Source organism: Carya illinoinensis, chromosome 15 (assembly GCF_018687715.1).
Source record: "Carya illinoinensis cultivar Pawnee chromosome 15, C.illinoinensisPawnee_v1, whole genome shotgun sequence".
NCBI classification, from domain to species: domain Eukaryota; kingdom Viridiplantae; phylum Streptophyta; class Magnoliopsida; order Fagales; family Juglandaceae; genus Carya; species Carya illinoinensis.
This window is the reverse complement of record NC_056766.1, coordinates 812,208-883,896: the sequence shown is the minus strand read 5'-3', so window position 1 is coordinate 883,896 and position 71,689 is coordinate 812,208. Positions and strand designations below refer to the sequence as shown.

The window sequence follows — 71,689 nt, the reverse complement described above, 5'->3', positions numbered from 1 at the left end:
GAATTTAAGGATTTATAGCTCCGATAGAGGGAGTGGGAATCGAGATGTGAGATGGGCAGCTGTTGGGGACCAATGTCAGGTTTTTGGCTTCTGCGGAAATATGGGAATCTGTAGTTATAATGATACGAGCCCGATTTGCGAGTGCCCGTCTCGGAACTTCGAGCCGGTTGATCCGAAGGATAGTAGGCAAGGTTGTAAGAGGAAGGTGGAGACCGCGGATTGTCCGGGGAATGCGACCATGTTGGATATGGAACACACACTGTTCTTAACATACCCACCGGAGACAGAGTCGCAGATTTTCTTTGTGGGTATATCGGCCTGTAGATCAAATTGTCTTGTGAATCCAAGTTGCGATGCTTCCACTTCTTTGTCGGATGGGACAGGGCAGTGTTATTTCAAGACACCGGTTTTTATTAGTGGCTATCAGAGTCCCGCAGTGCCTAGCACTTCGTATGTCAAGGTTTGCTCACCAGTGGTTCCCAACCCATCGCCTCCTGCACAGGTTGTTGGGGAGAGCAGCGGTTGGAGGATGCATCCATGGGTTGTAGCTATTGTGGTTATAGGCACTATTTTCGGTTTGATTGCCTTGGAGGGTAGTTTGTGGTGGTGGTGTTGTAGAAACAGCCCCAAGTTTGGAGGATTTTCAGCTCAGTACGCTCTTCTTGAGTATGCTTCTGGTGCCCCAGTGCAGTTCACGTTCAAGGAGCTCCAACGCTCAACCAAGGGATTCAAGGAGAAGCTTGGAGCTGGAGGATTTGGGGCTGTATACAGAGGGATTCTTGCTAATAGAACGGTTGTTGCAGTCAAACAACTTGAGGGAATTGAGCAGGGAGAGAAACAGTTTAGAATGGAGGTTGCAACTATAAGTAGCACCCATCATTTGAATTTGGTGAGGTTGATTGGTTTTTGCTCCGAAGGGCGTCACAGACTTCTAGTATACGAGTTCATGAAAAATGGGTCTCTTGATAGTTTCCTTTTCATGTCAGAAGATCAGTCGGTAAAGTTGTTGAATTGGGAGTCCCGGTTCAACATTGCCCTTGGAACTGCAAGGGGAATCACATACCTTCATGAGGAGTGTCGAGACTGCATTGTCCACTGTGATATAAAACCAGAAAATATTCTCATGGATGAGAACTATACTGCCAAAGTCTCAGATTTTGGTCTTGCCAAACTGGTTAATACAAAGGACCATAGGTACCGAACCTTGACAAGCATCAGAGGTACAAGAGGATATTTGGCACCAGAATGGCTGGCAAATCTTCCGATAACCTCAAAATCTGATATTTATAGTTATGGTATGGTTCTCTTGGAGATAGTGAGTGGGAGACGGAATTTCGAAGTATCTGCAGAAACCAGTCGGAAAAAGTTCTCTGTGTGGGCATATGAAGAGTTTGAGAAAGGTAACGTTAATGGTATTCTTGATGGAAGGCTGGCTGACCAAGAGATCGATATGGAGCAAGTGGTGAGGGCAATTAAAGTAAGTTTTTGGTGCATCCAGGAGCAACCGTCACAGAGACCAATGATGGGGAAAGTGGTACAGATGTTAGAAGGGATTACAGAGATTGAGAGGCCACCTGCCCCTAACTCCATGACTGAAGGGCCTGTTAATTTAACAAGCATAAATGTCAGCAGCAACACTAGCGCTTTCTCCACCGCTGCTGGTTCAGCACGTGCTCCCTCGTCCTCTTCATCATTCCAAAATACAGGAGTTTCACTTTATGCTGCTGGGAAGAATATGGAGAGGGCCTCGTCAAGCCTTTTACGATCAAACTCAGACTGAAGTTTGCTTGCAAAATTATATATTTTCACACCAACTGCTTTTGGGCTGTGAATTTTATATGCCGGATGTGACAAAGAAAAGCTTGAAAGAGGTAGGGTTTTGTGGTCCAAATACCATCCATGATATCGTTATCAGGTGTTGTAGAAATTGTTATTATCTCAAGTATAGAATTTTGGGATTGTCTTTCATCAACAAAATTTTTATATACGGATCAAAAAACAAAAAATTGGTATGGTCTGTGTAATTAATGAGCAGAGCCATTGTACGTCAAGCATTTTACCCAGCTTGTTTCCATAATGGGGATAATGGGATAATAAACCAGGGAAAGATAATGTTTACAGTTAGTCCACCTTCGTGTGACAAGTTTCTAAATTCTTTTATTCTTTTTTTTTTTTTTTTTTTGAGAAAAACAAGTTTCTAAATTCTAGTACCCATCTAGTTCTTGTTTATAGATAAACTAATGAGTTGATCTTCTTGTTCAAGTTCTTTATTTTCCTTCTTGTCAGTATTCTGTATTCTGGTATTCTGACATCGGGGAATCGCTAATGACATATCTTGTGATGACAAGTAATTAAACTGAGACTACCGAAGCAAATTGCATTCTGGACAAGATGCCTTTGCTTGAGTAACAGAAAGAACAAAAGTAAAGCGAAGAGATTGTTGAAAAACTAGGTTGCCCTCTTGAGCATATTTTTGATTTTTCATTTTCCAATTTTCTTTAAATCCCGAAGGTGGGAGAAGTGACTAGTTATGGTCCTTCGTGGAAGTTGGAATCTTGTGATGTTTGGTGAAAGATCCTTTTCCAACAGTTTGAAAGCTCAAAGCACGCACTGTATTTTTAACCTTTTTTGCCTACTTTCATGCCAACGAAGTCAAAAGTTTCAACCCCATGTGAGGAGAAAAATCTTAAATATGTATTTCCTTTCCCTTCCACCCTTCATGTAGACGGGCAAGTGAGAGAGGTTGAACCAATTTGTAAGTCTAAGTTAATTTATATATAGAAGCCCTTTCCTTGTCTAGATTACCAGAACTCTATGCGAATTTATGCCACCTATTATGAACAATCAGAAGGAATCAATGAGTTTTGCTTCAATGGATCTTCAGGGAATTGAATGAATGCGATGATGATTATGTTCTGTATGCGTATGTATATATATGCATTTTGTTGTTTATGGTTGAAAATGTATGTATCATAGAAGCAATTCCATTTCAGGCCCATTCAACCATAATATGAATCACTAACTCTAATATAGATAATCACTTGACACGATTGAAAGATAAATGTAAAAGGAGGGTCTGTCAACTTACCAACCTTGAGCGTATCTATTGATTTATATAGTCTGTACAAAGTATTTCAAAATAATGTGAACTTATTTTGAAAGAACAACAAAGGAGAAGAAAAAGCGCATTCGAAACCCAAACCCAAAACACTGTAGAAAGTTAGAAAGCCGCCATGGGTATGGTATTTCGTACTAATTGTAGACCTCCCATTAAAAATTGAAGAGAAATGTAAATGGAACATCCGCTGGAAAATGGGTCAAAGTTTTGAAATTATTTGTGAAAGCTGAAAAGTAGTGCTGATTTAACAAACGGTCCAATACGCTAAAATCAGATTCGTTGTCCACAAAAAAGAAGCCACGGCATCGCAAGACTCTCCAGCTCACTATCGAGTCACAGAAGTACGGCAAATGAAGAGTCTGCTGTTAATGGCTCTGGGCTTATATACATCCTACAAGTTATTATTCTCCATCCTTGCCCTTTGTGTACTGGCAAGTCAAGACTCATTTTGAAATTTCATTGGCGCAATGTCGTTAAGGTACCAAGGTTGTAATGGCTATAGAAGCAAGGCAATGAATTTGGCTTTCACTGGATTGCAAGCATAGATTCAAAAACTCGTTGGATTATGGTGTATTCTCATCTTAATGCACGTTATTTAGTTGTTGGGTCCGTTCATTCTATCAACTATAAGATTGGAATGCTAAATTTGCATGATTTGAGTTTTATTTCATCGGTTTTCAAAGCTCGAATAAAATATCGATTTTCAAGTACATTAGATCTCTTTTCTCTTTTCTAAAAACAAAAAAAAAACAAAAACAAAAACAAAAAATTATCTCATTTCTTTTTATTTTGGCATCTTCACCTCAATGGCCATTTGCCCAGTTCGCAGTTGCCCCAAACGCTGCAGCACGCAAAGTATGGAGAGGCGACAACAACAACGCCAAGTCCAAGGTCTTCCTCCCACTTGCCCCTCCCAAGTTTTAACCCTCTCTCTCTCTCTCTGTCTGCATAGTCACGCAGATACTCCCCACCATCCACAATTACGGATACATAGATGTTGGAACAAATTCACAACCCAGATAAGAAACATTGACCAGAAGTAAAATGACCCACCTTGGAATCCAACCCAGATTCCTCTTGCTTTTCCTCCTCCCCATCAGTTTGCTATTTGCAGCAGAAGAAGCGGCGGCGGCAGGTACAATCTCACCTGGGTCAGCTCTTTACGCCTCCAACACAAACGAGGCGTGGTCCTCCCCAAGCTCCACCTTTTCCCTCGGCTTCCTTCCACTCGGCCCCTCCTTCATCGCCGCCATCTTCTACTCCGGCGGTGTCCCCATCTGGACCGCTGGCTCCACCCCTGTCGACTCTGGAGCTTCCTTCCAGTTCCTCCCCACCGGCACCCTCCGTCTCCTCAACGGCTCCAACCATATTGTCTGGGACTCCGCCACTACCGGCCTTAACGTCTCCTCCGCCTCCCTCGACGACTCCGGTAACCTTGCCCTCCTTCGAACCGGAAATTTTTCGGTCTGGTCCTCCTTTGAGCACCCAACTGATACGATCGTGCCGTCCCAGAACTTCACTACCGGTATGTCTCTGCGATCTGGGTCTTACACCTTTCTTCTTCTTGATTCTGGCAATCTCGCACTTCGTTGGAATGGAAGCATCGTATATTACAATCAAGGTTTGAATTCCTCTTATAATACCAATATAACTTCTCCGAGTTTAGGAATACAGAGCATCGGGATTGTATCGATTTACGATCCTAGTTTGTCTGATGCGGCTATCTTTGCTTATAGCAATGATTATGCTGAAAATAGAGATACGCTGAGGTTTCTGAGGTTGGATGATGATGGGAATTTAAGGATGTATAGCTCCGATAGAGGGAGTGGGAATCGAGATGTGAGATGGGCAGCTGTTGAGGACCAATGTCAGGTTTTTGGCTTCTGCGGAAATATGGGAATCTGTAGTTATAATGATACGAGCCCGATTTGCGAGTGCCCGTCTCGGAACTTTGAGCCGGTTGATCCGAAGGATAGTAGGCAAGGTTGTAAGAGGAAGGTGGAGATCGCGGATTGTCCGGGGAATGCGACCATGTTGGATATGGAACACACACTGTTCTTAACATACCCACCGGAGACAGAGTCGCAGATTTTCTTTGTGGGTATATCGGCCTGTAGATCAAATTGTCTTGTGAATCCAAGTTGCGATGCTTCCACTTCTTTGTCGGATGGGACAGGGCAGTGTTATTTCAAAACACCGGTTTTTATTAGTGGCTATCAGAGTCCCGCAGTGCCTAGCACTTCGTATGTCAAGGTTTGCTCACCAGTGGTTCCCAACCCATCGCCTCCTGCACAGGTTGTTGGGGAGAGCAGCGGTTGGAGGATGCATCCATGGGTTGTAGCTATTGTGGTTATAGGCACTATTTTACATTCTTTGATGTAGACGGCCTAGTTTACATCGACTTGGACAGTGGGCTCCGGCCTAATCATCCAAACCTTCATGGTTTAAAATGGGCCAGGCTACCAAGACCATTAATACTGATGACAATATATTGGTGGGTTTTTCTTTCGTTTCTTATTTCGGCCATTTGGGTATAGTTTATATGGGCTATGAAACTATTTGCTTTTCAGAGAGAGAGAGAGAGAGCAAAAACGGAAAATTAAAAAAAAAAAAAAAAAATTATATAAAAAAAAAGAAAAAAAAAAAGAAATATAATTAACCAAATATTATGAACAACTTTGGCATAAATTTCTTAATTTTTTTTTCTCCATGCAGCCTTTCGAGTACTAGAATTTTCGTTCAAGATGATTATTACCTTTACCTCCGGTTCTTTTGATCATTGATCATATCAGACTCATGCATCTTCAAAGATAAATTGTTCTTCCTATCAAAAACAAATGCATGTATGTGTCTCAGAGTTTTAGGGCTCCACCACCTTTAAAATCCACTAGCCGCTCTGAAAGTTTTCTTTTTTGGAGGGCACACAATAGAGTACGTGCATTGATCTAGTTAGCAAAAACATACTATATCCACTGAACCGATCATAATTCATAGTATACTCCTTGTTTAGAAAACAGACAAAAAACCATGCATACCTATAACCCCACAAGACAAGCGCGCTGAAGAGCCATGGATATGGGGTCGCTGTGAGTGACGTGTAGAAAAATGGAAAAACAAAATATACGAAATTGAATGTAAAATTAACAAAATAGTGACACTCCCGTGAGAGTATTTGTTCCACAAGTTAGTGATGGACAAAAGGAATTAAATGAGTTAAATTGTACACCAATGACCCCTATTTATAGGCTATCATGTACCGATTAACAAATAACACATCTGTTGGTAACTCAATAGTTGGCAAATGACACAATTTTAAGAAGTGACACAACATTTTGATGTGTCTTTTAACACTTCATTAGTCACATAACCTAAAAGATTATGCCTCTTGACACTTCCTTAAACATCACCCCTTATGGGAACCATCACTATTGAGAGGGTATCATTCTAAAAGTTACACAGTTTAGTGATCACACCCCTTAGAATTATATCTCCCACTTGATCACACAAAACGGTGATGATTTGATTGAGTAAAATTACCTTGGTACCAATATGAGCTTTCCACTACTCAACTCTTATTTGCATGCTCTTGCAGATCAACGTCAAAACATGACAAACCTCTACGTGCACACCTTTTTGTCATTATTTTATCTAACCACACCCTTCACAATATGTACTCTCACTGACCACATATAATGAGTAACTTCAATTCACACAAAAAAATAATAATAATGAACGGTATCAATTCTCCTTAACTTGATCAATAATCAATATCCTTGTTGCAATAGACGACTTCAACCAAATACATAACACATGTATCAACATGTGCTGAATTTTTGTTAAGTACTTTCTCTAGAGGCTATTCCTGAGGTTTTCCCTAATCATCTTATCAACAACTTTGCAAATGATTAATCGTTTCCTTGGGTAATCAAGTCACATTTTACTAAAACTTTAGTGAATGTCACTGAATTTTCGTTAAGTACTTCCTCACTTAAGTCTTTCCTTAATCACCTTATCAGCGACTTTACAAATGACCAAAATTTTTATTTGAGTATTACCATAACTCCAAGTTTCTAGGTGTCCCCAGAATCTCCTGAGTTACGCATATCGACCATGAGATTGCTTCCCCTAGATTTCTCTTAATCCCATTCTAATCACATGTTTTCTGAATTTTTTCAGAAATAAACATTTGGTTATCGGATCTTTTACAATCTCGGTCAAGAAAATAAAATTAATATTGACCTTACATCTTTCCACTATATCTAAAATATAGTAATAATGTACATTAATGTGTTTTTCTTTGAAACTTTGTGTTCCATTTTTTATCAATGAGATGGCAGACTAATTATTACAAAGCACATTGATTGGTTCTATGGATATACCCAAACTTAAACTTTCAATAAAGCATTAATTTCATTCATATCACATTACTCACTACATCACTACAAACAATATATTCTGTTTCCATAGTAGACTTAGCAACATAGTCTTGTTTTTTACCTAACAAAGAAACTGTTGTTCCACCAAACAAGAATATATGTCTAGATGTAAATTTTTTATCATCTACATCACTTCCAAGATAAGCATCACTGTAGCCGATTAATTCTAGATCACTAATTCCAAAGCATAATTTTAAATTTGTGGTACCTTGTAAATATCTTAATATATGTTTCACTGCTTGCGAATGTTCCCTACCTGAATTAGATTGATATCTGCTTACCAATCCTACTGCATGAAAAATATCTGGTCTTGTACTTATCATTGTATACATGAGACTTTCCACAGCTCGAGCATAGGGAACATTAAGCATTTCACTTATTTCTTCCTCATCTTTTGGGCACATACTTTTATTTAAAGTATGACTTTTGCAAATAGGTGTACTTAACAATTTACAATTTTTCCTATCAAATCTTTTAAGTGTTTTTTCTAGATATTTTTCTTAATCTAAATACAATATATTTGAATTTCTATCTCTAGAAATTCTTATACTGAGAACATAGGTAGCTCCACCCATGTCTTTTATTTCAAATTTAGATTTCAATAATTCTTTTGTTCCATTCATCATATCTAGACAATTACTTGTCAATAATATGTCATCAATATATAATGATAATAATGTTAATTTATTATCATTTTTCTTTATGTATACACAATGATCTAGTTGACTCATTTCATATCCCATTTCTAAAATGGCTTGGTGAAATTTTAAGTACCATTGTCTTGAAGATTACTTAAATCCATACAGTAACTTCTTCAACCTGTAGACTTTTTCTATGTCATTCAATTTGGAATCATTCTAGTTGAATCATAAAGATATCTTCTTTTAATTTACCATTAAGAAAAGTTATCTTTACATCTAACTAATATAATTCCAAATTCATCCTGACAATAACAAACATGATAATCTTTACGGATGTGAACTTTGTTACAGGTGAATATGTATCTATAAAGTCTACACCTAGTTGTTGGGTATATCATTTGGCCACTAATCTTGCTTTATATCTTTCCAAACTACCATTAATTTTAAATTTTCTTCTTAGAACCCATTTACAACTAATAGCCTTTCTATCTTTTGGAAGATATGTTAACTCCCAAACATTATTTTTGTTTATCAATTCTATTTCATCTTTCATAGCCTCAAGCCATTTATCTGAATCGATACTATTGATTGCCTCAGAAAAAATTTTCTGATCCTGAAAAATTTGCAGGATCATTTTCTAAATTTTTCAAACTGATATTTAGTGCATAATGATTTTGAAATAATATCAATGGTCGTCTGGTTCTTTTACTCGCACTGTCTCCAATATCAATTCCTGAATATTGATTTTTATATGGCTTTCTTTTATTCTTATTATTCTGTATTTGAATAATATTATAATTTTCATTGTCAGTGTCCGTGAAGATATATTGATTCTCTAAATCATTTAATAAATCTATCTGATCATCTGGAGTAATAAGGTTTGTATTTTTTAAGAAAATGGCATCCCTACTTTCTAACAATTATCTTTCAAAATGATAAAATATGTAACCACTTCCGTTGTCTACATACCCAATAAACCTGTATTCCCAAGTTTTACTTTTTAATTTATCACTTAGTGGCCTTGGATAAGCACTTGTTCCTTACAACCCTACAATTTAAGCTTGCTTAAGTCTGGTTTATGACCTGTCCATAACTCGTAAGGTATAAGAGGTTTTGTTTTGGTTTCAACTCTATTTAATATATATATTGCAGTCAATAATGCTTCACTCCAAAATTGTGTCTGTAGATCAACATATGCCATCATCGATCGCACCATATCCAATAGGGTTCTATTTTTCCTTTCTGCAATATCATTTTGTTAAGGTTTATATGGCATAGTATAAATATGTCTTATATCATTCAATTTGCAGAAATTATTCAAAGCTTCATATTCCCCTCCTTTATCACTATTCAAACTTTTTAATGGGTCTACCAAACTGAGTTTCTACTTCTAATTTAAATTCTTTAAATTTCTCAATTGCCTCAAATTTATGCTTCAGTAAGTAGATATACCCATATCTTGAATAGTCATCGATGAAAGCAATAAAGTACTCCATTCCTCTATGCGTTTTAGTTTTAAAATGTCCACAAATATCAGAATGTATAATTTATAGTAAATCTGTGGATTTCCAACTTTTTGAAAAAGATTTACTACTCAATTTTCCTTTTATACATGATTCACATATATCAAAATTATCTAAGTTTATTTGTGGTATTAATTAACTTTTACACATTCTGATCATCTTATTTTTATTTATATAACCTAATTTTAAATGCCATACATATGCACAATCAGTAGACATATTCAAATAATCAGAAATAGATACTTTATTGATATCAATATTTAGTACATACATATCGTAATCTTTCACACATTTCACTAATACATTACCCTTACTTATTACAACAGTTCCAGACTTAAATTCAATTGTGTAGCCTTTTTTTATCTAAGATAGGCACTGATATTAGATTCCTACAAATATATCACTTCGTAAAATAACAGAACCATTTATTTTAAATTTACATGTACCTTGCCTCAAGACATTGCAGTATGTGTTGTTATCCATGTACACTATGTGATCTTCTGTTTGTTTATCTTCAAGTTTGACAAACATATCTTTGTTCTTACATATATGTCTTGTTGCTGCAGAGTCAACCCACTATGAATCTGACGCTAGTTCCACGAGCATTACTTCTGAAACTGTCATCACAATTTTCTTACTTTCTTGTACTTTTCCCTTATTAGGACATTGTGATTTCTAATGCCCCTTCTTCCCACACTTAAAACAGTTTCCACTAAATGGTTTATTTTGTTTCTTTTTCAACTATTTCTTTTTCTTAAATTGTTTTGGTTTGATCTTGTTTTGTGTAGAACGCTTGTCCAAAGCCATTAACAAATTATATGATACACCATCTCTATTCCTCCTCTTCATCATTTCTCCTTTAAGTACTAAAAGTACTGGAAGTGTTAATGTCATTGTTAATGTTATTGTTATTTCATTTCCACTATGTGTTAATGAAGTAATAATATGATCCCATGATGAAGGAAGACTATCAATTATAGTTGTAACTTATATTTTATCAGTGAGAGGATGACCCGCATCATATAGTTCTTTTGCAATCAACTTCATTTGAAGTATATGATCACTAATGTCATCATTCTTTTTCAAGCAATTTCGGACATACTTATCTAACAATAACTGTATATAAGTATCCGATCTTAAACCATACTTTGCCTCAACTGCATCCAAATTTCTTTAACAGTTTCATAATCTTAAAATGGAGGAATAATGTGATCATTCATACAATGCAAGATTAAAACTTTTGTCCAAGTATTGTGTTCTTCCCATTTATCTTCACTTATCACGTCACTTCCATTTCTATTTTCTACATTTTTCAATTGTTTTGGTATTGTCAATGTATATAAGGTTTTTTCATGGGTTATAAGAAAAGTTATATGCCTTTTTCAGACAAGGAAATTTCTTCCATTCAATTTTTCTATCCATGGGGGATTAATACTTTTCTTTAATGCCATAAGTATTAAATCTTAAAAATTAACAACAAAGAAAATGTAGAAATAATAATGTATTCTATTGTAAATAAACTTGATACACTAGTTCAACTATGCATAAATAAAAAATTATTACGAACTTAATAATAATAATATTTGGATTTAATCCAAAGAGACAACCTTGAAATTCTCCTATTTATGTAAGGAGAATAATGAAAGTGATGTCCCAATCAAGAATTTCCACAACCTTTCCTCGATGATTCACCTCCTTTAAAGAATTTTTGGCAATAATTTTGACCAACAAATGCTTTTTTATGATTTGGCACAAAATTTGGAGCACAACGGTTTTTGAATGGACCAAATCGGACTTGAAATGATCTTGAACAGTCCGAAAAAGCAAATCTATCATGAACCAGTTTGAAAAATCGGGTAAACCGGTTCAACCTGCTCAAACTGGGTCCAATAGAAAATAGGCAGTCAATGGCTCCAATCTCGGCTCGGCTTAGATATCAGCTCAAAGAACGGCTCAAGGATCGGCTTGAAGACTTGTGATTCAAGTGTGGCCAAAACGAGGCTGTCATTTGGCTCCTTGAGTTGAACGACTATGTCATTTAGTCTAGTCTGAATTTGAATTTGACGACCGTTGGATGAAACGGTATCGTCCAAGGTCGTCTATTTCCTCACGCTAGGAACTATCTAAGTTTTCAAACTTAAAGTTTTCACTTCTGTCCGGCGATATGGTTACCGGCATTGAAAATTTTGACGTGCTTAAGAGGTCCACGAAGTCCGGTAGCGGCTGGCAACCCCCTGAAAAAGTGACAGTGGGTGATGGAAAATTGAAAAAAATAATATTTCTTTGTCTAAAAATATTCCAATAATTTTCTTCAAAATAATAACAATTTACCAAATTTTGAATATTCCCAGTATACTCTAATCCTCCTACCGTGATTTGATAAAGTTTCTCCCTTGGATTCTGTGTGGTTGCCAAACCGAGCACTTGTCTAGTAATCATCTTCTCAATACAGAAAAAAATTCCTTCTGACATGACTAAGCTCTGATACCACTGTAGACAAATAAAGAAACAAAATGAACGAAATTGAATGTAAAATTGACAAAATTGTGACACTCTCGTAAGAGTATTTGTCCCACAAGTTGGTGATGGACAAAGGAATTAAGTGAGTTAAATTGTGCACCAATGACCCATATTTATAGGCCATCATGCACCAGTTGGCAAATAGCACAACTATTGGTAACTCAATGGTTGGTAAATGACACAACTTTAACAAGTGACAAAATATTTTAATTAAATCAAAAGTTTATGTTTTTTAACACTTCATTAGTCACATAACTCAAAAGGTTATGCCTCTTGACACTTTCTTAAACATCTCCCCTTATAAGAACCATCACCATGGAGCTAGTATCATTTAGGGGTGTACAAAAAACTATAAAACCGAACTCCACCTACAGAAACCGACTGCCAAACGTCGGAACTGGCCGGAACAGGCGAAGGCTTGGTCTTGGTTCGACCCCATAGAAAACCACTAAACCAACTGACCATCTATATTTATATTTATATATATATACCTTATATAAAATGATGCCATTTGGTCTCAATCAAATGGCGTCGTTTCTCTCACAGGTTAGGGTTACTCCCCCTTCCATTTTCTTTCTTCTTCCGTTCTTCGTCTCTCACTCTCTCAGACCGTTTCAATGCCCCCCCCCCCGCCAATTTTCTCTCACTCTCTCGTGACCTCGTCTCTCACTCCCATTCACTAGCACCTCCGTGACTGAGTCATGACTTCCATTCAACCCCAGCCGCCAAAGACTCATCCTTCGTGAGCATTCTCTTATCTTTCCCTCTAATATATAAATTATATATATTATATATATAATCTGTTATTGTTAACTTGTATTTTTTTGACTCTGTATGTATTATGTATTTTTTGACTCTATATATAATCTGTGATTGTTAACTTATATAATCTCTCATATATAAATGAGGCTGTAATATATTTTTTGACTCTGTATATGTAACTTGTATTTATTTTTTTTATGTCTATGCCCGTGGGCCGTGAGCACCTAACATATTTTTTGAATTTGTCTATGACTCTGAATGTATAAAAATACACTATGTCTATCACTCTGTATGTTTAAAAATAGTTCATATAAATTGAGGGAAGATGAGTGAACAACCTAAATTAGAGTCTTAGACTTATTATGTTTGTCATGTTGCAAACTAGCTTTTGTGATGGCAAATGTGAGACTAAATGGTTCCAAGAGTGGTATAGGGCATCTTCTGCCATGGGATCTAGTATTACTAAAATTGAAGTGGATCGATATTTCTTAAATCAGAACTGCTAGGTGCAGTCGGGATATACAATCGGCATGTAATCGGACGTACGAAAAGAATAAAATAAAAATAAAAAGGACAAGACGAAAACATCTCTCTCTTTCTTCTTTATCTTCTTTCTCGCCTTTCTGTTTTTTTTTTTTCTAATCTCTTTCTCATCTCCATCTCCTAGACGATTAGCAGTTCTGAAATAAAAATTAAGATTCGAAGCCACGAGCTCCAACCATTGTCAAAAGAATAAAAAAAAAGGTACATAATATGCAACCCCATCCATAATCCCCCACTTTGCCCCTTCACCCATCTTTCTCAAACTCTCAACACCCAAGTGTGTCTACCCAAATGCTAATAACCTCTCAACCAACTGCAAAGCTCTCTCTCTGTCTTTCACTTTCTAGCTGTAAATTTCAGTAGAACTACCGCACAAAATATTCTAAGACTCCTAGTCTAAATTCTAAGCTGTGTGGCTTTTCGTGTTTTGTTCTTTTTATAAACATTTAGAACTGATTATAAAAGAGATTCAACTATAGATGCACCTTTTTTTATTATTCTAAAAAGTTTCCACAGCTTACCGTTGTCTTCAACGAGGGAGGGAGCACAGAACGATGTCTTCAAGACCTTTAATGGAACTTTGCACTAATACGAAGCTGAAGATCCACACCAGGAAGACGATTCTGGGTGCACCGTTTATTTTTTCTTTTCTTTTTTTCCTTCTTCTTAACTCGTCTCTCTCTCTCTCTTACTCTCAGCTTTTTCTCTTAAGTCTTAAGTCTGAATCGACCATGACGTTTGTTCTTTTTAAGCACTTATTAAATGGCAAGTGACAAAAGTAAAGAGATAACAAAAGAGACAGGAGAGAGAATTAAAAAAAATTCTTATTAAATGAGCCGATTGTGTGCCGTTTGTATCCGGCGCTTGTAAAAGAAATTTCCCTTATCAAATGGTTGTGAGGCACTCAGCATATCGTTTGACTTGTCAACTTGGTGAAAAATAAATGAGACTAACTATCCTATACTTGCGATGATTGCACGAAACTTATTGGTCATGCATGTTTCCACAGTTGCATCCCAGTTAGCATTTAGTACGGGAGGTCGTGTGCTTGATCGTTTTCGGAGTTCGTTGACTCCGAAAACTGTTGAAACACTTATTTGCACTCAAAATTGGTTAAGGCATCCGTCAACACCCATTGATATACGGGAGGCTATAGATAATGTGGAGAATTTTGTAGTAGAATCGGATAATATTTTCTTTGTTTTCATTATAATTTAATTTAAATATTTTTCATAATTTGAATTCACTAACATTTGATACTATATTCTTATTTATTCTTATAGAGTTGGCTGCACAATCGAACATGACAACTATTGACGATTGAAGATTGAAAGGTTGAAGAAACAATGAGCGAACATGAAGATCGATATTTTTTATTTTATTTTGTATTGTTGCTATGCTTAAGTTTTTAAAACAATTTGTTTTCATTTATTTATGTTATTTTTTTACTTGCATTTTGCTATGCTTAAGACAACTTGGCTTATTTTGTAAATTTGTAATATGTAATACTAAACATCTAGTAAAGTTATTTTTATTTATTTTTAATTATGTAGTAAGTAATATAGTTATTAGTTAGTTAATGTGATGAATGATGAATACTTTAGTTATTTATTATTTTTATTTATTTTTAATATGATGAATGATGAATTTACAATATCTTGGATGATGAATTGAATTATTAGTTGAGAACAAAAGCTTAAAAGGATGTTGGATGATGAATTGAGAAAAAAGAAAAAAGAAAAAAAAAAGCCCAAAAATATAATGAATAAAAGGCCCAAAGCATAGCCCAAAAAGAACGGCCCAAACCGACCATGCAACCGAAACCGATCATGATCGGCTAGCAAAGGGACCGGCCGGTTTTCTCCCCTTACATGGTCGGTGTCGGGTGGTTTCCATCCTCAAAACATGCAAATCGGTCGGTTTCGATTTAGGCAAAAAAACTGAACCGTATAGGTCTATTTTCAGCTCTAGTGTCATTTCAAAGGATACATCGTTTAGTGATCACATCACACCCCTTAGAATTACATGACGAAGTTTTTATTGATTCTTTACATAGAAAGTGTCCTTTTAATCAGGTAACATAGTACTAAATACATGCGCACGCTTCGATTTTTATTAGATATGGCAAAGATCAAAACGAACACATATGGAAAATATATGCATTTTTATAAGTAGATAGAAGCTCCAACATGGTGCAAAACACATGAAAAAATGAACACTGCGGTCCTCTTGGTACTGTGTTTTGCACTTAGTCCTGTCTGTTATGTTTTAATCTTTTGTGGAAATGAATTTAATATAGAAAGCAGCCCTGTCTGAAGAGCTTTGAGTCTTGAACCTTACGATCTGGACAATGAGGATAAAGTTAATCCTTTTGGGTGCTTTTGATGCACCAATCTTCGTGATCAACTTTAATTATATCATTCTCCCCAAGATGCTCTTTTGGATTGTTTAGCATAAGTACCATTCCATACCTAACTAGTCATCACTTTCTCTAAATATATATATATATATATATATATATATATATATATATATATATATATATGTTGGATATGTGTTCCAATTAAGTTTAATGGAATTATAAGTTTAATGGAATTATAGATCAGGTAGCTAGAAGAAACCATTACAATACAATAGTGGATAGGTCACTATGCATGGTGCCTTTCAAGTATAAATAATATATACAAGAAAGTGAAATCCACCGTGCTCAGGCTCCTCCTGCTTACTGTTTTATTATGTTATGGTGGGAAAGTTCCCTCCAAAGTGCATCAACTTTCAGGTCCACCTTCTAGCTTAATCCGGACTCCTGTTATAAATCCATATCTGCATAAAGCTTTGAGCAATAACAGAATGCATGCATGGCATTCTTCTCTTATTCTTTTTTGGGTGCAAAAGAAGCTTAAGGGAGACAAACGACAAACGCATAGAGAAAGAGGCTTATAAGATATGTTACTGGGTTACAGCAGCTTTTTAGGTGAAAATAGGAGATCTCACCAGAAGCTCTAATGGAAATTGGAATCTGATAATTTATAAAAAAGAAGAAGAAATAATTGGATTATTTAACCGAATATAAGCTGGAGCATATTCTCTCCTGGATATTTACAGGCAATTGTGCTTAATTTGGCTGGCATTTTGACTCTGTTACAACACTATATCCTTGATACTGATCATTATAAAACGCAAAGCGTATGGCCGATTCTTCCTCAAAAGCTGACGTTGAAAGCTCGAAATATATGTTAAATATGAGTAGTGCCTGAGCAAATGCGAATCTGATTTTTTTCAGAAATCGTGCCTTTTTCCCTAAAGGAGCTCCTTGTACCCCCCCTCCCCTCTCCCTCTCTCCTTTTTTCCTCCCCCATTTTATGCGGTTGGCATTAGGTAGAATTGATTTTGATTATTTGCGTGCGTATCTTGACATAGAATAAGAATAAACACATATATTAAGGGGAGAGAAATATATACACGAGTCATGTGGCTGCAGCCTGCAGGCAGGGGAAATCATTTGAACTGAAAGAACATGATATTGGAAAACAAAGCGTGTATCAATATCTGAGGATCATGTCATGTAGTTCTCAAAACAAAAGTATTTTGACTTAGTTCAATAACTTAAAGACGTATGAGCATTGACTTAATGTGATCATATTCAAGCATGTTAGGTACTTTTCAAGACTTTAAAACCGGCCTTCCGACCCCCACCACTTTATTTCTATTGAAATTAAATTAATAATTCATATGTTGGGTTTACAGAAATATCTATAGGCCTGAGTTCGGATGTTTTGATGAGATGAGAAATATGTGAGAAGTAGTAAAATAGTCGATGGATAATAGTAAAATTAGGGGTGTAAAAAAAAATCGATAAACCGGTAAACTGGACCTGATCGGACCAAACTGGTGGAATCGGTCCAGTCCTGAGTTTGGTTCGGTCTGGTATCGGTTATATTTTTTTTTAAGGCCAGTCAAAATTGGTCTGATTTTGATTTTTCTTTTTTAAAAACCAAACCGGACCAGTTTATATATATATTTTAATTTTTTATATTATATATAATATTTATATATAATATATAAGTAGATATAAAATAGTTTTGTATTATATGATAAATTACTAATTAATATAATATTGAATTTTAAAATCTGATATCATTTTGTTTATTGTATTAATGGTTATACTAATATTATATAATGCATATTAATAGTTATACTAATACTATATCACTATATATTATAATATACTATAATATATCATTATATTATATATTATAATATATCATTATAGTCTATGATACAATTATAATATATGCAATATATTATCACTATAGTATTGTATACTATAATATACTATATTATATTATATATATTATAGTATATTAAAATTGGTAAAATGGGACTGAACTGGACAGGAAATCGGTAAAACCAGAAAACCGGTTTAGGAGGGTAACTGGTGCATAATCGGTTTTGAAAAATACAAAACCGGTATATACTGGTTCAGTTCTAAATTTTGTCCAAAACCAGACCGGTTACACACCTAAGTAAAATGGTTTGTGAATAGTATGAAATGGTTTGAGGTAAGATGTTTTTTGTAATTTTGAGAAATTAGAGAGGAAAAAGTTAAATAAAAATATTATAAAGTTAAAATAGTGTTAAAATATAATTTTTATTTTATAATTTAAAAAAATTGAAAATTTTATAATAATTATATAATAATTAGATAAAAAAATTAAAAATTAAAAATTGAAAAGTACGTGTATTTTATTGGTATTTGAATGTTTAGATGAGATGAATTGAAACCATCTTAACATCCAAATACTTAAATTTGATCTTGTTTGTTTTTACAAATAAGATGAAATGACAGTTGAGTAAAATATTATTATAATATATTTTTTAATATTAATTTTATTTCATGATTTGAAAAAATTAAATTATTTATTTTATTTTATATGAAAATTTAAAAATATTATAAGAATTAAATGAGATAAAAAAAAAACTGTAAAAACAGGCGAATTGGTTAAGACTGAATCCAACGTTAAGATCACATGTGAATTGCTTCCTTTCCCTATTTTCTTTTTAAGAAATCCCTTCTTTTCTTTTTGTGATTAACAGCGTGACGCACCATAGCTGACTTGTGCTTGGAAAGAATGTTGAAAGTAATTAATATGAAACAAAAATAAAAATTTTGACATACAGTAATTTTTATGTATTTTTTTATATAATTAATTAAATTATTATTTTTAATATAAAATAAAATATATTCATGAGTGGAGAATCAACTACTTCTAAAAGATACGATCTTTATTTTTCTCATTAACGAATTGACCCATAACATGATTTTTTCTTTTTTCTTTTTTCTTAGTCATTTCAGTAACTTTCTGAAGGAGATGTTTGTGCTGAAATAGTGTCAAATGAAAATCTCCATCCGCAAAATTACCAACCCCACTCTGATTCCTGAAAACCCCCAAAAGCCCCCAATAAACTTAGTGAAAGTAATGATTGCATTTTATGTCTTGTCCATCCATGTGTATTAAGGAAAATGCTACACATCATCTTACACCACATATTTTATATATTAAAATATTATTTTTTATTTTTTTTATTTTTTATTTTATTTTATTCTTATTAAACTAATTAAATTATTCTATTTATCATCCACACACTACATATTTATTATAGAAAAAATGAAAAAAAAATTAAAACAAATGTGATGTGTGAAGTGTGAGGATGACAAGAAAAATTTTTCCTCTACTAAACTGACCAAAGACAGGGATGTCTTGTCTATCTCTATTGCTTCTTTGGCTCACATATTGACAACAACGAATAGCCCCCAAAATGGGAAATAAACTCCAAACGATCGATATCATCTTTTTAAATTTTTACCCCATACATATATAACCATATATTAATAATTTAATAGCATTATTAAAGTTCAAGTGATTATTAATACCAACTTTCTTAAAATTCAAAACAAAATATCAACTTAATCTCACAAAAAAAAAAACAAAAAAATCAACTATAAACACAAATTAATTGGAAGTGAGTAGTTCGTAATGGAACCGAAGATAGCAATGTCATGTTTGGATATTGAGATGAGATAAAAATTCAAATATTACAAAAATATGAACATTTATAATGAATTATTTATAACGAGAATGATTATTTACAAAGAAAATAGATTAATTTTAGTAGGAAATAATTATTTTCACAGGAAACAATTGGCTACGAATAAATAATTTTTTTGTTCTGAAAGTTAAATAAAATATTATTTGAATTGTTGAATTTTTTATTATATTTTATTTAAAAAATTTTAAAAATTATAATAATTAGATGATATAAGATAAGATTAGATCAACTCTAAGAAATTGTTTGTATAATGAGATGAGAAAAGATGATTTTAAAATAAAGTTAAAATTTGAATTAGAATATTATTTTTTAATATTATTATTATTATTTAAAAATTTAAAAATTTTGAATTAAGATTTTAAAAATTAAATTATTATTATATTTGATATAAAAATTTTAAAAAATTATAATATAATAATGAGATAAAAATAAAATGAAAGGAAAATTTTATATACCATACTATCATCTCACTTGCATTTTACTAAATAAGATATGACACAATTATCACCATTGAATGATCATTTATTGCATATTTTTTTATCATTAAAAGATGATAAATGCACTACACCATATATAATAGAATGCAAATAGAATGGTAGTGTAATATATAGTATTATGTAAAATGAAATGAGAGTGATTCTATCTACTACTAAGACCTTGTTTGATTACACAATTTAAATAAGATGAGATGAGATATTTTGTTGAAAATTGAATAAAATATTATTATAATAATAATTTTTAATATTAATTTTATTTTAAAAATTAAAAAAATTAAATTATTTATTATATTTTATATAAAATTTAAAAAAATTATAATAATTAAAATAGGTGAAATAGATTAATATTTAATAAAAATCCGAGGCTAAACCGAACCTAAGGCTAGATTTGGCTAATGAGAGTCATTCAAATACTCTTATTAATATTTTTTATTTTATTATTATTTTTTATCTACCTTTTATTATTATTTATTATTTTTATTATTATTTAATATTTTATTATTTTATTATTATTATTCACCACCATTCTCTAACACTTTAACTATTTCAACGTAAAAGTCCATGTGAATGACAGGTCTCAGCTGGTGATTCGTACTCGTAGGTTTCATTTCCTTGTATTTTGGTAGGGCCATGGAAAATCCGACAGAATACGTACACACACTACTTTTACAGTATCGAGACGCGAAAATAAAATTACGTTTACACAGAAAAATAGGTTGCAGATGAAAGAAGAAAGGCGTGCGTCTCTATCAAGCCTTTAGGTTGTCTACCTACAGAATCCAATTAAACAGGCGGCTAGTTATGGGTGAGGCGCGGCGCAGGCCGTACCCTTACAGCTGCCAAAGCCCTGTGCATGCATGGAATCTCTCAGATAATGTGCTTTCTTTTAACGTGCAACCGCGATTTTAATTAGCAGCCTCAAGTAATTTCTAATACATTCATTATTCTACTTTAATTCAAATACCATATTAATTCAATGATATCAGATCGATCAGTCCATGCATGTACGCCTGGTTATTAGCGTGTGACTGATGTGAAATGGCCATGGAAGTATGCACACAATCCCACGTACAAACGAACCATTGATCTATTATCAAACTCTCGTTCATATTCTAATATACCTTACGAGAAATGAGAATCATGAAATTCAAAGAAACAACAATTATCAACACAAAATTGACATACAAAAATTAAATTTTTTGTGATGAAATATATGTGTAAAAGATTATGAAGAAAGGAGGAAGAGTTAGAATTGAAAAAAGAGTAACTGAAATGCTCGATTGGAAGAGTCGAGCTATTAACCACGCGAATTTGTTCACCATTATGATACTGCTCGAATGAAAGGTTGAGGTTGCTGAGTTCATTGGTAATATAGTGAGTTGCAATGGAATCGCGATACCAAGTAGAGTACGAGAAGGAACTTGGTGTTGTATGATTGGCAAGAATGAAGGTGAGGCATGGAGTTGATATGCATGGTTGAATCGATAGTAACACTGCAATACTACATGACCAATTTTATTGCAGACCTGGCAGGTAGGGCGTGGAGCTTGAGAAGCAGTGGAGATGTTGTGGAGACATAGCTTTTAATCTATTGCTTGTAGACTTGTAGTACTCCTATTGTCACATAAATGAAACCCACGATAGAGATGGATCCTATCTATCGAGATGATTCATGGCTAGGCTTATTATAAAGAGGGAAATGTGATCGCGACCAATATTAACATGACATGAAAGGTGGGAGTATTGGAGTTTGGATGATGCTAAAAGACAGATTTTTTCTTTTCTTTTCTTTTATTCATTTTTTAATATCTTTAAATATTTTTTTAAAAATAAATAAATTCAATAATATTCACTTACTTAATCACTAAAAAAACAAAAACAAAAACAAAAACAAAAATCAGTAAATCTTCGATAAACCATCTATTCAAACAATATTATCCTTGTAGTATACAAGTTAAAAAAGATGCCCTTAAATTCAAGACCTTAAATTGATTAAGAAAGATAAATAAGTGTCACAATATTTATTGTTATTTATTTACAATATTCTAGCATTATTGAATATTGAATGGACAATATTAGGATGACTACTAAATGTACACACCATATGTGCACGCAAGTACAAATGAGTTTTTAAAATTTTTTTTAATTAATTTTTAAACATTCTTAACTATTAAGAAAAAAATAAATAATATATAAATTTACTAATAATCACTTTCTTAACTATTAAAAATATTAAAAAAATAAAGTGACGTATTTAGTGGACATATTTAATAGTTATATTGTCATTTTCCATATTGAATAAACGTGTTAAGATTGACTTAAAGTGTCTATTTTTTTCTATTAAAAATTCAGAAAAATAAAATGAAGTTTAAATCGGATAAAGGAATAAAAAACATAACGATATTCCGGAGCTTTGATGGGTTGGGCTCATGGATCCCTAGCCACAATCAAAACAAACACTACCAAATCTTATTTAGAAAGGTATTAATAAGAGGTAAAAATAACGAAAACTTTCCAATTGGCCCAAAGGACAAGACCCATCCATCCCAACCGACCCATTCCTCTCTCTTATGGTTTTCCCTCTCTCTGTCCTCGCGCGCGCGCTCTCTCTCTCCCCCTCTCTCTCTCTCTCTCTCTCTCTCTCTCTCTCTCTATCCACCTTCTCTCTTCCCAACTCTTTTTTTTTTTTGTCTGCACAACAATAATGAAAAGCTTAAAACCGCCCCGTCTCTCCCTTTCTCAGTGACCCGTTTTCCTCTCTCTTAAACTTTTTTTGCCCAGCCTTCTATTTGTTTCGTCTGCCCAAGCTACTTGTAGGTCGCAGTTGCCACCATTATCAAGTCCATACTGCTCTTTGCTTTATTTTGTCTGTCGTTCCCCTCTATAAATATCAAGGTTACAGAGGTGAATCAGGCAAGCTATACGTATAGTATTGTCCTCCTTTGGCTCTTGAATTTACTCAAACAGGCAGCCATTCTCTGCTTTTATTTCATACATACATCTTCCAAACCGAAAGCAGCCGCTTCATATGCCTATTACCTTCTCCCACAGTTAAGACGGTAGTTAAGAAGGAAGTCTAAAGGTGGGTTTTTGTGCACAATCTTTAAATACGTAAACGTATTTTTTACTCTAACCACTTGCAAAAATGAAGATTTGATTGAAAACAAGATGGAAACCTTGGTATCCGTTAACTTGGTAGATTATATGACATTATAACAACTTGAATGAAATCAATACTGGGTTTTATGTTGTGTATTGCTTGACCAGGCTTTCTTTATGTTTGAAAAAGTAATCAAAACTTTGAGTTTCATTTGGTTCACTTCGTGATTCACTTTCTTGCAGGTTACATTTATACAGGAATCCATTTCTCTAAGCTACAGAAGTTAGAAAATGGCAGATGACGACGCTGATTTCACTTCCCACAAATCCCCGTCTGCTTCACAGGTAACCAAATCACAAAAGCCCAAGACTTTGTCCTTGCGATCATTCCCTCTATTTAATTTTACTTCTGTACACATTATTTCATACAAACAGGTAGTGGAAGAACTGAAAGAGCTATGGCTTATGGCCATGCCAGTCACGGGTACCAACTTCATGGCCTTTTTTAGAGCCGTGGTATCGGTTGTGTTCTTGGGACGGCTCGGCAGCCTAGAGCTCGCCGGAGGAGCACTCTCTATCGGTTTCACCAACATAACCGGTTACTCTGTTCTCGTCGGCCTCGCCTCAGGGCTTGAACCGGTATGCAGCCAAGCCTACGGTAGCAAAAACTGGGACCTACTCTCCCTCTCCCTCCAGCGCATGGTCTTCATACTCTTACTCGCCATCATACCTATCAGCCTCTTGTGGGTCAATCTGGAAACCATCATGATTTTTCTGGGACAGGATAAGGAAATCACTGCAATGGCCGCAACCTACTGTATCTACTCCCTCCCGGACCTCTTAACGAACACGCTGCTGCAGCCGCTAAGGGTTTTTCTAAGGTCGCAGCAGGTGACCCGGCCCATGATGTACTGCTCCCTATTGGCGGTGACCTTTCATGTCCCGCTGAATATATTCATAGTAACGGTAATGGGTCTGGGAGTCCCCGGCGTGGCTATGGCTTCGGTGCTGACGAACCTGAACATGGTTGTGCTGATGGCAGGGTACGTGTGGTGGACGGGGAGGAAGTCCGGAACGGAGTTGAGATGGACAGCCGGGACATCGATCGATTTAAAAGGCATGTTGTGTGGGGTGGGACCTCTGTTGAAACTAGCGGTGCCGAGCGGTCTGGGAATATGCTTGGAGTGGTGGTGGTACGAGATAGTGACGGTGATGGCTGGGTACTTGCCGAATCCAAGAATAGCAGTGGCTGCCACTGGGATTCTCATTCAGACCACTAGTATGATGTACACTGTCCCTATGGCCCTCGCTGGATGCGCCTCCGCCCGAGTATGTTTTTCTTACCCATTTTACTTGTATCATGCATGTACCCATGTTACTTTACTTTTGTTCTGTTTTCTGTTTTCCCATTTGTGTAAGGTTCTGGTTTAACCCGGATGTGGACCGTTTGGCCAAGTAAACAGCTTCCGGAGACTATGTAACTGGCTGAAAATTGATATCCAGATCGGTGATGGGTCTTAAGAGTTTATCCAAGGAACCTATTTTGGAGTGATTCGTGCTATTTCAAGTAGAGAAGTTGGGGAGGACTTGGCTCAGAACTGGGTTACATTTGTTTTGTTGTGCCCAGTTGGTAATGCCCGACTCGGTCGGACAATCCTTTTCACTTGTTCATACTGACTCGGTTTTTAGTGGGATTGGAGATTTTAGGCTATGTGGTGGAGTCACAGCTTATTGCTAGCTGGGTGGATTGAAAATGGGAACTGACTGATGTCACTGATCCCTTTTTTTTTTTCAAAATCATATCAGTGGGGCTTAAGAAAATGTCGGTCCTAGAAAATGCAGACCATAGGATCAAATTCATGATGTAAGTCTTGCGGTTTTGATCATTTCTTGTGCATGCAGGTAGGGAATGATCTTGGGTCTGGGAAGCCATACAAGGCCAAGTTAGCAGCCATGGTTGCATTGGGATGTGCCTTTGTGATAGGCGTCATCAACGTGACATGGACGGTGATCCTCAGACAACGATGGGCGGGCCTCTTCACAAAAGACGAGCTAGTCCAAGCCCTGGTTGCATCTGTCATGCCTATCATGGGACTGTGTGAGCTTGGAAACTGCCCACAAACCACAGGCTGTGGCATACTGCGCGGCACGGCACGCCCAGCCGTTGGTGCACGTATCAATTTGTGGTCATTTTACTTTGTGGGGACGCCTGTGGCGGTGGGCCTAGCCTTCTGGCTGAAGGTTGGGTTCAGTGGGTTGTGGTTCGGACTCCTCTCTGCTCAAGTGGCTTGTGTTGTCTCAATCCTCTATGTTGTGCTATTCCGTACGGATTGGGAGGCAGAGGCTTTCAAGGCTAGGGATCTCACTGGGTTGGAGATGAATGCATGCAATGGAGTAACTGATGAAGAATGTGAGAAAGATGAGGAAAGTAAAAGGCTGTTGGTAAATGGGAAAAACAGAGATGATCTCTGCTAGAGATAGCATTAGAGAATCAGTGGGATTAATCTTTGGGATGTGGGATAGGTTTTTTGTTTGCTAGTCGCTTTATGGGTGCTCTACTGATACTACTTGGATTTTGTGTTTGGGGTGGTGGGTTTGCTTTTTAATCTGTGAAATGTTGTTGTCGTGTAACTGTTTTTTCCACCCTTAATAGTGTGAGGGTCGCTCCCCATGCAAAAGTGTGCATATTTTGAGAAAGAATGGCCTACATACATATTGATTATTGATGCTGCTCCCAAGTGTTTTGTTTTTTGTGATGCTAGTTTCTAGATGTTGACCAGCACCATGTATTGCCGTGGGTGCATTTTCGAGTGAGAGCTGTTTCAGAGCAATAGCTCAGAAAATGTCCCTGGCGTTGTCAAATCTCGTTATGGATCAGCAGAATAATTGGAGCAAGTCTGAGTCACTCCAAACGTGTCAATGCGTCACATCTTTTACAAAAGAGAGCAATAAAGCAAATCAAAGTAAGGAAAACTATAATCACAGGCTATGCTCGCTAAAGCAAATATGTGTTGGCAAATGTTAACAGTACTCCTGCCCAATTCTGTGTCTAGTATATCTTGTGTCAGGAACCCAAAACAAAAAGAGACCCTCCAGAGCAATATTGGCTACATGCAAGACAGCTTCTGCATCTGAAGGAGAGGATTTTGATGGACAAAAGTTCTCCCAATAGTCGATGTAAGAAGGCTTTCCTGTCCAAGAAAAGTAATTTAATTTGTGTTCAAACATGAGCTTTTCGCCACGACGCACAGCCAGATATGTCAATGGCAGACAGGAAACTTTAGGTACCAAGTAATCAATATATGCACTGAATATTGTCTGCGTATGTCCTAGTTGCTGTTTTGCAAATTGCAAGACTCGGATTTTTCAGGACTTCAACACCAATGTTGTGATCGAACATGCATGAGTTTTTAGAAACAATATATGAAACAGGCATTTATCAACCACGTTTGAATGTTTCTCTACTGAACCAGCCACAGATATTTCAAACAAAAACTGTCGCAAAAGCATTAGACTACCAAATTAATCATTTTTCCAAACACTTGAAAAAAAAAAAGAATTTGTGACAGCCCATTATGGTCTGCGGCTCTGCCTCTATCCTCTCTTTTCTGCCAAATGACACGCAAACCAAACAGCTAAAATTGGTGCTAGTTTTTATATCCATAATAATGAAAAACACAAAGAACCTGCAAGAACAATTCCCAATATCTGGGAAATAAGAAATAAATGGAAATGAAGAAAGAGTGAGAAGAAAAGTCCCCGACCATGCCACATGTACAGGTACAGTGGCCTCAATTATGTGGAGAAAAGCAGAGTGGTCAATTCTGTTGGCTCCGTGTTCATTGATTTGATGTCTTTAGGCTCCTTTTTGCTTCTATTTGCTACTATTTCCATCGTCTGGGATTTTATTTTGGTTCCATCTTTAATGAAGATCTTGTTGGTCACGTGGGCTGTGGCTTCAAAAAGGTTTACCATAAAGGGTATATCATGGGATTCTTGTTTGATATGATTGGGGGATTATGGTCTAAAGTTACCGACTTCAGCAATTAAAAGGATAACCTTCCCATAAATAAAGATCCAAGGGGGTGTCTTTATATTTCACCAATCACCTATGAGTAACCTTTTCTTTGTATAAAGACGTAAAAATAAAACTTTTATGTATTAATGGTCAAGTTTTTGTATGCTATCCTATCCCTACTATTTGCCCAAATGTCAGTCTCTGGAAGCTGGTCTGGACAATGAGCAAAATTTATGAAAGTAACTCCTGTAAGATGATCCCACCTCCTCAACCCTTTTGAGGAAACTTGTGGGACTATTACCATTAATAATGTAAAAGTATGACTGTTGAAATATAGGAATCATATCCAAATCTTTTGAAAAAGTGATGTGACAATACAAACAACATAAGATAGGCTTTGTCAAGTTGTCCATGCCTTCACTGGTAAACTGTTAACGTTGTGTTTCACAAAAAAAATCCCCTTACAAAAAAGACAGGCTTTGTCAAGTAAGTAAAAGAGAAGTGTAGTTAAATTGTAGAAGAAAAGGGTTTGATGCTGGTCTTTCATTTAATTCATGATTACTTCCCCTAGTTAGTACCGCATTTTAGTCATTCACACAGGCAAAATTTGCTAAGTAGAAGTTTTAGATCATTTAGTGGCTATTATCTGCCTCTGCTTTCAAAGAAGCCATGCATCTTTTTACAAACTTCTAACCTTAATATAGTTGTCCAGAAGGATATTCTGATGTATGTTTTCTTATCTCTTCTCTTTCTACCTTATTGTCTAGTATTAGGAATTCCAGAATTGAGAAGTGAAACAATGTCTGAAGGGATTATCACGAAGAAAAAAAAAAAAAAAACCCTTGAGAATTCATGTCCTCGTGTTGCATATTGATGGCAAGGAAGTTTCAAGAAGTTTGGCCATAAAAATCTCCAAATGGCAAAGCATGGGCAGGTTTGTTTACATAGAAATAATCTCTAGAGGTTTCAAATAGATAAATCTCATACAAATCATTATAAAAATATAGACTTTAATTAAAAAAAAGTGTAAACAAACTATTCTTTCTTAATAGGATCCACTTGTTGACAAAATATTTATACGAAAATTGTCTAGTTGAAACTTATATTTAACATTACTCTTTACTCACCAGTCACAAGATTTTATCTTCCATCTAATTCTCTCTTAAGAGTAAGGTCTTAATTATTTTCTTTAAATTTTGTTATAATATAATCTATAAACTTAACATATAAACTCTTATATTTAATATTGAAATTCATATTTATTTTTCACTTGAATTATTATAAATTCTTCTTCTCTCCTAATTTATATAAAAAAAGCTGTGAAATAATAAAAAAATAGTTTTAAGTTAAATTATGGTCGATAACTTTTTAACGACTAATGTAACAATGTTATATATAATTGTGAAATATGTAAATATCTTGCAATCATTTTTAAAAAATAAAAATTTTAAATACAGCCATTTAGCGTATTCTTTTATACACTCTATTGATGTGATTGGTTGTATATTAAAAAAATTAATACAATTAATTACATCGACAAAGTGATAGAGAATTCGTAAAAATGAATGTATACATAATTATTTTTTAAAAAATAAAGTATAATATTAATATATTTATTTTCATAGAAATTTTATATTTATTTATTTATTTATAATAATTATACAGCAGATCCTTTCTCTCTTTCAATTTTAAATTCTCTTAAGATCGAAGGAGTTGAAGGTGTGGGTCCCGCAGTGCCGCACATCGTATCACGAATAATTGTTTATAATTTTTAAATTCCTCTGAGAAGTATCCGCCGCGTCATTGTTAACACTTCACACATTCCCTGTCAGGCTTTCCCAGTTCGTCCCGTCTCTCAGAAACGCGAAGCCAAAATTAAACCCTAACCGTAGATTGGCAATGGCCAGCGAATCCCATGATAAGCACCGGAGGTCTTCATCGTTGGAAGACGATGCCGAGAGGTTCTCGAAGCGCCACACGCATCGTCACCACCGGCATCACCACCGCAGCAAGAAACGAGAAGATGAAACCAAACGTGAGGGTGACGATATCAATCGCGCTTCTCCTTCTCCTCCTCCAGTGGCTATTATTAAATTTCGCCCCGATGACGATGTGGAGGAGGGTGAGATTCTTGAAGAGGATGGTTTCGGTTTCGGTGGTGGCGAGCAGGAGATTGCGGAAAGGAAATCTGAGTCGGACGAAGAGTCTCGGAAAAATGTAACCTCTGGTGTTCACTCTCAATCGGACCGACGGAATCTGGTGTGTTCTGATTGCCCTTATCTCTTAGTGTTCTTCTTTATAACTTTTAATTTTATTTCTGTTTGGTTGCTGAGAAAGTTGAGGAATTTGAGATTTGTAATTATTATTATTTTTGTCTTAATCGAGATTTCTAAAAATAAAATTCGCCTTTGGGTTTGTTTGAATGGGTTTCGCGCAACGGAATTTGCGAAAAAGAACTGATTTTCAAAATTTTTACCTCCTCTCAGTGACCAACAGGAGTTTATGTGGTTGTGATTATTGGACTTCATATTTATTTCTTAATAAATCTTGTGCCACGAGAGCTTGCTAGAGTGACTGAGTCAGTATCTCATACGTTATCTAAAGAACCTGCTTGCACTAGACGAGCATGAGTGAATTGCAAAAGAAGTTTCCCGTAGGCCTCTCAGTGGAGACTGATGGCTTACATTTTAAATTTGTAAGAGCTGGTTACATGTTTTTACTTCTAGCGTAACTGTGGTTCTTTTCTTTTCTTTTTTCTTCTATTCGGATGACATGCCCTTTTAGTTTGTGCACTTAGTCAGTTTTTTCAAAATTGCCAGGGACATCGTGCTAAGCATGGCTCGTCTCATCATGAAGTTGGTGTACACGAAGAAGACATTCTAGGGAACAAGGGTAGAAATATGAAGACACTGGAGGACGACAAGAATGAAGAAGATTTGTTGACTGATTTCAAATTAGATAAGGAAGACAAAGCTTATAGCTGTAGTGGTGTTGGTACTGAGATAGGCAATGAAGTTTCTTTTCCAAGAAACTCAAGTGTTGAGCCTCAATATGGCTCAAGGGGCCAAGTCAATGGAATTTTGGATCACAAAGATGAAAAGATGCGGCCGAGGGAGTCTGGGTCCCCTTCTAAACGAATTGGCAGGGGAAATACTTATTATAATGATGAAAAGGTCGAGGTCTATATAAGCAAGTTAAGCACTCAGGGAAACTCGTCCTCTCAAAGCATAGGTGACCATGAGGAAATTCGTACTAGGAGCAGATCTATGTCAATTTATCATGCTAGGGAAAGATCTCGTTCCCGTAGCATAATAGAAGAGGAGGAGGCCCATTCAAAAAAAGGACGTTACTATGAGCATGATGCCTCATTATCGACTGATAAAGGTAAGTTTGTGTATGCCTCTGATGATGAAAGGATGGCTCGGCAAAGTAAGGATAGACGGCATTATAGTAGAGATGTAGTCAGGGATGTGGACAGGAAACGTAGTCCTAGTTACAATAGGTATATTGTAGAGGACAGGCTTAGGAGTCGGGGTACACAAGGGAGAGAGAGGAGTAGGGATAGGGAGATGCATAGGGAGTTGAGGAAGGAAAAGGAACGAGAAAGGATCAGAAACAGTGAGATGGATAGGGCTCAAAGGAGGGATAGAGAACGGGACAGGAGTAAGGATAGGGATAGGGAAAGGCGGATAGAACGAGATAGAAGCAGGGAAAGAGAGATGGACAGGAATAGAAGGGAGAAGGAAAGAGAAAATACCAAAGACATTGAGGTAGATAGATACGGGAAAAGGGAGAAGGAAAGGGATAGGAGCAAAGCTAGTGAAAGAGAGAGAGTTAAGGACACAGAAAGGGAGAAGGATAGGGACAAAGTTTGGAAGGAGAGGGAGAATGATAGGGAGAGGCAAAATGACACAAAATGGAATAAGGATAGGAGCATTATGAGGGATAAGGAGAAGTATGAATATCTTGAGGATGGCTATGATAATGGAGATAGATATAAACATTCTAGACACTCGAGACATGATGAAAAGTATTACGACCAGGAAAAAATGAAAAAAGCGCATTCAACAAAGGTTCCTGGTTCTAGGAGTAATTCATTGGAAGGAAATAGAGACAAACTGAAAAGGTACTCGTTTTTGTCTATTCTAGCCAAGTCAAGCCCCCTCTCAAAGAAAATATTGATGCACCTGTTTCGATTATTGGATGCAGAGATGATGATGAACAAGGAGACTACGAAGAAGGGATTGAGTTGCAGTTTGGTGAGCAGGAAGAGGAGGATCTCAACAGAATCAAGGAGGAGAGTAGAAGGCGACGACAAGCCATCCTTGAAAAATATAAGAGTCAACCACGATCAGAAGATATAGAAAAAGGTACTTTGATTTTCTTTTTAGAATCGAATTAACATTTCATTTTTCTATTTCATTACACCTGAAGCTTTTAGATATAGGAGATTGACAAGTCATGAGAGCTCTGCCTGGATCAATATCAACTAAAGGTTGATATTGTTTATTGGACTTAATGGATCTTAATCCCCTCAAGTCGATGGGAAGAAGTAAATGTAATCCTTTAATTTATATTCTAACATTCTACATCATGTGTGGAATATTTGATTGAAACGAGGGTGACGTGTTGGAATTAGATTTTGAACTTAGAGCTTTGCCCCAATATTGTGTTAAATCACCTTTTGTCTACTTGTCACAAAAAAAAAAAAGTCACCTATTGTCTCAAAAAGTTTAAGCAGCTGTGAAGAGGTAAATTTAATAATTTCTACTTTATATTTAAACACTTGAATTTTCGAAGATTCAGAGAAGATGATGGATGAGCTTACATTTATAATCCTAGAAATCTTTTTGGTTGCATGTCAGCCTAGAATAGTCTTGGCCTTCCAAATTATCTTATTTTTTGTCTCCAGGTTTTCCCTTTTCTTTCTAGTTGGATGCTCACTCTTGTATTCACCATGTGTACTTGGGTTGTGTCCGTTTTGAGTTTTTTAATTAAATTTAAGTGATAAAAATTTGGTGCTTTTTAATACCACCAGAAATTGAACTATCATTGATCTGGTTGGTTTTAGTTTTTTTCTCCGTGCTGGTCTTGGACTATTCTCACTTTTATGATTGTCATCTTTGGAGTCCAAGATTTCCAGAAAAGAGTTAATAAAAACCCTGTTTAGATTTATTTTGAACAAATAACAAATCCAGGAAAATTTTGGTTTATAAACATCCCTAGCATATGCTTTGATTTTTTTCACCAAATGAAATATTTACTATGTGGTGTACGCTGCGTTACTTCTTAAGTGCAAAAATAATTTCTGTTGGTTAGATAAGGAGCCTGCACATGATCCTGATCAATCGGTAGCTGCTACTGATGTTGTTCCAGAAGTTGGTGATGGTAGGAGTGATGTGTTAGATGTCTATGTCACTGAACCTTCATTTTCTGTTGGGAAATCACCTCCAAATGGGGTTGCTGGTTTGGAGAAGACTATCGGTGCTGGGGGGCTTGGAGAGGGCAGTCCGAAGGTATCTTCATTTTCTCTGAAATAATTTATATAAACTTACAGTGATCTATGAATACAAGGAAAATATTCTCATCCATCTGTTTTTGGAATGTCTTTTTTTTTTTATGAAATCTCCTCAACATGGTATTAATATAGTAGAAAAATCTTTATGGTTTCGGCAATTTGGTTCTCTCTTGAACATTCGAAAATTTGAAATTTCACCTTTTAGGGGGTTGGTGATGTAGTATAATGGTAGAACAAGGAAAGGAAAGTGACTAACAGCAGAGCAGAGAAGAAAATAAACCAGAAAATAAGAGAAGAAGAAAGCAAAGAGAAAGGGGTTGGAAGGGTGGCCGCCGTAGCAAGCATTCTTTTCTCTCCAAAAACTAACTCTCAGATGTTTCATTACAGCATCTTTATAGCAAAATAACACAACCCCTACGTAAACCCTAAAAGTCTATGGGCTAAAGCCCAAGCCCATTAATATAACCCAAATAAAATAACTAAAGCATCAGTAAAACAACCAAAATGACAAAATAATAGATGTCCTCATCAGTTGGCTAAGTTAATATGCTTTTTCTTCCTGTTAATTTGTGCAGAGTGAGAGGTCAAATGACAAGTTCTGTGATGATATTTTTGGTGAGACACCAACAAGAGTTCGCAAAATGGTAAGTTTCATCATGGTTATGTATACCTTATTTGACAATGTATATTGTCCCTTGTTGCAGCTCATTTGGTTGGATGGTTGGGAGTGTAGTTAATTAATGTTCTTTTTTGGATCCCCGCTTTATTTTTTATCCTTATTTTTTTTATTGGCACCGAGTGTCTAGGAACAGCGTCCCGACTAATCTCGGGAGTGCACAGGCCCTCAGCAAGGAGTTTCTCGCAAATGCGCCTAGGGTAATTCAAGGGAAAAATCCCCCCGTCCGATGATCCCTAGAGATTGTTTGCACCTAAGGGGATTTGAACCTTAGACCTAGGGGAAGCCCAAGCCCAAGGCCTTTACCACTTGAGCCAACCCCTAGGTTTTTTTTCTTCCTTATTATATATGCATGTTATTGGTTCAAATGGATGTTAAAGGCCTTGGAGGATATTGTGGTCTGCATAGAGAATGAATAAGTCTAGCAATTTGTTAACATTTTAAATTTTACTTTGTGCCTGTTCTGTTTCATGATTTATTTTTCTTGCCCGTCAAATATTATTCTAATGACCATAGTTATTTCTTTACCTGATTGATTTTCTTATCTGTGTAAGAGCACTAGCATTGGCTTCATCAAAAGCCAATGCATCTTCAAATTTTGATGAATTTACTTAAAATGAACTTGCATTGGATTCATCAAATGGGTATTTGAGAAGCTTTGAGCCACAATAATGTTGCTCTTCCTTCAAATTTGAAGGTCTACTATTCCACCTTCAAACTAATATTTTATTCTAATTTTAATAGGTAATGGTTTTATTTTATTTTATTCTAAATTATTTGGGAATCAATTATTTAAGTACTAAATTAAACTATTAATGTCCATATGGTTAGCATAATTACAAAATATGAAAAAAAAAATAAAAATATTATTATTAAAAAAATAATATTATATTATTATTTTGATGAATCTAATGGCTAATTCAAAGTGGAATTATAGATATGAAGGTTTTGGATTATGAAAAATTTGTACTTCTCATCAAATTTTAAAGATGAATTTGATGAGTCCAATGCTAGTGCTCTAATGTAACATGATTTTTGCCTTTCTGTTTCATGATTTTTTTTTTTTTCGTTTGTACATATGCTGAATATTATTCTAATGATCGTGGTTATTTGTTTACCTGATTGATCTTCTCATTTTTGTAATATAACTGAAATAGTACTTCTATTTATATATATGCTATTTTTTTAGACCTGATTAACACAATCAATTTCATTTTTGTTATGATTCTTGAGCAATGAGACAATGAGTATCAATATTATTCATTTATGTCTATTTCAACACTAAGTTTTGTTCTATGCAGTGCAAAGGAGAGGGTTTACAAATTGAAAGGAGTGGTCTTCGTGACAATTGGGATGATGCAGAGGGTTATTATGGTAAATATTTTTTTTCAAAGTATTAAGTGAACCTATGGTCATATTTCCCTTTTCATTGTGTTTCCTTTGTTGTTTATGCCCGAGACATTTTTTGATTTAAGTTTAAATTTTGTGTGCTCATTCACCACCTTTTTGGTTTAAGTTTAAATTTTGTGAAGATCAGAACTCCTACAGCATCATTATTGGATTACTTGTATTGTTTTACCCTCCTACTGAGCAACATTTTGGAAGTGGACTGATTAACAGAACAGCCTTTTACTTATCCATTTTAGAAGAAAAGTTTTTAAAACCATTCGAAGTAATTTGTGTTGTAGGTGTATATATATGCACTAATGCCCTTTCCATATCCAGGCTACCGGTTTGGTGAAATACTTGATGGCCGATATGAAGTTACTGCTGCTCATGGTAAAGGCGTATTTTCTACTGTAGTTCGTGCAAAGAATCTAAAGGCTGGTAATGATGAACTGGAGGAAGTGGCAATAAAAATTATACGCAGTAATGATACAATGTGAGCTATAATTTTCCCACCTACTGGCGTGGGTGCTTGGTTGGTTGATTTCTTTGTTAAATACTTTCTGTTGTGTGGCCTTGTGTTGGCACTTACTCTGGACTTGACTTATGTGTCATAGGTACAAGGCTGGTTTGGAGGAGCTAGTCATATTAAAGAAACTAGTAGGTGCAGATCCAGATGACAAGCGCCATTGTGTTCGATTTATCTCAAGTTTCAAGTACCGGAATCATCTTTGCTTAGTTTTTGAATCTCTTCATATGAATCTGCGTGAGGTTTTAAAGAAGTTTGGGCGCAATATTGGCCTTAAGCTAACTGCTGTGAGAGCATATGCGAAACAACTTTTTATTGCCCTGAAGCATCTGAGAAATTGTGGTGTTCTTCATTGTGATATAAAACCAGATAACATGCTGGTAAGTTTTTGGCACTGTTTAATGATTTCGCTGGTTCTTCAATTATTTATTTTTCAAACCTTATGTATTTTATTTTTATTTTTATATTTTCCAGGTAAATGAGGCAAAAAATATGCTGAAGCTTTGTGACTTTGGAAATGCTATGTTTGCTGGTAAAAATGAAATTACACCATACCTTGTAAGCCGCTTTTATCGTGCCCCTGAAATAAGTAAGTTCTATGGATGAACAATATTAATTATTTGCGTTAATTTCTGCAATTCATTCTGTTTACCGATCAAAAAAAGTATATTCTGCAATTCATTCTAAAACATCGTCATTTGCAAAGTTCCCCACAGCCACAAATTGCACTTGATACCCCCAATATTAATATGCAAAGAATCCACCTTACTTTCCAAATTAATGACAAAATAAGTATATTTGGATGGGGGACATTGCAAATGTACTTGAATTAGAGTGTTGTTAGGGGATAGTGTCAATGAGTCCGGTGTTTTAAGGTGGAAAACTGCTATTAGATCCATTTATTTTTTTAAGAATGGAAAGGGCTGTTAATGTCTGTTGAACATGTTGTCGCAGATTCCTGTTTGTCAAACTGTCTGAAGCTTAGTAATATGTTTCTGATATGTTTCCATTGCAGTTCTTGGCTTGCCTTATGATCATCCATTGGATATTTGGTCAGTGGGTTGTTGTTTGTATGAGCTTTATACGGGAAAGGTTCTTTTTCCAGGTGCTACAAACAATGATATGCTACGCCTTCACATGGAATTGAAGGGCCCTTTCCCAAAGAAGATGCTCCGCAAGGCAAGTATTCGATTTTTGATTTATTTATTTATTTTATTGGAGATACACTTATCAAAAAAAAATTATTTTATTGGAGATACAACGTGTAGTTACTCGTGTATTAGTGCTACATTGGTATCTTGACATTTGACTTATATGTTGCTGATATCTTCTGTGCTGGTTTTCTTTATACAGGGAGCATTTACAAATCTCCATTTTGATCAGGACTTGAATTTTCATGCTACAGAAGACGATCCTGTTACGAAAAAGGTATAAAATGTGTATTATACCTATTTATCTATTTATTGTCATTTGTGGCACCTATGTTTCTCCAGATTGGAGTTCATATCTACTCTTTATGCTGACGGAACTTTTAACTCCACTCCTTGCAGACTATAAAGCGGATAATTCTCAATGTAAAGCCTAAAGATATATCTTCAATTATTACAGGCGCTCCTGGTGAGGATCCGAAGATGTTAGCCAATTTTAAAGACCTTCTAGAAAAGAATTTTGTGTTGGATCCAGACAAAAGGATGACAGTGTCACAAGCATTGACCCATCCATTCATCACTGGCAAGTGAACCATGTTGCTGATTTTATGACTCCAGAAATGATGTTCCGCTAGATGTTTGTACATTATGGCCTCATTTATTTTCAGTTTCTAATTACTTGGCATTATCTGTCTTCTCTGTGTTGGCCTAAGAACTTCGACACAGTTTTGGCGTGGTTGAAGTCAAAATGGGGTGATGTTTGGTCTGGAGGTCACTTGCTGGCGGGTTCTTTCGTGGATTGTACTGTTTCTATCGTAAGACAACTTGCTGACGGCGTTTTTACAATTGTAATCATAGTTGAATATGGCCATTGTGAAAATTTGTTTGTCTATTTTCATCTGTGCTACAATGATTGTATTTTGTACTTCAAACTTGACTGTTTCTAATAAATCTGTGGGAAAATCAATAAGCACATGGGTGTATTGATGCCCTATGAGTTGTTATACTGTACTTTTACAGTTTAAATAGTGCCTCTTTTCCAAAAGTATAGCACTTCTCTTGCTTAACACTCCCTCATTTTGCGTATTAGTTTCTAAGTTGAAGGCTTACTGTATGTTCTTTCCCCTTCAAATTTTAATCTGTATACTTTTTTCCTTGTGGTGCTTTATTTGAGTTATCTGGCTTCTAGTGAGTCTAATCTAGTGTTTCATTCAGGATGTCTGCCACTGCTTTGAGGCAACCCTCCACTGCTTAGATGCTTAAAAGGCACCCAGGAGAAGGTACCTTGGTTTGTTTAAGGGTGATTATTGTGACAGCATTAGAAGTTGATATCTTGATTATGTTTCAAATTTTAAATCCTACACCATTTGAAAATAGTTGCTGGATTTAAACGGAAATCCTTGAAAATATATATTTTTAAACACATTTAGCTGTGATGGGATGCTTGTGGGAAATATCTGTGTACTTTTATGTCTGACGTAATATTGTATCAGTAATCTGAGACGGATATATATAATCTGATTAGTAAAATTTGCATCTGAATTTTAAAATGTGCTAACAAGCTGTGCTACCAAATTCTTTTTGGATGTGCCAGTGGTCCAGTGTTGTGACATTTCTAGAATAGACGTGCCATAATTTTTCAGAGTTTGCTTGTTTGTGCGACAACCTGTGTTGAGCACTTTAATTTTTGTATTAGTTGTCTTCTCTTTACATATATCAATAGTTAATGACGTTGCATTACATCTGATTCATGGTCTGGTCATTCTGGAGGCACTTGCACTGGAGGCCTACGGCTGCAGTTTTGATAAAAAAGAATTTATTGGTGAGTAGTGCTGTTCATAATTTTCTGTTCACCTTTTTTACTAGGTTAGAGGCTATCTACTTCTGTATTTTGTTGAAAAGATTCAATTTATTGATTTTACTTGTCTTTGCAGGGTACAGGATGCTCCTGTAATCATTGTAAGTATATTTTCTAATTCCATTTTCATGTTTTATTTTTTTCCACTTTGCACAATCTTTGGTTCTTTGGTTTATGATGTTTGGTTTCTTGTGATTTTGATTTTTTTTTATTCATGTTTTTTTTTCCTTCTAGATATTTGGTAAGCTCCATGAATTGATTTTGGGTTCTATAATTTTAGATTTGTAATCAATGCCTCTTAATGTGAAAGCGCAAGCTGTGGTGATTAATCATTATGAGGCAAGGGATAAGCCTTAAATTACAAGGTGCAACCCCTTTTGGGTCTTGAAAAATATTAATGTATGTACAATTGAAAACTTTATAAAGTACTGAAATTAAGAAATAACTCTGATTGATAAACGTTTTCTTATACATTTCAACCTTACAATCTTGTCCAAGACATTCAAGGTCTGTGATTGTATCCTCTTGCATGTAAGTCAGAGGCTCCAGTTTAAGGAAGACTAATATGAGTTATATGATCACTGGTCAAAAGAAGAGGTAGGAGTGGTGATTATATCCTAGGCCCAATCATTGCCCATATTCCAAGATCTCACTTGATTCATGAATCTGCCTCCTTTGTTTCAGAGCATGCGTTAACCTGCTTTTGGTCCTCCTTTGCTATTGCTGCTTTTTAGCCTCATCTAAACATTAGCAAAAGGTTACCGTGAGTGGTTGGGGTTTTTATTGGTTGACGGGCAATGTTCCATTTAAATATTTTGGTTCTCTGTCGAGAAATTTGTTGTTTTCTGTCTTATGATTGAAATAAAGGTTGGAATGTTGTTTGTTGGTAACTGTACCCTGTCTTAGAATTGAACTAGCTTTAATAGCACAAACCGAGTTGAAATGTTGCTTGCTGGTATTATAGCCATTTCCCAGAATTGATTTAGCTTAAAATATCATTCCCTACCTACACAACAAATTTGGATACTAACTTTGCTTCCCAAGATGCATGATTGTAATGTATGGTATGCTTTCCGAGCATCTGAAGACAACTATTAGTTAAAATCATGGAGATATGATTGGTGTCGTCTGGCAAAATATGTGATTGATAAAGGAGTAAATCTTCTAGTTGTATCGATAATGTAAGTTTTGGTGATTTACGGTACGATTTTCCTGTTTGTGCAGATATTTGAATTTACAGTGTATTGTGTTTTTGTCTCTCTGTCGTCATCATTTTGTGGTTGTGATTGCCTAATTTCATATGTTCTTAATGCAGGGTTTTTTTAGTAGCATAGCTTATCTGTTCATTGTAGCCATGATTGTTTGTATTATGGCTTTTTCCCCCTCGTTATGGTTTTCATTTTTATTGGGAGTCAAATTTGCCAAACATGTGGTACACCATGGAGTTAGCTACCTTCCCCAGTCTTCTAGTGACTAGCATTCTCTTTCTAATTTTTTTTTTTTTAAATTTTCTTTGATAAGTAAAATAGGGATTTTATTAATGAATAGAGGAAGAAACTTCAGTACATGGGACATGTATATAAAATCGACTTGACTATCAAAGGAGAAAGGGCTAGAAAATCCTGAAATTTTGAAATAGAGAGGGTAACATCAGGTTGGGAAATTGAGCAATGCTACAGGATGACGGGTTATAAGAACAAAAGTCCTGCATTCTTTTTTAACTTGCACTATCTTTGTTTATGGAATTTTATCCGTAATCAGGTGAAGCATCTTGGAATAAATCATGGTATTGATAAAAAATAATTAAATCATGGCTGACAACTTTTTTGCAAAACTCAATAGAATACCTTCAACATCGTAGCTATTGAACTAAAAAACAAGTTTTTATGAAGAAAGTGACAATTTCAGATTTGGTTATTGATGTTGGACGTATTTGGAAACCTGCTTGATTTTTGGGGTTTGCAAGCTTGTGATTTTTGTGCGTGTTCTAATAGTGGAAGTTGGAAAGGCTGGGATTTGTTAGTTGTTTAGGTTGATGAACGGCTTATCATGAGGAGAGATTAGTTTTCTTAAATGTCCGGTAGCAGCTGGTTTGAATGTGATTTTTTTTTTTTGAATGTGATTTAATGGGGGCAATTGTTGGCAAAAACGCTGGGACCAGTTTGGGTGCAAAGGCTTTGGAGGTATGAGATATACTTAACCCTTTTTTTAAAGGAAAATAATTTAGCCACAAAGGGATTACACAGAAGTAAACTCACAAACTGATATAGCTTGATGAGGTATGTTAGATTGTAAAGTTACTTTTGTTATAAAGTAAATCTAATGGATTCCATGAAGCCATATAAATATGTGAGTTTACTTTGTATAATCTTTTTGTGTCTGTAGTAGTTCTCTATCTATCTTCTTTTTTTTTTTTTTTTTTTTTTTTTTTTTAATAAAAAAAAATTGTCAAAAAATGAGATGCAAGGTATGGCTTGGAGCTGAAAGAGCTAAGAGGAGATTGAGATTAAGTGGCCGTTCTTGGCATCATGCCATGGTGAACACCTGAGATTTATGAATATAGGAAGAGAAGAATAGTTAGTAACATAGTATGAGAGGATGAGATGGTACGGGAATCATGGAAATGGAAGCAGGACACAGCCAAGGCACATATTTATGGCAAATCTTAGAAAAGGTGATATCAAAACATGCTACTAAAATTTTATTTCGCTTCAAAGAATCCTAGTCTTCAGAAAGTAAAATACTACTAAAAAAGGGTTTTCAAGACCTTGTTTGCTAAGACTTGGTTGCCTATCTGGTCAAGATAAACTCTTGGTTTGGGGAGGTCTGGTATGCAGTTCTATTGCTCTTGTTGACTAGATTAAATTTAATTTGTAGTACTTGGGTTGTGCCTTTTAATGAGATTTTGTAAAAATGTTAATTTAAAATGCACGAATGATTACAACCAAAAGTTCATTTTCCCTTTTCTTTTCTTTTTTGTGATAGGTTCCGCCAATTTTATTGCGGGTGGTTTTGTAGCGCTTAATCTGGATTCCTAGAATATGGAGAAAAAGAAGCTACTAAAATTAATCCATCCTAAAAGCCTACTAAAGTGTCTAAAAGCCCCAATTTTATTTTATTTTTTAAGAAGGGCACATACGTATATTTTGATGCGTAATGGAACACCTACATAGGGGAAGAAATAAAAAGCAACCTAGGGAGGTGAATTGTGGGTTTTTATTTGAGCTGTGCATTAGTGTTGGTATGGTGTAAGATTACATCATCTGATTCCAATCTGATTCCAACCACACAATAAAATAGTTGTAGTGATAACTAGCCTTTTTTTTTTTTCTCCTACCAAATTGTATATGTGTATATGTTATAATCTGCAAGGTTAATTTAGTATAAAGACAGGCTTATGACTATTTTTCTTCTTTTTGAGAGGTACGTATTCTGATGTTTAATGCCTTCTAATATAGGGGCTGCATGAGGCTGGATGTATATGTTGTAGGACTGGTAAAAATTATAAAATTCCAAATTATGCACACTTTAAGGTTTCCCCCGCAGGTGCTATGTGAGTCTCGGTGTATTTGTTACAGGACTAGTAAATAGAGGCAATTTATTAAAAAAATAGTAAGCAACACAATATTCTAGTAAGCATGGTCACAATATGGTCTGTGAATTCTGACTTTGGCATATTTCTTCCAAGATATGGTACGCATTTTTTTATCAAAATGAGAAATACTCTAGCTACAAAGAGATTACACAAAAACAATCCCACAAACTGATGTGGTTCGCCAGATTATAAAGTTACTTTTATTGTAAAGTAGATTTAACGGATCAGATGAAGCCACATCAGTTTGTGGGATTACTTTTATGTAATTCTTTTGTGGATGTAGCAATACTCGTTGATTGTCATATAGTTCGCTCAGTTCTATTTCTATGTTCATTGTGTTTCATGTAACCTAATATAGCCCTTTATAAAACCCTTTCTCATGAATTGGCTTGTTTCTGTGTCACCATAATCTGCTTGAAAGCTTTTTTTGTTTTCCTAATTTGATATTACGGAGGCTTGATTGACATGGATTTATGATAACATCTGATCAACTTATATATATATATATATGCAGACACACACACAAGTACGTGTATATATATATGTCTGTATGTATGTATGATGTGTTATGGATGCTGACACCTAATAGACTAATAAGCTGGAGGTCTTTATAATATCTTGCATCTCTCTTTGTTTTTGCTTTTGTTTCCACTGGTACTGGTACCATTAGAGGGAGGAAGAGTGGTAGGTTCCGTGGGTTAGATTCTTAATGTCCAATCCAGCTGGCAATTTGAGTTGAGTATGACTCAACAATGGGATAACAACTCCCACCCGCCAATTCTTGCTGTGGTGAACCTGTTCCCACTAATAGTGAGGCTCTCTTGTTTTATGCTTGCTTTGGCTGATTATGTGCGCGCACATTTAGCAAAAGATGTTGAAAGTTTGCAGGTCTTTGATATAACAGATGTTTTAACTCTAGGAGGAGTTCAAAAGATGTCAGTGATGTTGGTAGTATTACTATTCCAACTTGATAAAAGTATAGTAGCAGTGGTATTGTTGGAGGTTCATCCATTTTCTGTTTTTGCTTATGGTAATGTTGCCAAAATGGGGCGATACTCGTATACCGATTCATATTGCAAAGGGAGAAAGCTATGTTCAATGTTCATATCTTCCAAGGAATCCTTTGCAACTAACATTCTCCTTACCAATGATGGGAAAATAAAGCTTATGACTCTGAGCAATGGCAACTTAACGTGTTGAAGAATTATTATTGCAGAGCCACTTATCATCAAGTTTGGTGTACAAATGTATCTAACGGTCTAACCTGTACGATACGATTTCTTAATTGATATCGGCATTTTGCTGTATATATTCTCTCTCTATGCTGATCTCACCGTATCATTTCCCATTAAAACGATTGAGGGTGCAAGACGAAAATATAGACCATTTTGAATGAGGGCTATCAACTTTTTGAACCTTCACTCATCTACGATGATACCTGTCCTCTCTGTCAGATTGATAAAGCATTAGAGATCCCAAGGAGATTTTCTTACAACGAACTAGCCTTTACGAGAACAATCTTTTCTGTAACTGTACTCGGTTCCTAATTCCTATACATCAGGCAATCTAAATCATGCAGAATTTAAGACCAAAAAGATTAAAATGATTAAAATCCATGAAAAGGACAAATTGTAGCAATTGGATTATACTTCTTGTCCTACCAGTACGTTTGAAGGGATCAGAATCGAACATGATCTACTTTTGACAGCTTGTGTTGCGACCCTGTAGCAATGATGTGTTGCACGAGCTAATCTGCTTCTAAAGATGACCTGTTGTCCGTATGAACACAAGCTTTCTTTTTAACTTTTTGGGTAATTTCGGCTATTGGCCCTCCAATGAGGAGTAGAGAATTAAATTAGGATTGATTGGTCTAAGGAAACTTAAGCGTTAAGAAGCAGGCATCTTGAAAGGTTTGATTGTTTGGAGTTTTGCCTTTGGACATGTTGAACTTTAATCACGAGTTGTCTTCTTAATGTGTCATACAGTAAAGGTTACTCTCAAGACAGTAGTAGTAACTTGTTGGATGTCATTAAATCCATGGGTAGATAGATTGTCGGTAGTCTTCATTTGTTCGTGATTCACCACCAACCCTACCGTTCACATGTAGTAAACTGAAAATCAGGATCGAGTAAGGATTACACTTTGGTAAGTTGATGAATGGGATCAAACTCACTTGTGTCTCCATGGCATGCAATTGAAAGCATGGGAAAGTTGGATTTACATAGAAAGCTGCTGCTGGGTAAGTTTTCAATTATTATGGGCCCCATCGTAGACTTTAAGATGTTGGCTTCTGTTGTACAAATAATAGGTTTCGTATTCTAGATTTCATTCATAAGAATTTTCCCCACGTAAAACCTTCCATGTTTTTCTGAACAATTTCCATGAAACAGTCAAGGTTTGGATAGGAAGAAAATTGAGGCGAGTTGCGATGGAGTAAGTATTTAACGCATTATGATCTGGATTCTCATCACCCTCCCAAAACAAAGAGGGAACGGGTCTTGTTTTTCCAGATTTCTTGCCATACTGGGTTAGAGAAGGTATTGAGAAACTTCCCAAAGGTTCAAAGGGAAATAAAATTGAAACAGTACTTGTCGGCTGCACTCATATCAGTTTTATAAACTTCTTGTTATATGTTGAAACTATTTGATAAAACTGTCTCACCTTTCTTGTTTATTTTATTTATTTTAGAAATGATCCGAAGAAGACGTATTCTAACCGTTGAGATATTGGATTAAAAAAAAAAAAAAGGTGATACAACACGATCTTAATTAATGGTCAGATCTTCAAGCATTAATAGATGTTAAATTTGGTAGTTTGGAGGATTAAGCTCCATGCGTTGAAAATTTAATTAGTTAAATATTGCCTAGTTAATTATTATAAGAAAAATGAATATTTGCGACCAATTATTTATGACGAGAATAATTATTATAAATAATTTTTTTATTAATGCACTTAGTATTTGGAATTTAAAGCTGAGTCTAACATCCAAACATCCAACTCTTAAATTACTAAACTTATTTTACCTTAAAATCTTTTTATATGTGGGATCCAGAATTACTTTCAACTCAACATCTTTTTATACGTGGAATTCATATTCTTTTTCAATTTCTCATAAATACATATAAACTTATGTTAACATATAAACATATTTAAATTTATCTTAAGTGGGTCTTACAAAATTCACTCTACAATCTCAACTTATTATTATTATTCATAAAGAATTTAATTCATCTCAATATTCAAACGGGGCAATTTTAGATAATCACGAACATGTTACATGATATACTTCTAAATAATGGTATTTTAGAGTTTTTAATATATATCAATCATTCAATTTTTTATTTTTATTTTTATTTTATGTAGTAATTAAATTATTGTTAAATGTAGAACCTTTTATTTGATAGTACCGTCTCACCTTTCTTGCTTATTTTATTTATTGTATTTTTTTAATGATCCGGAAGAAGGTCTGTGTTTGGTTACCAAGTCCTCCATTTAATAGTAACCAGTGTAAACTTGCACGATGTATAGAAAATAATTAAATAATTAAATATAAAATAATATCGATGGCTAAATTAGTATATCTTGAGGCATCATATTAGGGGCTATTTGGATTGAGAAGAAACATCTCATCTCATTATTATAATTTTTTTAAATTTTTACATAAAATATAATAAATAATTCAATTTTTTTAAATATAATAATAATAATAATATTAAGAAATAATATTTGATTCAACTTTTAAATTTTATCTAAAATCATTTACCCATATAGAGTTAAATGAAGTAAGTTGAAAACATAAAAGAGTACACATTATAAAAGGCTGCTAATTTCAAATAAAACTAGTAACCTTAAAATACACTGTTTTAATTTAATAAATTTATTTTATTTAATTATATTAGTAATTTAATTGGATATATTATCATTTTTATTTATAAGTTGAACTGAATAATATATGATATAATAATAAAACTAAATTATAATAATTTTATAAAACTAAATTATCATTTAATAAAACTCCATGCAAACAAGACTTTGACAATTTTATGACATATAAATGGAAAATTACGTGATATTCTCGTTCTATCATGTAATTAAATTATTTATATAAATATTAATTTTAATTAACATGACATAGTATTATAATTATAAAAAAATTACATAAAAGTAATTTTATAATCGATATAATTTTATATTATCCGTCATATTTATTTTATAATAAAAATAATTTTATAATTCGACAAATCATATCAACACACGTAAATTTGAAAGATATTTATATAATGTTATTTATTTGCGATTTAGCTCAAACGCGTGGATTCAATGCCGGACCCATTCCTTCATTGCCAGCTTCTCTTCTTCCCCGAATTTGACGTGCCAACCGCGTTTTAAGACCTCTTGTTCCCATTTACGTATGGAAGAACGCAAAAAGCTCATTGAATACGTACTAACTACCGGTCTACAGAGTACAGAATAGTCACGCTTTAAGACCCTCTCTTTCTTCCTCTCTCTCTCTCTCGTCATCCCATAAAGCAGCAAACGAGCCTGGTCTTGTTTGTCTGCTTACAGTTTTTTCAAAGCTCTTCCAAGTTCCAGAGCCTTTTGTGTTTGGTGCCTTGGGACTGCCAGCACCGCTTCATTTCTTTTTGCCTCGTTGGAACAGGCATGGGAAAGAAGCTTGATGCTCTGCTTGGTAGAGCCTTCAAGACCTCCAAATTCATTTCTCTTGTCAATCTTGCTATCTCTCGCCTAGCCGTCTTTAGGAAAAAGCGCCAAGTCCAGTGCTCCCAGGCCCGCTCTGACGTCCTTCAGCTCCTCGAGCTTGGTCACCACGAAAGTGCTCTCCTTCGCGTAAGATATCATGCTTCTGGTTTGCAGCTTTGATGGGGGCTTAATCCATCTTCGTCTATGTTTATAGTTGTTTTTTTGTTTACTATACATAGAGTTTTTGATTTTTTTTTTGTTTAACAGGTTGAGCATGTCATCAAGGAACAGAATATGTTGGATGTGTTTGTCATGATAGAGAGTTACTGCAATCTTTTGATTGAGAGGATCAATCTCATTGAACAAGAAAGGTTTGTCGGTTGCTTTTCCATTTCTGATCATCCGTTGATCAAAACTACATTCGTACTTTTCATTGATCTCTTTTGGCATTTTTTGTTTCTGTTTGTTGATGGAGTTATTGATATGGTCATGCTTCTTTCTTGATAGAGTGTGCCCCGATGAACTGAAGGAGGCAGTATCGAGCTTGCTCTATGCAGCTTCAAGATGCGGCGAATTCCCAGAGCTTCAAGAGATTCGTGCTGTTTTGACAACTCGTTTTGGCAAAGAGTTTGCTTCTCGGGCTATAGATTTACGCAACAACTGTGGAGTAAATCACAAGGTATACTTTCATGTTTCTTGACTGAATCAACATAATAGACATGAGTCGTAGTTCTGGGATTGTTTTCAACCTTCCATATTCTGATTAATTAGGTATGTTTGTCAATGTTTTATGGGATGTTGTGATAAATTTGTATCTGTATTGGGTTCCTGTAGATGATACTTAAGCTGTCAACAAGGCAACCAAGCTTGGAGAATAGAATGAAAGTTCTCAAAGAAATCGCATCAGAGAACAACATCGTCCTGCAACTCGAGGAAGCTGCTTCTATTTCGACTGGGGTATGGAAGTTCAAAGAAAAATACTTGTTAAATAGTAGTACAGTAATCTGCCGGGATAGTAGAAAAGTAAGAAACTCATATGGGGTTTGGCTTGTCATTTGATGTATGCAGGAAAATTTGGATGTGAACAAGAATCAAAACCAGCTCGATCCAAAATCACCTGCCAATTCAGGTAGCACCAAGCTTGGGGATAATTCGCAAATTCCGTCTGAAGAGGTAGAAAAGAATGATGGGTTCTCTGATTCAATGAAGACAAGAAAAAAATACAGGGATGTAGCTGACGCAGCTCAAGCAGCTTTCGAGTCTGCAGCTTATGCAGCAGCAGCTGCAAGAGCAGCTGTGGAACTCTCTCGGTCTGAACCCCATAATCCAGATGATCACGATGGTCCCAGTACTGGACGAGGCAATGAATATCAAGCTGAAGAAATGAAAAGGAAGGATGCAGCAGAATTGAAGAGGTCGATGTCTACTGTGAGTTCAGATTCAGGAGATGACATTGTGATGATGACCAGAGTATCCTCAGGTGAAACTGTTCCGGCCGATCCTTTTGAAAAGGAACTGCAATTTGATGAGAGTGATATTGAGAGTGAGCATGAACAAAGCAGCATACAATCTCACAGCCAAATTCCTTCAGGGTTTCAAACTGGATTGAAGCTGAAATCAGTCATTGGACTTCCAGCAGGACATGCTGCAGAAGGATCTGGTAGGGAGAATGCACGAGGTTTAAACATAGAGAAGAGACCAATATCGATGAGAACTAGACAAGTGCGGGGATACTAAGGACCTTATCTTACCTTTTTATGCATATATGTTTGTAAGTTTTGTGAGGTGTGGTAATCTTCTAAGCAGATTCTATATGAACTTTAATTAATTTTCTTGAATTTATTTTCCATAATTGTAAAGCAGTATTATCATTTGAACTGCTAATCATGCTTTTATTATTATTTTTTGTTTATCCGTGAGTTGAAATTCCTATTGCAAATAGTCAACATTGTAAATTTTCTTTTCCCTTTTCAATGTTCGTAACATCTTCTCTTTGGTTTAGGTTAAATGAAAAACAACATTTTTTAATAACATTTATTTCAGTGTTCATCGAAACATACTGGTTTAGGTATCTCATGCGGCAGAAGAACGGCCTATTGTCTTATGGAAAAATATAGTTGCAAGCATAATTGTGCACTAATCTGTACACCAATATGATGTGATTGGTCAAAAAGTAGATTTTATTGAAAACAATGTTGATTTAAATTTTAAGTATGAATAAATCAGTATTGGTACATAGATTAGTGCGCAATTGTGCTTGTATGTAGCAAAACTCTTGTCTTATACATGGACAAAAAGGAATTGAAAATTCATCACAACATGATCAGTGTTCCAACATTCATGGTTGTACATACAAGATCCAAGAGAGGAAGCCATCTGCACTAATAATTTAAAACCCTTCTGACAGTATTAGAAGCAATCATATAATTTACCAAGATACATCCACGCAATAATATTGTGAATGGAACTACCTCTCTAGGCTACAAGGCTGTGCCATATTTCAACTTGTATTTTCATCCCATGTCAACAGGGCATTTTGTGTCATGTGCCACGCTGTGAAATGAACTCCAAGAACCAGAACTTATCCCTTTCGATCGTATGATATTAACAGTTCTAATGAAAGCTGAAAGAAAGAATAGTACTACAGATATAAGTGCTCAAATCCGTTCATGGTGTTATATATCAGTGCTCAGCCATACATTTGTTTGCTTAGCCGAGGAACATTACAATTCATGTTGAGGTTGTCAGTTCTAGCAAAGTGTTAGGCCGAATTAGTCATCTTAGAGTAAAACAAAGGAATTGCTCATAATTGATAAATTTTCATCATTGAAGTACATGGGGCCTTATACCATTGTGAGTAATGTCTGAGCTCCTCTACTACATAAACTGTCATATCATGTGTCATTGTAAAAGAAACATTGAGCATGTAATGCCTATGAAAAATATAGATCTTAAAAGCATGCAGAATTTACATGTATTTTCCTTTTGCAACAGGTTCACCTCTAGGAAAATATCATCTTGTACACTTGAGAAGACTTGAGCAAAGAGGAAACACTTCACCAAATCACTGGCCTCTAAGACGCTTCTTACCATGTTGCAGCAGGTCGCTATTTGACTGCAAATTCACACCAACATCTTCATCATATTCAATTCCAAGCTCCTCCTGAAAAGATGTACACTTAGCAACAACAGCGATCCCAAATCTGTATGCTTGGAAGACATAAAACCCACTTAAATTACCTTGAACTCCTTGAGATCCTTGGGTGAGTTCTCGGTAATAGCATCCCATAGATCCTTGAACATCCTTTTACGCCTTCTCCACTGACTGAGTTTCTCTGAGTACATGTTCTCAACTGCCTTACGGTCTTCAGGCCTCACCAGGGTAACTCCTCCACGCAATTTTTCTAGTTTGTCCTCTATTTCCTTGACCTGAATCAGAATTAAAATGTCCCAAGGATGTTCCAATACTTATTTGGAGATATGTCTTACCCAGTTCAATATAGAAAAGAGTCAAATGACATCCTAGTGAATTACCTCCTTTCTCAGTTTGGCTTCTCTGTCCCATATCTGTTCAAGTGTCAAATTTGATTGCAAAGTTCTAATCTCTACAACAGCAGTGTATTTCAATTGTCACATTACATAAATTCACAGACTTTCCCAGGTTGAATCTGGTTTTTCCCCGCATTGAAGTTCATGGGAATTCATAATAAGAAATCAAAATCTTAATTCTAGAGCTGGTACGTTTGGAATAACAAAGACTCTCAACACCGAGGACCAACTTCTGCAAAACAAGTAAAAGGAGTGCAGGATGTACCTCCCTCGACCTCGCCGATTGCTTTCTTTTGCTCCTGGAGCTGTTGCTGAAGGCTGGCATTTTCCTCCTTCATCCTGTTAAGCTCTTCATTGTTCGGGATGTCAAATTGGTCTTGCCGGGCGATGTAAATCTTCTGCTTACCGTACTCCTTGAACGAGATCCGTCCAGTATCAGCCAGAGTATCCAATGCCTTTTGAACTGCCGCCTTCTTGAGGTTGAACTTTTGCAAATAATCGGCCACATATTGTGAATTTAATGGCCTGTTTTGCTGTACAAGAAAGAAAGAAAGAAAGAAAAAAAAAAAAAGGAGCCCAGAATTTAAGATACAGAAGAAAGTGTGAATATCTAAATTCAATGCTCCCCCATCAAAAAAGAAGCAATCTATTTTCTGAGGAGAAGATTTGTGGTAAATGATTAAGAGTGAGTATGATAAATGTGATTACAGATTCAACTTTCCTCGGCGGCGAAAGAATGGAAAACGTAAGACTCAAAATGAAGCCTCAGTGCCTCATTTAGCCACAGCGAAATTCGTAACAAAAGAAAAGGGGAACTTGGGAATGTGAGGATTTCATTTCTTTCCTCGAAGAAACTTCAGATAACACGAAGTTTCGGCACATTATAAAATTAGAGGTTTAACCAGAGAAGGGCACCAAGCCATGAAACCTAAACGCCGACGTTTTCTCAGAGACCGGTGAAAAAAATGCCTTGTTACCTCATTCACGAAGTTGAGAACGATTCCTGCAAAAATAAGAACAAATGAAAAATAATTAAGAAAGCAAACCGAGATTCAGCAACGAAATTGGAAGCTCAAGCGATGGAAGATCGAATTGAGGGATGCATCATGTACCTTCGGCGCTGCTATCGGCCTTGGGAGCCATTGGTCCGAAACTGCTACGAATATTGCGCGGGAAAGCTTCTGAAACTTTTTTTTTTCTATGTATTTTATTTTCCCCGAATATATATGCAGATGCAGTGATTTGGGGACGAAGCTCGCAGAATGCTTTTTCAAGCTGAACGACACCGTTTACTAGCCTGTACTTTCTATTTTTATTTTCCGCCTTCAACTTAAAGAGAACAAAAATTCCACGTGCACTCTAGAGTGACTGAAAAAATGTTTTGACTAATCATATTAGTGAAGGGTATAAAGAATATGTAAAAGTAATTGTATGTAACAGTACTTACTTAGGTGTTGTTTGGATAGAGAGTTGAGATGAGATGAATTAAAATAAAAGTTGAAAATTGAATAAAATATTCTTAGAATATTATTTTTTAATATTATTATTATTTTGAGATTTAGAAAAGTTGAATTGTTAATTATATCTTACATAAGAATTTTAAAAATTTGTAATAATTTGATGAGATAAAACACTTCCATTATCCAAACGGGGTTTAATAGACATGAGTAGTTCTGTACACAATCCTTTTAAGAGGACTATATTGCACTCCAGACATGAAATGACCCAATCTTCCCCATTTTATAATGTGAATTGACTACATTACCCTTCCTTCTATACAACCCAAATCTGAAGCAAATTGCACCTAGATTTAAATCGCACACAATTTTTTCCTCTGTCATGCCGTGCATGCCCCTCAACCTGAACGACCCTCTCCTTCACCATTGACGACCACCCTCAACACCCACCATCGACGGAATGTCCTTCTCCACCATCGACTGCCGACGACATCTTTGGAAAATTTTCCTGCCAAATACAACTCTCATTCTTTCTTTATGTTAATCTCCTTGTTTTCCTTGTTTGTAGTTGCACACTAATTTCTTTGCTTGCAATGGTTTTTCTAGCTCTATTAATATTTGTAGTTGCACACTGATTTCTTTGTTTGCAATCGATTTTTTAGCTCTATTTGTAGTTGCACACTGATTTCTCTACTTCCCACCCCTTAAAAGTATTTTCAAATGTTGTTCTTTCTACTTTCCATCAATTTTCCCCCCCTTGAGAATGGAATTTTGGACTGAAAGGTTCTTGGTGTGAAGGACTGTGCTGTTATGGGTTGTTGAAGATGTCTTGGATTGACTAAAAGGGAAGTACCATATCTGTGATTTCATCTGGCTTTTCAGGGTGCTTCTATGTGCATTTATCATATTGACTAGAATTCATTTTGAGTAGCTAGTTGTGACGCCCCCAAATCCCCACGCCCGAACATGGGGAAATCGAGACGTCCGGATGGTGACAACCCGGGTCACCATCCTATCGACGGGTGCCGAGTGTGTGCAGAAGCAACAAATGTGCACGGAAAAACACGCAGCAGATAACGAAAGTCATAACTAAGTACCAGAATTGTTCTCAACGTAATACAAGCTGTTTAAAACGTACATAGATAAAATATTACAAAAACACAAATACCGTTTTAAACAAAGATAAAACATAGCATCAGCAACTCGGCGGAGCCGCATCCTCGGGCTCAGCCTCCTCCTCCTCCTCCTCGAACTCTGCACCAAAAGCTACGGAACTAAAAATGGTACCGCAGGTAAGTAAAACCCAAACACCACCAGATAAAAACACATAGAACCCAATCAACATGGATGCAAGAACAACCAATACACATGCCCTGCAAAACCACATTTTTTCCACGCACGCCAAAAACCCATTTGGCCTACTAAAAACATATTCTTAAAAACCACGCCTCGCCATTATCCCAGATAATGGCCCAAACTACCATTTTCCCCGAAAATGGATCAAAAGCCTCAAAACCAAAACTCGCCATTTTCCCAGAAAATGGCCCGCATCTGAAAACCATAAAAACACACCGGTTATGCGTGCACCATGATATCCCCTAGGGATCATCCGCACACCCTGGCTATGTGCCACACCACAGGTAAGGACCGCGCATGTGACACCTAAACGAGCGATGCCCAGACTCGCGCTCCGCGCGTACCTGGCCAGGCCATCCTCTAGCCCTCGCCAGCGAAGGGCCACGGAGTCGGTGAGTAGAGCGATGCCCAGACTCGCGCCCCGCGCGTACCTGGCCGGGCCATCCTCTAGCCCCGCTCCCGTCGTCTCCCAGCGACAACTCAGGGGACGTCACTCAGTATTATCCACTCCCGAGTGACCAGAGGAGGTCCACCGAGATAATAACCCATCCCGGCTTGGGCTCGTGAGACACACGCACCCGAAAATCCATTCACGCCAACAAAACAGGCTTTCTCAAATAAAATAAAATACACGTGCATGCACCATGCAAATGCAATTATCAATACACAAAACAAACAACCAACCATAAAACAATAAATCAAGCAACTCCGTCCTCCATCCATCTGACCCCCGAACTCTTCGGACTCAGTCCGGAATCAACCAACCAGCAAATTAAATAATTGAAAGAGCAATATATATTTAAATCTGAAAATAGGGTTTGAAAAATACTTACAGCGCTATATGGCAATTTTAGAAAACACGCGGCGTTGCAAACGGCGCCGGGAAAGCAACGTCACAATGAAAATTCACTGTGGCCGTGGGTTGTGAAAAATCCACTTTTAAACGGGGACAAACTAGGACACGAAATTGATAGGGAATGGTCTAGGGATGGTTGTGAAGCTATTGGAAGTGGTGGTTGACCGAGGGTGGCGGCGGAATCGCCGGAAATGGCCGGAAAATGCAAATCGGAAACTAAGCTCGTAGGAGCTGTTCCGGTGGTCGTTGGAGGCCGGAAATGGGTGGGTTAGGACGGCAAGGGACCAGTGATGAAGTGGTGAAGAAATGGTGGCCGGAGGTGGAGCGACGACGGCGGATCGGAGCAAAATCCGTGGGACTTCAAATGGCTTTTCCGGCCAAACGGCCGGCCGGCAGGGGAAGATATTTGGTGGGAAGGTGCACCGGAGGGAGGGGGTTCGAACGAGACCGGCGGTGGGCCAAACGGTGGCCGGACGGCGGCGGTCTGGGCTGTTGAAGTTTCCGGCCGTGGGTGAGGAGAGAGAAGAGAGAGAGAGATCGGAGGGGTCGAGCCGGAAGGCAGGAGGAAAAGAAAAAAAAGAAAAAAAAGAAAAAGAAAGGAAAAAGAAAAGAAGGGAAAAAGAAAAAAGGAAAAAAGAGAAAAAGGAAAAAGATGTAAAAAGAAATGAGGTCCAATCCTCATTCCGGAAAACACGCCGATAAGAGATTAAAAAAACATAAAATAACTAAAAGGAATAAAACACAACATCAAATAAATTAAATTAAATTAAAAAATAATTTTAAAAAACGCAATTAAATTAAAATAATTAAACTAATATATTAATTAAAATAAAAACAATTATTTCAGCGAAAATACACTCAAAAGCGGGTTATCACATCCTCCCCTCCTTAAAAACAATTTCGTCCTCGAAATTGCAAATCAACCACCAACTTAAAGCAAGCCACAAGAAAGCACATAAACCATCTGTGATCAAGATTAAGACACATACCTTCCTTATTCGAACAAATACGGGTACTGCTCCCTCATGTCCGCTGCTTGCTCCCAAGAGAAGTCTTGTGCTAACGGATCTCCCCAAGCCACTTTAACCAAAGGTATCGTCTTGGACCTCAACTGTTGCTCCTTCCAATCCATGATCTGCGACGGAACAACTTCATAAGTGAGATCCGGTTGCAACTGAATACCCGCTGGGTCGACGAAGCGTGGCTCTTGCTGTCCAAAGCTCTTCTTCAGGGATGATACGTGGAAGACATCATGAACATCCCCAAAATAATCTGGCAAAGCAACTCTATAGGCGACGGACCCTACTCTCTCCAGAATCTGAAAAGGGCCGACGTACCTCGGATCTAACTTCCTTTTCTTACCAAAACGCTTAACGCCTCTCATGGGAGAGACTTTAAGGTAAATCCAATCACCAACTTCAAACGACAATTCTCTCCTCCTGGTATCAGCGTAACTCTTCTGGCGACTCTGAGCTGCCGCCATTTTATCTCTGATGATCCGGACTTGGCTTTGCATCTCTTGAATTATTTCGGATCCAATTACCCTACTCTCCCCAACTTCATCCCAACACAAGGGCGACCTACACTTTCTTCCATATAGAGCTTCATAGGGAGCCATCTGAATGGTCGCATGGAAGCTGTTATTGTATGCAAACTCGATGAGCGGCAAATGGTTTTCCCAACTTCCTTGGAATTCCAGGACACATGCTCGTAACATGTCTTCCAGGGTCTGAATGGTGCGCTCTGACTGGCCGTCTGTCTGCGGGTGATAAGCAGTACTGAACTTCAACTTAGTACCCAAAGCTGCGTGCAAACTCTTCCAGAACTGCGATGTAAATCTCGGGTCTCGATCCGACACTATACTCTTTGGTATGCCGTGCAGCCGCACTATCTCCTTGACATACAAGCGGGTCAACTTACCCAAAGAGTCGGTGTTATTAATAGGCAGAAAATGAGCACTCTTCGTTAACCGGTCCACAATCACCCAAACCGAATTCTTCCCACTAGGCGTTCTCGGCAAACCCACTACGAAGTCCATCGTGATATCATCCCATTTCCACTCAGGAATAGGGAGGGGTTGGAGCATACCTGCAGGTCTCTGATGCTCGGCCTTTACCTGACGGCACGTGTGGCATTTCTCCACATATAAGGCAACGTCTTTCTTCATTCCATCCCACCAGTAATTTTTCTTCAAGTCTCGATACATCTTTGTACTGCCGGGATGAACTGAATACGGGGCCGCATGAGCTTCCGCCATGATCCGTTCTTTGAAATCTGAGTCCTTTGAGACCACTCTGCGATCTCGGAACCGAAGTATCCCATCATTATCCAGGCTATAGTGTAACGGCCCTCGAGATTTTCGGACTCTTTTCCTGATGTTCAGCAGCTTCGGATCCTTTCTTTGGAGAGCTTTCAATTCTTCAAAATCAGTTACCCGAATGTCAAGAACTGAAGACAAAATCTCTACTTGCTGCGAACTCTCTATAAGGAGCCTTCTCATCCCACAAAACAACGATTCCAATTCTGACGGCTCGGCTTCATCTTCCAAATGTGACTTTCGGCTCAAAGCATTAGCAACTATATTAGCCTTCCCTGGATGGTACTTGATCTCACACTGATAGTCACTGATTAGTTCCAGCCATCGCCTCTGCCTCATATTCAGATTTTTCTGGGAAAACAAATGCTTCAAACTCTTATGATCAGTAAATACCTCGCAAGCTTCCCCATACAAGAAGTGCCGCCAGATCTTAAGGGCAAAAACAATCGCAGCCAATTCTAGATCGTGCGTCGGATAATTCTTTTCGTGGTCCTTTAGCTGACAAGATGTATAGGCTACAACCCGTCCTTCCTGCATAAGGACACAACCCAAACCAAACTTAGACGCATCACTGAAGACTACGAATGGCTTATGCGGTTCTGGGAGTGCTAACACTGGTGCCGTCGTCAACCTGTTCTTTAATTCCTGGAAGCTTCTCTCACATTTCTCTGATCAAACAAATTCTGTATTCTTCCGAGTCAAAACTGTGAGAGGTCCGGATAGGCGAGCAAAACCCTCTACAAATCTTCGGTAGTAACCGGCGAGCCCCAAGAAACTCCTGACCTCGCGCACTGTTGTCGGGCGCTGCTATGACAATATGGCTTCTACCTTACTAGGATCAACTGCCACTCCGCCCCGGGAAATTACATGCCCAAGAAATTTAACTTCTTCCAACCAGAATTCACACTTGCTGAGCTTGGCGTATAGCTGGTGTTCTCTCAATCTCTCTAGTACCAGACTAAAATGATACACATGCTCTTCAACATCTCGGGAATAAATCAGTATATCATCAATAAATACTACCACAAAGGAATCCAGATAAGGTCGAAACACTCGATTCATCAAATCCATGAACGCTGCAGGGGCATTAGCTAACCCAAACGGCATCACCTTAAATTCATAATGCCCATACCTCGACCTGAAAGCAGTTTTAGGCACATCCTGGTCTCTGATTCTCAGCTGGTAGTATCCCGACCTCAGATCAATCTTAGAGAACACGGCTGCTCCTTGAAGCTGGTCAAACAAATCATCAATCCGCGGGAGAGGGTATTTATTTTTGATGGTCACCTTGTTCAATTCCCGATAGTCAATGCACATACGGAGGGTTCCATCTTTCTTCTTAACAAATAAAACTGGTGCACCCCACGACGACGTACTAGGCTGAATAAATCCCTTCTCTACCAGTTCTTGCAACTGAGTCTTCAACTCTTTCAATTCAGCCGGTGCCATGCGATAAGGAGCTTTATGCACAGGAGCCGCTCCAGGTTCCAAATCTATAACAAACACCATCTCCCGAACAGGGGGTAGTCCGGGCAAGTCATCCACAAACACATCGGGGAATTCTTCCACAACTGGGATGTCTGCCAAAGACTTCTTTTCAGACGGCGTGGACACCATCTGCACCAAGAATGCATCCGCTCCCCATGCAATCTCTCGTCTTGCCTGAATCGCCGATATAATCATTGGCTTTTCTTTTAATCTACTCCCCGCAAATTCCAGACAATCACCATCTGGAAGCTGAAAGCTAATTATCCGACTTCTGCAATTAATATTCGCAGAATATCGGTATAGCCAATCCATCCCGAGGATGATATCAAAACCCAACAGCTTGAACACCACCAAATCAGCATCCAGGAATCTTCCCTCAAAATTTAACGGGCATCCCAAAGCAACCTTGGAACACCACACCATCTCACCATCGGGTAGAGCCACTACCATAGACTTCGGCAACGGCTCCGTGACCAAATTACACACCCGTGCAAATGTGGAAGACACAAACGATTGTGAAGCACCGGAATCAAACAAGGTACAAGCATAAAACTCATACAAACGGACTCTTCCTGAACCAAACACACAACCCATGAAATCCAAAAAGCACAAAATAAACCAAAAACACCAAAAGAAATAAATCCAACTTAAAATTATATTAATCCATACCTGTGATTACTCCAGCATCATGGGTCGCTGGTGCCTCGTCATCCACCTCTCCGGGTGTGACAGCATAAACCCGGGCTTGCACTGTTTGTCTCGGGTTTGTCCTTCCACCGCGCCCACTTCCACTGCTTCCTTGAGCTGCTTTTGGACATTCTCGGGCAAAGTGACCCTGCTGGCCACAATTATAACATCGAGCCCCACCAAAAGGGCACTCACCCACATGGGCTCTATTACAAACTCCGCATACAGGCACACGTCCTCCCATGCGAACACTTGAGGATGCTTGCGGTCGAGTCCCGGTCCGCTGAACAAATTTCTGAGGCGAACCCGAGCTGCTTCTTTCACCAGAAAAACTACGCCTCTTATGCCCTGGAGGGGAGCCCATACCCAGATTGTTTTCTCGTTCCACCAGGGTGGCCACATCCACTAATTCCTGAAAAGTGGATATCCGATGGCTGACCACCATACGGTGTATGTCATGACGTAGCCCCTCCTGGAAACGATCTGCTCGCATCTCCTCAGTGGCGACAAGGTGAGGAGCAAACCGCTCAAGTTCTATGAACCTCCGAGCGTATAGTTCCACTGTCGCACCCCCTTGGACCAGATTGGAAAACTCTCTTGCCTTTTGCTTCCTTACCGTTGCGGGAAAGAAGCGGTCATTGAACTCCTTCTTGAAACGCTACCAGCTCACCGCATCGAAAGATCCCAATTCAGATTCCAACAGCACCCTCTTGGTATCCCACCAATCAGAAGCGGTACCTTGCAAGAGATAGCTGACGTAGAGTACTTGATGCGCCTTAGTGCATCCACACACCTCAAAAGTTTTCTCCAGATCTTTGATCCATTTTCCCGCCTGAAGTGGATTCTCATTTCCAGTGAAGTGTGGAGTCCTATGCGCCAGGAAGCGCTCATAGGTGCATCTAGCTTGCACCATGCTACTGGACCCTCCTGGATACATCCAAGGCCCTCCCTGATATGGCCAAGGACCTCCTGGTTGTGGCCAAAACCCTCCTTGTTGCGGATAAGGCTCTCCTGACGGTGGATAAGGTCCTCCTGATGGTGGCCAAGGACCCCCTTGTAGTGGCCAAGGTCCTTGTGGTGGCCAAGGCCCTGCCTGTTGAGACCTCGCACTCTGTTGCATAAACTCTGTCATCTGCCGAATTGCTTCGGCTATGGAGTCATCCCTGGAGGTATTGTCCCGTGGCTCCTGAGTATTTTTCCTTGGTCTCCCCATTTTCCTGCCACAACACCACTCTTGACCCTCCTTTAAGAAAACAAATAAAACCATCATAAAACCAACAAAAACAAAACCAACACCACACAGCAAGAAACAAAAGAAACCAGCTTGCAAAAACATAACCAAATAAATACAAACAAACAAACAAGCTCAAACAATTAAAACAAATAAAACAACTGTACTTAACATAATTTTTAAAACACAACTTTAAAAAGCATTCTGGTACTGCCTACGGGACATGTGGTTTTACCCAGAGCCAAACCGCTCTGATACCACCTGTGACGCCCCCAAATCCCCACGCCCGAACACGGGGAAATCGAGACGTCCGGATGGTGACAACCCGGGTCACCATCCTATCGACGGGTGCCGAGTGTGTGCAGAAGCAACAAATGTGCACGGAAAAACACGCAGCGGATAACGAAAGTCGTAACTAAGTACCAGAATTGTTCTCAACGTAATACAAGCTGTTTAAAACGTACATAGATAAAATATTACAAAAACACAAATACCGTTTTAAACAAAGATAAAACATAGCATCAGCAACCCGGCGGAGCCGCATCCTCAAGCTCAGCCTCCTCCTCCTCCTCCTCGAACTCTGCACCAAAAGCTACGGAACCAAAAATGGTACCGCAGGTAAGTAAAACCCAAACACCACCAGATAAAAACACATAGAACCCAATCAACATGGATGCAGGAACAACCAATGCACATGCCCCGCAAAACCACATTTTTTCCACGCACGCCAAAAACCCATTTGGCCCACTAAAAATATATTCTTAAAAACCACGCCTCGCCATTATCCCAGATAATGGCCCAAACCACCATTTTCCCCGAAAATGGATCAAAAGCCTCAAAACCAAAACTCGCCATTTTCCCAGAAAATGGCCCACATCCGAAAACCATAAAAACACACCGGTTATGCGTGCACCATGATCTCCCCTAGGGATCATCCGCACACCCTGGCTATGTGCCACACCACAGGTAAGGACCGCGCATGTGACACCTAAACGAGCGATGCCTAGACTTGCGCCCCGCGCGTACCTGGCCAGGCCATCCTCTAGCCCTCGCCAGCGAAGGGCCACGGAGTCGGTGAGTAGAGCGATGCCCAGACTCGCGCCCCGCGCGTACCTGGCCGGGCCATCCTCTAGCCCCGCTCCCGTCATCGCCCAGCGACAACTCAGGGGACGTCACTCAGTATTATCCACTCCCGAGTGACCAGAGGAGGTCCACCAAGATAATAACCCATCCCGGCTTGGGCTCGTGAGACACACGCACCCGAAAATCCATTCATGCCAACAAAACAGGCTTTCTCAAATAAAATAAAATACACATGCATGCACCATGCAAATGAAATTATCAATGCACAAAACAAACAACCAACCATAAAACAATAAATCAAGCAACTCCGTCCTCCATCCATCCGACCCCCGAACTCCTCGGACTCAGTCCGGAATCAACCAACCAGCAAATTAAATAATTGAAAGAGCAATATATATTTAAATCTGAAAATAGGGTTTGGAAAATACTTACAGCGCTATATGGCAATTTTAGAAAACACGCGGCGTTGCAAACGGCGCCGGGAAAGCAACGTCACAGTGAAAATTCACTGTGGCCGTGGGTTGTGAAAAACGCACTTTTGAACGGGGACAAACTAGGACACAAAATTGATAGGGAATGGTCTAGGGATGGTTGTGAAGCTATTGGAAGTGGTGGTTGGCCGAGGGTGGCGGCGGAATCGCCGGAAATGGCCGGAAAACGCAAATCGGAAACTAAACTCGTAGGAGCTGTTTCGGTGGTCGTTGGAGGCCGGAAATGGGTGGGTTAGGACGGCAAGGGACCGGTGATGAAGTGGTGAAGAAATGGTGGCCGGAGGTGGAGCGACGGCGGCGGATCGGAGCAAAATCCGTGGGACTTCAAATGGCTTTTCCGGCCAAACGGCCGGCCGGCAGGGGAAGATATTTGGTGGGAAGGTGCACCGGAGGGAGGGGGTTTGAACGAGACCGGCGGTGGGCCAAACGGTGGCCGGACGGTGGCGGTCTGGGCTGTTGAAGTTTCCGGCCGTGGGTGAGGAGAGAGAAGAGAGAGAGAGAGATCGGGGGGGTCGAGCGGGAAGGCAGGAGGAAAAGAAAAAAAAAAGAAAAAAAAGAAAAAAAAGAAAAAGAAAGGAAAAAGAAAAGAAGGGAAAAAGAAAAAAGGAAAGAAGAGAAAAAGGAAAAAGATGTAAAAAGAAATGAGGTCCAATCCTCATTCCGGAAAACACGCCGATAAGAGATTAAAAAAACATAAAACAACTAAAAGGAATAAAACACAACATCAAATAAATTAAATTAATTTAAAAACTAATTTTAAAAAATGCAATTAAATTAAAATAATTAAACTAATATATTAATTAAAATAAAAACAATTATTTCAGCGAAAATACACTCAAAAGCGGGTCATCACACTAGTTAAGGTGGCTTTGGATACTAAAATATAAGATGGAGAATAATATTACTCTTGTAAATATGTAGAGAGGTGAACTAGTTAGCGGTTTTGGATCAATTAATGAAAATTGTGTTTGTAGAGAGGCCTCAAGCCAATTCAAACATTCTTTCAGTTCTAGTGTTTTACTACATGGGGTTCAAACCTTGAAAACCTTCCCGGTCACATATTTGTTGAAAATAAAGTAATTTTTGCAAAACTTGTACATGTTTTCCCTCACTTTCATGGCCATTGATTTCTTACTTGCACAAACTAGAAAGGGCAATTAGGAGCCCCTGAGCCATGCAATTATTAGCTACCATAGACTGTAATCTGTTGATCACTACCAAGATTCAAGGAAACGTATTTGAGTTGTCATAATATTAATTCTTTTTATATGTTAACTTACTTTATTTATTCTCATGTCCTGTTCCAAACATCATTACATTTGTGTGTTTTGTTCCATTACAATTTGGAAATGATGATTATGTAGCTAGCGTTTGAGCCACAATTCATACAAATTAAAAATAAAAAATTGGCCGGATTGATTAATATTGTACTAAACAAGGAAGTAAAAAGCCTTGCAGGAAGTAAAAGCCCCGCATGTACACTAGAGCCTCTTTCCTTACTGCATGTTGAGTGTACCTGCCTGCTACTTTGATCTCTTATGTGGGTATAATGACTGATGATGTGGGTATAATTTTTGGTGCTTGCTCTTGTATGCATCATGTTCTTTTCAATTTTACTGCAAGTTTTTTCACCAATAGAATGAAAATGAGTATATATTGCCTATATTAGAAACATCACGTTCAGATTGCTTTTATTTAAGTTTTTTTTTTCATGTTGTGCTTTAAATATATCAAGATTGTTCTTGATGGAGAAATGGGAAGAATGCACATCTAATAGGTGACCACTATTTTTTTCAAAAAGCAGTAATTATATAGATTCTCCAAATATGAGAAATGATGAGGTAGTGGCTGATAATCAAGGCGTAGTGCTGGGGAATGATAATGATGATATGGTTTTAGAGCCAACGCTGGAAAATGATGATGATATGGTTTTAGAGCCAACGCTGGAAAAGGATGATGATAGGGTTTCAGAGCCAACGTTAGAAAATGATGATGATGGGGCTTCAGAGCCAACACTGGGATGTTCTTTAAAACTGAGAAAGAACTTATTTACTACTACAAGCAATATGGGAGACAGGCTGGATTCATCATAATGACCCAAAGAAGTAAAAGTGAAGATGATGGGAATGTTAGATATGTAACACTTGGTTGTGCTTGTAGTGGTAAGGCAAGAAAACGTACTATCAACATTTCTAAACCATGCCTGATAACGAAAACTGATTGTAAGGCGATGATCAATACAGTTTTGGCTGATGGTGTCTTACGTATATAACTACTATCTGCAATGTACATAACCATGGGTTAAGTCCACAAAAGACAAGATTGTTTAGATGTAATCGCGCAATTGATGATTCCATGAAGATGTTAGATATTAACGACAAGGCAGGCATAGGTATGACCAATTTTTAACGCATTGGTTGTCTAGACTGGTGGTTTTGAGAAACTTCTATTTCTTGAACAAAGACGCAAGGAATTATATTGACAAGTCTCGACACCTTAGACTTGTCAAAAGAGGTGCTGATGCACTTCATGGTTATTTTGAGATGATTCAGTATAAGAATGATGTGTTTTACTCATCGATGGATTTGGATGATGATGGTCGATTAAAAAATATCTTTTGGGCCGATACACGCAGTAGAGCAACATATGAGTATTTTGAAAAAGTTGTGACATTTGATACAACATACCTAACAAATAAATATGGCATGTCATTTGCCCCCGTTTGTTGGTGTTAACCACCATGGACAGTCAATACTTTTGGGAGGGTGCCAAAAGCTATCATCACTGATCAAAATGTAACAGCCCGCTAGAAATTTAACAGTGAAATTTCTATTGGCTTTAGGAATCTCGTGAAGACCCGATAAGTTTTCACTAATCTCTTAATCGTATAGTTGATGTTATTACTCACTATGGTATCAGAAGTATGTTTTTGATTATTGGAGATAGTTAGAAAGTTTTAATAGGACATATGGAAAGATTGTAGCCACCTTACTCTTCCAAGTATACTCTCCACTTTTGGAAAATAGTCTAAGCTGATTTTGTCGATATTATTGGATAAAAATAAAAATAAAAAGAAATATCTTGAGATAATTTTCGTGAATATTATTGGGTAAAAATATTTTGAGTTGATTTTTATAGATATTATTAGATAAAAATATCTTAAGTTGATTTTTGTAGATATTATTGGATAAAATATTATGAGATAATCTTTTATAGATATTTTGGGTAGGAGAAAACTACACTCAACTCTCAACTCCAGCCTTATCATCTTCCTTATCTCATCCATAAGTATCTCCAGCCATCACTTACAAACTTATCTTCATTTACACGTTTCTTTAAAAGAATATCAAATACTTTCTTTCGGACAGCTTTTAGGAGTTCTTTTGCACACCCATTTTGAAACTTTTGTAAGTGTTTTATCATAAAGTCTCCTTCATATAAGTTGTTCCTTTTTGAGTCTAGTTTACATGGATATCTTATTTGTCCTATTTGAAAATCATTTGGTTAGTAAAATATTATATAAACTACAGAAAAGTCATTCTGGGAGATAAACTGGAGAATATGTTATAGTTTGGAGTTTTTTACCCAGCTAATGGATAGATATTGGTCCAAAATTTTTATGGAGTATTGTTAACATGTATATATGACTATTGGTTGAGGATTTTTGCATGATTAAAGGTTTTGATGAAAGATTTTCTTAGATTTAGAAACTTAGAAACTGGAAGAAGAAAAACAGTTTCTGTTTTGAGAAAGTTTAACTCTTTGGTGGTCTAAACCTATTCTAATGACTTTGATAATTTTATTGGAGGATCCTAAGCATATTATATACATGTTATATTATTATTTTGAAGATATTTGATGTTAGTTTCAAAGATATGAAATTTTATGCAAAGAGATATTCAGATAAGCCAAAGTGTGGATATTCTTGGCTAAATTTATGTTTTGGTTAATTTCTAACTATGTGATCTTGAATTAGAAGCTTATATATATTTTAGGACATTCTTTTAAACCATGTGATGGTTTGGTTTGAAGATCATATATTTATAAGTCATAGATCAAGAGATTTATCAAAACTAGTTGAGGAAAAAGTTTCTGTTTTTGGACTAAGTGTAAAACCAAAAATTCCAAATGTTATTTTGTGATTTTGGTAACTTTAGTTTGATGATTTAAATCATGGTTGATGTTAGGATGATATTATGAATATGTTAGAAGTAAGATTTGATTTTTTGAAATTCTTGGAAATGTTTTGATTTAAGGTCAAAAACTTGTGATTCAAGTACTTGGATCTTTTTACAAAATGGATGTTTTTAGTGTTGATTATTAGCTTTTTCTAAATGGATATTTTAAGTATGGTTTTGAACTTAGGATTGGAAGATGTTTGTTGCAAAATTTTGGTTTAAGCATGAGTTTTGAAGTTGGAAGGAATTGCAACAAAAATCAAGGGAAATGGCTTATGGATGTTTCGGCCATAGTGTGTTTTCCATAGTTGTGTTTTGTTTTAAACTTTTTCTGAGTTGATATTTAAGTTTAGGACAAAATTTACATGAGGAATGTAAATTTTGGAAACTTTTGGAGTTAGTATGCAAAATCCTTAAGTTATGGGTAAAACGATCATTTTTCCACATGTAGAGAGTAAAATGAAAATTTTACTCTTTAAGTTAGTATTTTTCATATTTCAAATTATTAGTGATTTAGTTCTAACTTTTAGAATCACTAATTACAATTCCTCGTGATCACACTTGAAGTTTTATAAGAAACGCGGAGATCGAGATAAGTTAGCTTTTAACTTACTAGCAGTCTACTGTGTATGTGTGCTAAGTAAAGGAACTACAGTATATGTATGTATGTTATCATATATGTCATGCCATGCCAAGTTATAACGTAATTGTCTATTATACAAAATTTATTCTGTCATCAATTTTTATCTGTTACATAATATATTCTGTCATGTATTACTGTACATTACAAGTATGTCATGTTAAATATGTTGTCTATTATATGTTGTGCCATATTACGAAATGCTTCTATCTCAAGTTGGTCATGTATTTCAAGTTATGTTCAAATCACGTTATGTTACGTCAGGGCTCCTGTCCTTTTGTATTCCAGTCACGTTTCATCTTGAGTACATTCAGTTTGTGTAGAATACATGGGGCCACAACAATTGTGGAGTATGTATTTAACTGCATTGTGATGTATAGAATACATGGAGCCACAACAACTGTGGAGTATGTATTTACACGTAGAATACATGGGGCCACAACAACTGTGGATTATGTATTTACACGTAGAATACATGGGGTCACAACAACTGTGGAGTATGTATTTTTCATGTTAAGTCAAGTTTGCGTAGAATACATGGGGCCACAACAACTATAGAGTATGTATTTACACGTAGAATACATGGGGCTACAACAACTGTGGAGTATGTATTTTTCATGTTAATTCAAGTTTCAGAGCAAGTTCATGCTAAGTCAAGTTTCAGATCAAGTTCATGTCAAGTCAACTTCAGTTCATGTTTCAATTTAAGTTATGTCAATTATGCTATGTTGTACGCTAATTTATGCTTTAATTACTTATGAATTTGATTATGCATTTATGTTTTTACTGTCATCCATGCATCATTAGCCTGTGTGGAAGTTTTTTTTTCGTTAACTTACTGATATTTATAATCAAATCTCACTGTGGTACTCCCAACTACCATTCTTCTCGAATGGTAGATCTTGTTAGAGGACCTGAAGGAGGATCAGGAGCTGACCAACTAGACACGGTCGACTGAACGACGGTGCGTCGTTAATGTTAATATAGTAGTTAAATTACTACTTGTACGATGGAGTTGCATCTCCAGTACTTTTGGATCATAACTATTTTGAACTAGTGTTGTGATCTTAGTTATTCAATGGATCTTTATATATGAAGTATGTTTTAAGTATTTGGGATATTTTCAGTTTGGTGCATAGTATTGCTAAAAAAAAAATATTATCCACTGCGAATATTGCATAATGTTAGATGCATGTTAGGAATATTGCAACTTATATGTCATGAACGGGGGCAGGTAACCTTGTATTGCATGTCTCGACACTTCAAATGTCCGTTCGATTTCAAACGAAATTTGGGGGCGTCACACAAGACATGGCCATGAAAATGCTATTGCAATAGTCTTTCCAAATACTCGGCATAGATACTGTTTGTGGCACATAATGAGAAAACTACCAGAGAAGTTGGGCTCACATGCTGAATTTAAGTGTAGTTTAAAAAGTGTATTGCAAAGATGCGTTTATGATTCTCAGACTTCTTATGAGTTTGAGAAGTCTTGGGAGGTGTTTATTGACACTTACAATTTGAAGGAAAATGCATGGTTTCAAAGTCTCTATAGTGAGTGAATGTATTGGGTTCCCATATACCTGAAAAATACATTTTGGACTAAGATGAGCATAGCTCAGAGGAGTGAGAGTATGAATGTATTTTTTGATAGATATGTACATTCAGGGACTACGTTGAAAGAATTTGTTGATCAATTTGACAATGTACTGAGCAGAAAGTAAAGAATGAGATGGCATCGGATTTCCACTCATTCAATTGCATAGTTTGTATATCTCATTTACCCTTGGAGAAAAAATTTCAAGCAGTGTACACGAATTCAAAATTTAAGATAGTGTAGTCAGAAATAATGGAAATTATCTACTCTCACTGTGTTATCATAAAAACAGAAGGGGCGATTACCGCATATCAAATTAATGACCAAAGAGAAGTTGAAGATGGTATCAAGAAGTCAACTTTGCATGCGTACTTCAATGAAGATGAGTGTGAGGCGAAGTGCATGTGTGAACTATTTGAAATGAGAGGAATTATTTGTAGACACATTCTTTCAATTTTCACCGCAAAGGATGTCCAAGTGTTGTCGGAAAAGTACATTATTGAGAGGTGGATGAAGGACATTAAACGTAGATATTCTCTCATTCGAAGCAGTTACGATGACTTAAGTGGTAAATCAGCTGCTACTCAGTACTCTGGTTTGTTAAAATTATGTTATGAAATAACTACAAATGCATGTAAAAGTGAAGATAATTCCCTGAACATGACAAAGAAGTTTAAGAATGAATTTGATTTACACTAAATCAAAGCCCTAGATGACAGTTGCAAGCACTCATACTTCCATTGATGCCGAAACTGAAAGTTCGAAAAAAATGTTGAGTCCTCGTATTGATAAAGGTAAAGGGAGGCTGCCATAAAAGAGGAGACAACCTACAATAAAGAAGTTGCAAACCAAAAATAAAACGGCTAGTGGTAAGCGACAGAGAAAAAATGTGGGAAGATTTAAATAAAATGATTTTGATATAGTTTTAACGCATTTAAATTATTTACTTTTTTTTATCTATTCAAATGTAGGCACCATCACATATGAAGGATGCATTAAACCCCGCTGATTATGTAATACTGCATCGCAACTGCCTGGTACACAACAAAACGTTATTTCTCAGGTAAAACTTAAATAATATTTCCTACTGCATCTATCTTCTTTCTAAATGCTCTATAGTTTGCATGATTTTAAATATTTCAAACTACTTGCAGGTGAACTTCGAAATGCATGGCCCCCTTGATGATTGATGAAAGAACTTCAAAATGTATGGCCCTGTTGATGATTGATGAAAGATATTGTAGACTGTTGCATAAGAAATTGTAGACTGTTACATTTTTACTATTTAATGAGATTTGAAGACGTTATAGATTGTACATATTGACTAACTATATTCAAAACTTTTTCTTTTCATTAGCTATATGATGTGGTTTTGTATTCTTTTAAACCTTAAACTTTGTTGTGACGTTGGATATTTGAACCATTTTATGAGTATGAAGTTATTACAGGATGGTCATTTTCAAATTATTACAGGATGATCACTTTCAAACTTTTACTATAGGATGGTCATTATCAAATTTTTACTATTAAATATATAGCAATTCAAATTATTTGAAAGCATAACAACAGTGCCAAGTTCATATAGGATATCATTACTTATAAAAAAAAAAGTTCACATAGGATATCACATAATCTAAGAGTTTCATACACAACTGCTCGGTTTGTCCCTTGTACAATATTGATAAAGGTGGCAAACTAATCTATTCCAATTTACTTAACAACATTATACATTTACTTAATCTGTAATTGTTCTTGATTCTATCCAATAACAAAATATTAGAATTGCAAGTCCCCAATACACGTAGGGTTGCTTGCATGCAAGTCCCCGATCATTTTGGAGTTCTTCCTCCCACTTTTGGAGTTCTTCTTCCCACTTTTGGAGTTCTTCTTTTCTCTCTTGGAGGTCACGTTTTCTTTCGTAGACAACTTTTGCTTCATTTTCTACTTCGATGTCTGCCCATAAAAATTACTCGCAGTATGACCTTCCCTGCAGCAAATTATATAAATCATTGTGGGAAATTAAAATGCCAAGTTCAATGTCTGAAAAAATGTTGTGCAAACAAGACTAATTAATTAGTATTTACCTCTCTATTGTAATTTGTACATAAATAAAAAGGTCACTTGGATTTCTAGGAGTGTTTGACAATTTTAGACGTGCCATCTCTCCGCATAAATATTTTAGAGAGGTGTTCGAAGATGATGAAGCATGCGATGAAGACATTGCATATCAAAACTTTAAAAATCTGACTACATTGCAAAACTTGGAGGTTAAAGAGAAAATACCAATGTTGACAGCTGCATTTAATAAACTACATAAAACAACTAACATAGTGAGAGCCTTCTAACTATAGTTGATACCATTTATAAGGGTACGCAACTCAATAAAACATTAGTAATAAACACATAAGCTATTGCATAAGGAAGATCCTTTATACCATAAATATTTCCCTAAGCTTAGTGATGAAGTTACATATAAGCTGTCGTTTTGCTTTTTCTTTGGACAAGTTATTTTCCAACATTGGCAACATTGAAAGTATGTCTATTTTATAATATTCTAGTCTTATATATCTACACTTTCCATTGCAATGTATTTTAATCATTTACTATTTCTGGTATTGCACATGTAGAATTAGAGCTAGAGCTAGTCCTAGAGTGAACATACTATTCATTTTAGTCAATAACACATACATTTTTAAGGTCTTTCCTCTGCATCTACATTTTTTCTTAAAATAGTCAGTAACACATACCCTTTCAAGTATACTTTACTTCTACATTTTTCACTTAAAATAGTCACTAACAGAAGAAATAGCTTCTGCCACCAAGGATTAGAGGGCGCGGCTTAATCAAAGCTCCAAAGTTCAAACACAATGAACCTAAAACAAACATGAATCTTACAAATAGAAAACTAAAACAAGCATTTAAGCATGAATTTTGTAGAAATCGCATCACTAGAAAACTAAAACAAGCATGAATTTTACAAAGCAAAAAAAATACAAGCATTTAAGCATGAATTTTGTAGAAATCGCATCACCCAGCAAACTAAAACAAGCATGAATTTTACAAAGCCGAAAACTAAAACAAGCATTATACCTTGCAACTCACCGTGAAGGGAATGGATAAAAAATCTGATGGATTAGGGTTCGATATGATTTTGATTTAATTAGAGGAATGGATTTAACAGCACTGAGGAAAGAAGGGATTTATCAGGATTTACCCTTCTTTGAGGAAGCGGACGACGACGTTTTTGGTGATGGCAGGCGGTGACGGCGACAACAGTGGGATGATGGGGCTCGGGGAGGCGATTTCCTCTGTGGAAGGAAACCCAATCTACTTAGAGCTAGAAAAGAAGACCTCTGAGCTAACGGGGAGTTGGGTTTCTTTTCTTGTAATGAAACAATGTGTTTAGTAATAAAACACATTGTTTCATTTAGGATTGCAATCCAGTCCCCATATGCAGACTGCAACCAAAATTTTTCAATGGACATAAATAATTGACATGAGTCAGTTTTTAGTAACATGTCTATAAAATTTCAAATTCATGACATCTAATCTTTTAAATTATGTGCAAATAGGTTTTTCAACATTTACTGATGATTTTTCTATTTTATTTAGTCATTTATTAATAATGAATAATAGAGTCAGTAAAAAAATAGGGTAGGGCTACTCTGCCGCCCCACCTTTATCACTGGGCATACCGTCCAATGTTATTTTTAATTTTTTTTTCACATTTTAATCATTTTCTTAATTATTAAGTAACAAAAAAATACACCAATATATTTAAAATCACTTCATTAATCATTAAGTAAAAAAAAAAAATTTTGAGCGATACACTAGAGCAGTACCGCCCGAGTAGCACAACAACATTTTCCAAATAAATAGCATCACTCAATAAATTATTCAAAATGATTGATCAAATCCGAACTCATTTAATTTATTTTTAATTTAAATAATTTGTAAACACAAAATCATGATATTCTATAAAAATACGTTCACAAACTATGGCTTGATTTTATACATTATATTATAAAATTATTTTTATTTAAAATAGATCTAACGTATCATATTAATCATATCAATTCC

General features: G+C 36.5%; 6 protein-coding genes across 20 annotated transcripts in view; 5 read left to right on the top strand and 1 right to left on the bottom strand.

Moving 5' to 3' along the window:
• Positions 1–2,124, top strand: part of LOC122296063 (G-type lectin S-receptor-like serine/threonine-protein kinase At1g34300) — a 3,191-nt gene extending 1,067 nt beyond the window's left edge. Inside the window, exon 1 of the mRNA XM_043105463.1 lies at positions 1–2,124. This exon is cut by the window's left edge and continues 1,067 nt beyond it. Within this exon, the coding sequence (XP_042961397.1) occupies positions 1–1,780 (1,780 nt within the window). The 3' untranslated portion in view covers positions 1,781–2,124.
• A 1,377-nt stretch (positions 2,125–3,501) lies between these two features.
• LOC122296064 (G-type lectin S-receptor-like serine/threonine-protein kinase At1g34300) lies at positions 3,502–5,635 on the top strand. The gene has a single exon (XM_043105464.1). The coding sequence runs from the start codon at positions 4,163–4,165 to the stop codon at positions 5,498–5,500; it is 1,338 nt and encodes a 445-aa protein (XP_042961398.1). The 5' UTR covers positions 3,502–4,162; the 3' UTR covers positions 5,501–5,635.
• A 17,157-nt stretch (positions 5,636–22,792) lies between these two features.
• On the top strand, positions 22,793–25,976 carry LOC122297392 (protein DETOXIFICATION 54). Its single transcript, XM_043107441.1, has 4 exons — positions 22,793–23,233; positions 23,494–23,595; positions 23,686–24,579; positions 25,153–25,976. The coding sequence occupies exons 2-4, from the start codon at positions 23,542–23,544 to the stop codon at positions 25,723–25,725; spliced, it is 1,521 nt and encodes a 506-aa protein (XP_042963375.1). The 5' UTR covers positions 22,793–23,233; positions 23,494–23,541; the 3' UTR covers positions 25,726–25,976.
• Positions 25,977–29,045: 3,069 nt separating this feature from the next.
• LOC122297390 (serine/threonine-protein kinase prpf4B-like) lies at positions 29,046–43,285 on the top strand. 14 transcript variants are annotated; one of them, XM_043107432.1, is made up of 18 exons: positions 29,047–29,527; positions 30,088–31,394; positions 31,478–31,638; positions 32,588–32,784; positions 33,362–33,430; positions 34,764–34,836; positions 35,188–35,344; positions 35,466–35,757; positions 35,852–35,966; positions 36,393–36,556; positions 36,731–36,805; positions 36,928–37,108; positions 37,252–37,340; positions 37,741–37,805; positions 38,296–38,347; positions 38,460–38,484; positions 40,545–40,566; positions 40,851–43,285. In XM_043107432.1, the coding sequence occupies exons 1-14, from the start codon at positions 29,168–29,170 to the stop codon at positions 37,786–37,788; spliced, it is 3,288 nt and encodes a 1,095-aa protein (XP_042963366.1). In that variant the 5' UTR covers positions 29,047–29,167; the 3' UTR covers positions 37,789–37,805; positions 38,296–38,347; positions 38,460–38,484; positions 40,545–40,566; positions 40,851–43,285. The 14 variants fall into 14 exon arrangements, with proteins under 14 accessions (XP_042963361.1, XP_042963369.1, XP_042963366.1 ...); XM_043107434.1 differs by lacking the exon at positions 40,545–40,566 and having other exon boundaries at positions 41,369–43,285; XM_043107431.1 differs by having other exon boundaries at positions 40,545–43,285.
• A 3,117-nt stretch (positions 43,286–46,402) lies between these two features.
• LOC122297113 lies at positions 46,403–50,363 on the top strand. 2 transcript variants are annotated; one of them, XM_043107017.1, is made up of 6 exons: positions 46,403–46,826; positions 46,947–47,050; positions 47,187–47,358; positions 47,514–47,636; positions 47,748–48,464; positions 49,674–50,363. In XM_043107017.1, the coding sequence occupies exons 1-5, from the start codon at positions 46,641–46,643 to the stop codon at positions 48,414–48,416; spliced, it is 1,254 nt and encodes a 417-aa protein (XP_042962951.1). In that variant the 5' UTR covers positions 46,403–46,640; the 3' UTR covers positions 48,417–48,464; positions 49,674–50,363. The 2 variants fall into 2 exon arrangements, with proteins under 2 accessions (XP_042962951.1, XP_042962950.1); XM_043107016.1 differs by lacking the exon at positions 49,674–50,363 and having other exon boundaries at positions 46,404–46,826; positions 47,748–48,620.
• LOC122297114 (homologous-pairing protein 2 homolog) lies at positions 49,466–51,451 on the bottom strand. The gene is made up of 6 exons (XM_043107018.1): positions 51,341–51,451; positions 51,206–51,231; positions 50,494–50,761; positions 50,214–50,284; positions 49,920–50,108; positions 49,466–49,842 (listed from the first exon to the last, which is right to left on the bottom strand). The coding sequence occupies exons 1-6, from the start codon at positions 51,369–51,371 to the stop codon at positions 49,744–49,746; spliced, it is 684 nt and encodes a 227-aa protein (XP_042962952.1). The 5' UTR covers positions 51,372–51,451; the 3' UTR covers positions 49,466–49,743.
• Positions 51,452–71,689: the final 20,238 nt, after the last annotated feature.

Coding starts and splice junctions, on each gene's coding strand:
- LOC122297390 (XM_043107426.1), top strand. CDS start 29,168: ATGGCCAGCGAATCCCATGATAAGCACCGGAGGTCTTCATCGTTGGAA. Junction 31,395..31,477: donor AATAGAGACAAACTGAAAAG/GTACTCGTTTTT, acceptor TATTGGATGCAG/AGATGATGATGAACAAGGAG. Junction 36,557..36,730: donor CAAAGAAGATGCTCCGCAAG/GCAAGTATTCGA, acceptor TTCTTTATACAG/GGAGCATTTACAAATCTCCA.
- LOC122297392 (XM_043107441.1), top strand. CDS start 23,542: ATGGCAGATGACGACGCTGATTTCACTTCCCACAAATCCCCGTCTGCT. Junction 23,596..23,685: donor AATCCCCGTCTGCTTCACAG/GTAACCAAATCA, acceptor TCATACAAACAG/GTAGTGGAAGAACTGAAAGA. Junction 24,580..25,152: donor CTGGATGCGCCTCCGCCCGA/GTATGTTTTTCT, acceptor TTGTGCATGCAG/GTAGGGAATGATCTTGGGTC.
- LOC122297113 (XM_043107017.1), top strand. CDS start 46,641: ATGGGAAAGAAGCTTGATGCTCTGCTTGGTAGAGCCTTCAAGACCTCC. Junction 46,827..46,946: donor ACGAAAGTGCTCTCCTTCGC/GTAAGATATCAT, acceptor TTTGTTTAACAG/GTTGAGCATGTCATCAAGGA. Junction 47,637..47,747: donor CTGCTTCTATTTCGACTGGG/GTATGGAAGTTC, acceptor TGATGTATGCAG/GAAAATTTGGATGTGAACAA.
- LOC122297114 (XM_043107018.1), bottom strand. CDS start 51,371: ATGGCTCCCAAGGCCGATAGCAGCGCCGAAG. Junction 50,762..51,205: donor TTCTCAACTTCGTGAATGAG/GTAACAAGGCAT, acceptor TTTCTTGTACAG/CAAAACAGGCCATTAAATTC. Junction 49,843..49,919: donor AGGATCTCAAGGAGTTCAAG/GTAATTTAAGTG, acceptor ACATCTTTTCAG/GAGGAGCTTGGAATTGAATA.
- LOC122296064 (XM_043105464.1), top strand. CDS start 4,163: ATGACCCACCTTGGAATCCAACCCAGATTCCTCTTGCTTTTCCTCCTC.